Here is a 72,089-nt window from a genome sequence, read left to right on the forward strand (position 1 = left end):
ATGCTCTATTTTCCAGCTACCCGGATAAAGCACTAAATAAACTTCAGTTAGTGCTAAATACGGCTGCTAGAATCCTGACTAGAACCAAAAAAATTTGATCATATTACTCCAGTGCTAGCCTCTCTACACTGGCTTCCTGTCAAAGCAAGGGCTGATTTCAAGGTTTTACTGCTAACCTACAAAGCATTACATGGGCTTGCTCCTACCTACCTCTGATTTGGTCCTGCCGTACATACCTACACGTACGCAACGGTCAAAAGACTCAGGCCTCCTAATTGTCCCTAGAATTTCTAAGCAAACAGCTGGAGGCAGGGCTTTCTCCTATAGAGCTCCATTTTTATGGAACGGTCTGCCTACCCATGTCAGAGACGCAAACTCGGTCTCAACCTTTAAGTCTTTACTGAAGACTCATCTCTTCAGTGGGTCATATGATTGAGTGTAGTCTGGCCCAGGAGTGGGAAGGTGAATGGAAAGGCTCTGGAGCAACGAACCGCCCTTGCTGTCTCTGCCTGGCCGGTTCCCCTCTTTCCACTGGGATTCTCTGCCTCTAACCTTGTTACGGGGGCTGATTCACTGGCTTGCTGGGGCTCTCTCATGCCGTCCCTGGGGGGGTGCGTCACCTGGGTGGGTTGATTCACTGTTGTGGTCAGCCTGTCTGGGTTGGCGCCCCCCCCTTGCGTTGTACCGTGGCGGAGATCTTTGTGGGCTATACTCGGCCTTGTCTCAGGATGGTAAGTTGGTGGTTGAAGATATCCCTCTAGTGGTGTGGGGGCTGTGCTTTGGCAAAGTGGGTGGGGTTATATCCTTCCTGTTTGGCCCTGTCCGGGGTTGTCCTCGGATGGGGCCACAGTGTCTCCTGACCCCTCCTGTCTCAGCCTCCAGTATTTATGCTGCAGTAGTTTGTGTCGGGGGGCTAGGGTCAGTTTGTTATATCTGGAGTACTTCTCCTGTCCTATTCGGTGTCCTGTGTGAATCTAAGTGTGCGTTCTCTAATTCTCTCCTTCTCTCTTTCTTTCTCTCTCTCGGAGGACCTGAGCCCTTGGACCATGCCCCAGCACTACCTGACATGATGACTCCTTGCTGTCCCCAGTCCACCTGGCCATGCTGCTGCTCCAGTTTCAACTGGCCTGGGCCCTAGGACCATGTCCCAGGACTACCTGACATGATGACTCCTTGCTGTCCCCAGTCCACCTGGCCATGCTGCTGCTCCAGTTTCAACTGTTCTGCCTTACTATTATTCAACCATGCTGGTCATTTATGAACATTTGAACATCTTGGCCACGTTCTGTTATAATCTCCACCCGGCACAGCCAGAAGAGGACTGGCCACCCCACATATGCTCTCTCTAATTCTCTCTTTCTTTCTCTCTCTCGGAGGACCTGAGCCCTAGGACCGTGCCCCAGGACTACCTGACATGATGGCTCCTTGCTGTCCCCAGTCCACCTGACTGTGCTGCTGCTCCAGTTTCAACTGTTCTGCCTTATTATTATTCGACCATGCTGGTCATTTATGAACATTTGAACATCTTGGGGATGTTTAGTGATGATGTTCATTAATTAAATATCTATTTGTCCAGTGTTCTGACTTTTCCGAGGAGAATTTCTTCAGACTGGAACAATGTTTTGGATTGTGACATTAAACTTTTCTTATAAAACCAAATATTATTGGTCACGTACACATGGTTAACACGAGTGTAGAGAAATGCTTGTTGTGCTTCTAGTTCCGACCATGCAGTAATATCTAACAAGTAATCTAACAATTTCACAACAACAAAGGAATGAGTACGTGTAAATATATGGATGAGCGATGGCCGAACGGCATAGGCAAGATGCAGTAGATGGTATAGAGTACAGTATATACATATGAGATGAGTAGTGTAGGGTATGCAAACATTATATAAAGTGGCACTGTTTAAAGTGACTAGTGATACATTTATGACATCCAATTTTTAATTATTAAAGTGGCTAGAGGTTTGAGTCAGTATGTTGGCAGCAGCCACTCAATGTTAGTGGTGGCTGTTTAACAGTCTGATGGCCTTGAGATAGAAGCTGTTTTTCAGTCTCTCAGTCTCCGCTTTGATGCATCTGTACTGACCTTGCCTTCTGGATGATAGCGGGGTGAACAGGTAGTGGCTCGGGTGGTTGTTGTACTTGATGATCTTTTTGGCCTTCCTGTGACATCGGGTGGTGAAGGTGTCCTGGAGGGCATATATATGTGCCCTTCCTGTGCCCTGGTGATATATATATATACATATACTTTACCATACAGGTGGTATCATCATGGTATCGGCTAACCATATGAAAGGATGCAATCAATCAATCATTTTCATTTGACCTTGACAAAATGTTTCCACAACATATTGCTTTGAACATTCCCTCAAACCTTTACCTCTACCTTAGAACCAAACAGTGATTATGAGAACCAACTAAAATGTTACAGGATCCTATCTGGTTAGCTACAGACTGAGCCACGGAGACTCGGTTTGACCCTTTACTTGTCTCCCCTCTGGGCCTTACACGCTTAAACAGGTGTCTCAGGTTGTTTGAGACACGGCATGCTTCTTATCAGGGTTAAATAATATAAATAATTAAAATTCACGCTTGGTTTCTCATCTGCCGGCTTGTCTCACGTGAGCACTAATGTGTTGCGTTCCTATCTCCTCCTGCCGTGGGGGTGTAAAATGAGTTTAGGAGATACATTAGCAGAAAAAGCCTCCGGGAGAGAGCTGAATGAGAGGGTTGGGTAAAGCGAAGCGCGTAGGTGGGATGTGTGACATCTATAGTGACGAAGAAGAACACGTCTGCTCAATGGGGTCTTTCTGTTACAAGGATTGCACACCCGTGAGCGGTAGGATTTCGAAAGCTACGTGGCAAGAGAGAAAAAAGGGGTAAGTAGAAGTGTGCGTGGTGTATTTTAATTTACTGTGATTACTATGCATGAGTGAAATAGAAAACATCCATATGTAGACTATTAACATGAATGAGAATGCAATTGTTTGTGCATTTAGAAACAAATACTATGTGTGGCGAGCATGTGTATATTTGTTTGAGTATGTGTGCGCATGTGTTAAACAGAACCCACTACTATAAATCAAGCTGACACTGGGTTTGTCACCCTACTTTGTCACTATCCCACTTCCTAGTCTTCTCTATGGCGTTCATCTCAGCACAGATCTAACTATACATATTATAGAGATGTGGGGCACTCCGAATGCTTTTTCATGTCAATCAAGACTTGGGCAGGTCCATGGTAACGGAATTTTTCTCTTTAATCTCTCAGATTTTTCTCTTTAAAATGCATACCAAACAAACCATAGAACTCTATGCACAAGGACTACGTATAACAATGTTTACATAAACACATTTACAGGAAGAAGTGCAGATACAAAGTTTGGTAACAGAATAAAACTCAGGGAAATTTTTCCGTAATTCTGTAACCAAACTTTGCATCTGCACAGCTTTTCCAGTAAATTGTAATTGTTTAAATAGTCATTGTGCATAGAGTTGTATGGTTCGTTAAACGTTGAAATCAATGTTTCTTTTTTGGCATACATTTTAAAATGAAAGATTGAAGTCTCAGCATATTTACATTACTGTGGAATTGCCCAACAAAAGGATGCATATACCCCTCTCTACACAGTGACCACTCATATCAATGCAAAATGGTCATGAAAAAAAAGCTTCTAGGGTCTCCATTTCAGAAGAACAATGTAAAAATACAGTGCCTTCAGAAAGTATTCATACCCATATTCCACATTTTGTTGTGTTACATCCTGGATTTTTTTTTAAATAGATTGTTTTTCTCTGCCCATCTACACACAATAACCCCATAATGACAATGTGAAAATGTGCTTTTAGAACATTTTACAAATGTATTAAAAATGAAATACAGAAAGATCTAATTTACGTAAGTATTCACATCCCTGAGGCAATACTTGGTAGAAGCACCTTTGGAAATGAAGCACCTTTGGAGTCTTTCTGGGTAAGTATCTAACAGCTTTCCACACCTGGATTGTGCAACATTTTCCCATTATTCTTTTCAAAATTCATCAAGCTCTGTCAAATTGGTTATTTCATTATTTTCAGGTCTTGTCATAGAACCAGCCAAAAGTTTGGACACCCTTACTCATTCAAGGGTTTTTAATTATTTTGACTATTTTCTACATTATATTTTCTACATTACAGACTTCCGGTTTGGAGCGAGTGGTCGCATCCCACTTCGCTCCCGCAGGTAGTATAACTTTTTCATTACATTTCATTATATTACATTATAGCACAACGGTTTGATTTGTCTAATCTTACAATTTCTTCTCAGCTAGCTACATAGCCGTCTTTGTATCAAAGATAATTGCGTAATTATCGTATTTCGCCGTCCTAACGTAGTCTTCACTAGCCAGCTAGCTAACGTCCACTGATTAGCTGCACTGGAAAAACTATTACACTCAACTGAACGACTTGATTAGTGTAGTGTTAGCTAGCTACATAGCTGTCTTTGCTGTCTTCGTATCTTCGTATCCAAGATAATTGTGTTGTTTAGGCTTAGAGTGTGTAGTCTTAGAGTGATTATCTTAATTTACCGAGGTTAGCTAGCCAGCTATTTGTCGTCCTTAACGTAGGAGACTCTGCTAGCTAGCCAACAGCTAGCCAAAGCTAGCCAACGCTAGCCAACGTCTACTGAATAGAACTCAACAACCCGGTCGCATTCACAGGTAGTATCACATTTTCATTTCATTACAGTACAACGGTTTGATTTGTTTGATCGTAGCTAGCTACATAGCTAGCTACATAGCCGTCTTTGTATCAAAGATAATTGTGTAGTCTAGAGTGATTTTCTAGGTTAGCTAGCCAGCTATTGTCGTTCTTTTAACGCAACGTAACGTAAACAACACTACTAGCTAGCCAGCTAGCCCCCGAATAGCAGCACTGCAGAAACTATTACACTCAACGGAACGACTTGATTAGTGTAGTGTCAACAACGCACCCACTGCCAGCTAGCCTACTTCAGCAGTACTGTATCATTTTTAATCATTTTAGTCAATAAGATTCTTGCTACGTAGCTTAACTTTCTGAACATTCGAGACGTGTAGTCCACTTGTCATTCAATCTCCTTTGCATTAGCGTAGCCTCTTCTGTAGCCTGTCAACTATGTGTCTGTTTATCCCTGTTCTCTCCTCTCTGCACAGACCATACAAACGCTCCACACCGCGTGGCCGCGGCCACCTAATCTGGTGGTCCCAGCGAGCACGACCCACGTGGAGTTCCAGGTCTCCGGTAGCCTCTGGAACTGCCGATCTGCGGTCAACAAGGCAGAGTTCATCTCAGCCTATGCCTCCCTCCAGTCCCTCGACTTCTTGGCACTAACGGAAACATGGATCACCACAGACAACACTGCTACTCCTACTGCTCTCTCTTCGTCCGCCCACGTGTTCTCGCACACCCCGAGAGCTTCTGGTCAGCGGGGTGGTGGCACCGGGATCCTCATCTCTCCCAAGTGGTCATTCTCTCTTTCTCCCCTTACCCATCTGTCTATCGCCTCCTTTGAATTCCATGCTGTCACAGTTACCAGCCCTTTCAAGCTTAACATCCTTATCATTTATCGCCCTCAAGGTTCCCTCGGAGAGTGCATCAATGAGCTTGATGCCTTGATAAGCTCCTTTCCTGAGGACGGCTCACCTCTCACAGTTCTGGGCGACTTTAACCTCCCCACGTCTACCTTTGACTCATTCCTCTCTGCCTCCTTCTTTCCACTCCTCTCCTCTTTTGACCTCACCCTCTCACCTTCCCCCTACTCACAAGGCAGGCAATACGCTCGACCTCATCTTTACTAGATGCTGTTCTTCCACTAACCTCATTGCAACTCCCTCCAAGTCTCCGACCACTACCTTGTATCCTTTTCCCTCTCGCTCTCATCCAACACCTCCCACACTGCCCCTACTCGGATGGTATCGCGCCGTCCCAACCTTCGCTCTCTCTCCCCCCGCTACTCTCTCCTCTTCCATCCTATCATCTCTTCCCTCCGCTCAAACCTTCTCCAACCTATCTCCTGATTCTGCCTCCTCAACCCTCCTCTCCACCCTCTCTGCATCCTTTGACTCTCTATGTCCCCTATCCTCCAGGCCGGCTCGGTCCTCCCCTCCCGCTCCGTGGCTCGATGACTCATTGCGAGCTCACAGAACAGGGCTCTGGGCAGCCGAGCGGAAATGGAGGAAAACTCGCCTCCCTGCGGACCTGGCATCCTTTCACTCCCTCCTCTCTACATTTTCCTCCTCTGTCTCTGCTGCTAAAGCCACTTTCTACCACGCTAAATTCCAAGCATCTGCCTCTAACCCTAGGAAGCTCTTTGCCACCTTCTCCTCCCTCCTGAATCCTCCTCCCCCCTCCTCCCTCTCTGCAGACGACTTCGTCAACCATTTTGAAAAGAAGGTCGACGACATCCGATCCTCGTTTGCTAAGTCAAACGACACCGCTGGCTCTGCTCACACTGCCCTACCCTGTGCTCTGACCTCTTTCTCCCCTCTCTCTCCAGATGAAATCTCGCGTCTTGTGACGGCCGGCCGCCCAACAACCTGCCCGCTTGACCCTATCCCCTCCCTCTTCTCCAGACCATTTCCGGAGACCTTCTCCCTTACCTCACCTCGCTCATCAACTCATCCCTGACCGCTGGCTACGTCCCTTCCGTCTTCAAGAGAGCGAGAGTTGCACCCCTTCTGAAAAAACCTACACTCGATCCCTCCGATGTCAACAATTACAGACCAGTATCCCTTCTTTCTTTTCTCTCCAAAACTCTTGAACGTGCCGTCCTTGGCCAGCTCTCCCGCTATCTCTCTCTGAATGACCTTCTTGATCCAAATCAGTCAGGTTTCAAGACTAGTCATTCAACTGAGACTGCTCTCCTCTGTATCACGGAGGCGCTCCGCACTGCTAAAGCTAACTCTCTCTCCTCTGCTCTCATCCTTCTAGATCTATCGGCTGCCTTCGATACTGTGAACCATCAGATCCTCCTCTCCACCCTCTCCGAGTTGGGCATCTCCGGCGCGGCCCACGCTTGGATTGTGTCCTACCTGACAGGTCGCTCCTACCAGGTGGCGTTGCGAGAATCTGTCTCCTCACCACGCGCTCTCACCACTGTTGTCCCCCAGGGCTCTGTTCTAGGCCCTCTCCTATTCTCGCTATACACCAAGTCACTTGGCTCTGTCATAACCTCACATGGTCTCTCCTATTATTGCTATGCAGACGACACACAACTAATCTTCTCCTTTCCCCCTTCTGATGACCAGGTGGCGAATCGCATCTCTGCATGTCTGGCAGACATATCAGTGTGGATGACGGATCACCACCTCAAGCTGAACCTCGGCAAGACGGAGCTGCTCTTCCTCCCGGGAAGGACTGCCCGTTCCATGATCTCGCCATCACGGTTGACAACTCCATTGTGTCCTCCTCCCAGAGCGCTAAGAACCTTGGTGTGATCCTGGACAACACCCTGTCGTTCTCAACCAACATCAAGGCGGTGGCCCGTTCCTGTAGGTTCATGCTCTACAACATCCGCAGAGTACGACCCTGCCTCACACAGGAAGCGGCGCAGGTCCTAATCCAGGCACTTGTCATCTCCCGTCTGGATTACTGCAACTCGCTGTTGGCTGGGCTCCCTGCCTGTGCCATTAAACCCCTTCAACTCATCCAGAACGCCGCAGCCCGTCTGGTGTTCAACCTTCCCAAGTTCTCTCACGTCACCCCGCTCCTCCGTTCTCTCCACTGGCTTCCAGTTGAAGCTCGCATCCGCTACAAGACCATGGTGCTTGCCTACGGAGCTGTGAGGGGAACGGCACCTCAGTACCTCCAGGCTCTGATCAGGCCCTACACCCAAACAAGGGCACTGCGTTCATCCACCTCTGGCCTGCTCACCTCCCTACCACTGAGGAAGTACAGTTCCCGCTCAGCCCAGTCAAAACTGTTCGCTGCTCTGGCCCCCAATGGTGGAACAAACTCCCTCACAACGCCAGGACAGAGTCAATCACCACCTTCCGGAGACACCTGAAACCCCACCTCTTTAAGGAATACCTAGGATAGGATAAGTATTCCTTCTCACCCCCCTTTAAGATTTAGATGCACTATTGTAAAGTGACTGTTCCACTGGATGTCATAAGGTGAATGCATCAATTTGTAAGTCGCTCTGGATAAGAGCGTCTGCTAAATGACTTAAATGTAAAATGTAAATGTATAATGAAGACATCACAACTATGAAATTCATTTCTATATTTAACTAGGCAAGTCAGTTAAGAACAAATTCTTATTTACAATTACAGCCTAGGAACAGTGGGTTAACTGCCTTGTTCAGGGGCAGAACAACAGCTTTTTACCTTGTCAGCATAGGGGATTCGATCTAGCAACCTTTTGGTTACTGGCTCAACTAACCACTAGGCTACCTGCCACCACTATATAAAAATAACAAATAACAAGTAACCAAAAAAGTGTTAAACAAATGAAAATATATTTGAGATTTGAGATTCTACCCACCCTTCGCCTTGATGACAGCTTTGCGTACGCTTGGTATTCTCTCAACCAGCTTTATCTGGAATGATTTTTCAACAGTCTCAAAGGAGTTCCCACATATTCTGAGCATTAGTTGGCTGCTTTTCCTTCCCTCAACAGTCCAACTCATCCCAAACCATTATCAATGGGCTTTAGGTCGGGTGATTGTGGAGGCCAGGTCATCTGATGCAGCACTCCATCACTATTCGTATTGGTCAAATAGCCCTAACATAGCTTACTAGTGTGTTGGGTCATTGGCCTGTTGGAAAACAAATGGTAGTCCCACTAAGCGCAAACCAGATGGAATGGCGTATCACTGCAGAATACTGTGTTAGCAATGCTTGTTAAGTGCGCCTTCAATTCGAAATGAATCACTGACAATCTCACCAGCAAAGCACCCCCACACCATTACACCTCCACCATGCTTCACTGTGTGAACCACACATGCGGAGATCATCCGTTCACCTACTCTGCGTCTTATAAAGACACGGGGGTTGGAACCAAAAATGTTATTTGGACTCATCAGACCAAAGGACAGATTTCCACCGGTCTAAATGTCAATTTCTTGTGTTTCTTGGCGTCTGTTCTTCTTATTGGTGTCCTTTAGTAGTGGTTTATTTGCAGCAATTCGACCATGAAGGCCTGATTCATGCAGTCTCTTGGGAACAGTTGCTGTTCAGATGTGTCTGTTACTTGAACTCTGTGAAGCATTTATTTGGTCTGCAATTTCTGAGGCTGCTAATGCTCATGAACTTATCCTCTGCAGCAGAGGTAACTCTGGGTCTTCCTTTCCTGTGGCGGTACTCATCAGAGGCAGTTTCATCCTAGCGCGTAATGGATTTTGCAACTGCACTTGAAGGAACTTTCAAAGTCCTTGAAATGTTCCGCATTGACTAACCATGTCTTAAAGTAATGATGGGCTGTTGTTTCTCTTTGCTTACTTGAGCTGTTCTTGCCATAACATGGACTTGGTATTTTACCACCCCTACCTTGTCACAACACAACTGATTGGATCATAGGCATTAAGAAATTCCACAAATGAACTTTTAACAAGGCACACATGAAATTCCAGGTAACTACCTCATGAAGCTGGTTGAAAGAATGCCAAGAGTGTGCAAAGCTGTTATCAAGGCAAAATGTAGCTAAATGTATAATATTTAGATTGTTTAACACTTTTTTGTTTACTACATGATTCCATATGTGTTATTTCATAGTTTTGATGTCCACTATTATTCTACAATGTAGAAAATATTAAAAATAAATAAAAACCCTTGAATGAGTAGGTGTTCTAAAACTTTTGACTGGTACTGTAAGTAAAACCTGTAACTCGTCTTCTTGGTAAGCAACTTCTGTTTAGATCTGGCCTTGTGTTTTATTGTCCTGCTGAAAGGTGAATTCATCTCCCAGTGTCTGGTGGGAAGCAGACTGAACCAGGTTTTCCTCTAGGATTCTGCCTGTGTTTAGCTCCATTCCATTTTATTTTTATCCTGAAAAACTCCCCAGTTAACAATTGCAAGCATACCCATAACATGATGTAGCCACCCCTATGGTTGATAATATGGAGAGTGGTACTCAGTGATATGTTTTATTAGATTTGCCCCAAACATAACAATTTGTATTCAGGATAAAAAGTAAAAACACCATTCCACTTTGACATTATGGGTCACTGGGGGCCAGTGACACAACATCTCAATGACATCCATTTTAAAGTCAGGCTGTAACACAACAAAATGTGGAAAAAGTAAAGGGGTGAGAATACTTTCTGAAGGCACTGTATTCATCACAAAGTTCAACATTTTAAAAGGGTATGGGGTTATGGTACAATTGTAAAAAATCAATCAATCAAATTGATTTATAAAGACCTTTTAAAATCATCAGTTTTCACAAAGTGCTTATACAGAAACCGAGCCTAATACAGTGGTTTTGAGTTGTGTTCTACATTGGTCAAATGTGTAGTGAGGAGAGACATTTGAACAGCCTCTAAGGTGGTCAGATAGTTGGTACCAGGTAGCTCCCAATTGTGTTCAACTATGTTACAAGAAGTAAAAAGGTACCCGTTGACAAAACATTTTATAGTAAACAGCAGGTAAATACATTTTAGAGAGATTTAGGGCTGGTTTCCTGGACACAGATTCAGGCTAGTCCTAGACTAAATAACATGTTCAATGGGTATTCTCTGGGAAATCAGCCAAAAGTGTTTATCTGTAATGTTATATCCAACAGGAAGAGCAATTAGGAGGAATATACCCTGAAGGTGGGATTAGCTCCCAGATCTAACAGACAATTGATGGCAGAGGAGTACAGGTTGGAAGCAGGGCTCCGGGCAGCCGAGCGGAAATTGGAGGAAAACTCGCCTCCCTGCGGACCTGGCATCCTTTCACTCCCTCCTCTCTACATTTTCCTCCTCTGTCTCTGCTGCTAAAGCCATTTTCTACCACTCTAAATTCCAAGCATCTGCCTCTAACCCTAGGAAGCTCTTTGCCACCTTCTCCTCCCTCCTGAATCCTCCTCCCCCCTCCTCCCTCTCTGCAGATGACTTCGTCAACCATTTTGAAAAGAAGGTCGACGACATCCGATCCTCGTTTGCTAAGTCAAACGGCACCGCTGGTTCTGCTCACACTGCCCTACCCTGTGCTCTGACCTCTTTCTCCCCTCTCTCTCCAGATGAAATCTCGCGTCTTGTGACGGCCGGCCGCCCAACAACCTGCCCGCTTGACCCTATCCCCTCCTCTCTTCTCCAGACCATTTCCGGAGACCTTCTCCCTTACCTCACCTCGCTCATCAACTCATCCCTGACCGCTGGCTACGTCCCTTCCGTCTTCAAGAGAGCGAGACTTGCACCCCTTCTGAAAAAACCTACACTCGATCCCTCCGATGTCAACAACTACAGACCAGTATCCCTTCTTTCTTTTCTCTCCAAAACTCTTGAACGTGCCATCCTTGGCCAGCTCTCCCGCTATCTCTCTTTGAATGACCTTCTTGATCCAAATCAGTCAGGTTTCAAGACTAGTCATTCAACTGAGACTGCTCTTCTCTGTATCACGGAGGCGCTCCGCACTGCTAAAGCTAACTCTCTCTCCTCTGCTCTCATCCTTCTAGACCTATCGGCTGCCTTCGATACTGTGAACCATCAGATCCTCCTCTCCACCCTCTCCGAGTTGGGCATCTCCGGCGCGGCCCACGCTTGGATTGCGTCCTACCTGACAGGTCGCTCCTACCAGGTGGCGTTGCGAGAATCTGTCTCCTCACCACGCGCTCTCACCACTGGTGTCCCCCAGGGCTCTGTTCTAGGCCCTCTCCTATTCTCAATATACACCAAGTCACTTGGCTCTGTTATAACCTCACATGGTCTCTCCTATCATTGCTATGCAGACGACACACAATTAATCTTCTCCTTTCCCCCTTCTGATGACCAGGTGGTGAATCGCATCTCTGCATGTCTGGCAGACATATCAGTGTGGATGACGGATCACCACCTCAAGCTGAACCTCGGCAAGACGGAGCTGCTCTTCCTCCCGGGGAAGGACTGCCCGTTCCATGATCTCGCCATCACGGTTGACAACTCCATTGTGTCCTCCTCCCAGAGCGCTAAGAACCTTGGCGTGATCCTGGACAACACCCTGTCGTTCTCAACTAACATCAAGGCGGTGGCCCGTTCCTGTAGGTTCATGCTCTACAACATCCGCAGAGTACGACCCTGCCTCACACAGGAAGCGGCGCAGGTCCTAATCCAGGCACTTGTCATCTCCCGTCTGGATTACTGCAACTCGCTGTTGGCTGGGCTCCCTGCCTGTGCCATTAAACCCCTACAACTCATCCAGAACGCCGCAGCCCGTCTGGTGTTCAACCTTCCCAAGTTCTCTCACGTCACCCCGCTCTTCCGCTCTCTCCACTGGCTTCCAGTTGAAGCTCGCATCCGCTACAAGACCATGGTGCTTGCCTACGGAGCTGTGAGGGGAACGGCACCTCAGTACCTCCAGGCTCTGATCAGGCCCTACACCCAAACAAGGGCACTGCGTTCATCCACCTCTGGCCTGCTCACCTCCCTACCACTGAGGAAGTACAGTTCCCGCTCAGCCCAGTCAAAACTGTTCGCTGCTCTGGCCCCCCAATGGTGGAACAAACTCCCTCACAACGCCAGGACAGAGGAGTCAATCACCACCTTCCGGAGACACCTGAAACCCCACCTCTTTAAGGAATACCTAGGATAGGATAAGTAATCCTTCTCACCCCCCCCCCTTTAAGATTTAGATGCACTATTGTAAAGTGACTGTTCTACTGGATGTCATAAGGTGAATGCATCAATTTGTAAGTCGCTCTGGATAAGAGCGTCTGCTAAATGACTTAAATGTAAATGTAAATGGAAGTGGCGATGTGCAGGGTGGTGACTAAGTCAAAGTCACTGCAGGTGGCGTCTACCTCTGAAACAGATTAAAATATCAAATAAGATTAGATTACCCTTCATTGTATGCTTTGCATATCAGTGCTTCATAATCACAAGAATACAAAAAGGAAAAGGAAAGTAAGCAATGTGTGCTACATGAAGCTTATTTATTTTAACAGGCAACAGTAATTGTCTATCATTTGTCTGCCTGTAGCAATGTTTACTCAGCATCTTTGCTTACACAACCAGAAAGCATGCTTCAGTTTGTTTTCTTCCTGTATTAAACACAGATCATCCCTTCAATTGTATCGATTATTTACGTTATAAAATACCTAAAGTTGTATTACAAAAGTAATTTGAAATGTTTTGGCAAAGTTTACAGGTAACTTCTGAGATATTTTGTGGTCACGTTGCTCAATTTGGAACGGGTGTTTTTCTGATCGAACGCGCCAAATAAATTGACATTTTGGATATGTATCGACAGAATTAATCTAACAAAAGGACCATTTGTGATGTTTATGGGAGATATTGGAGTGCCAACAAAAGAAGCTCATCAAAGGGAAGGCATGAATTATATTTGTATTTCTGCGTTTTGTGTCGCGCCTGCAGGGTTAAAATATGCTTTCTCTCTTGTTTATGGAGGTGCTATCCTCAGATAATACCATTGCTTGCTTTTGCCGAAATCCTTTTTGAAATCTGACATGTTTGCTGGATTCACAACACGTGTAGCTTTAATTTAATATTGGCAGTGTACGAAACATATACACAACATCAAATACCACTCAAAAGGATGGCAGATCATTCAAAGCTTATGTCATATGGAAAATGTCATACAGCAAAAATCCCAAAGATGGTTGAGCGCGCTCCACCTTTAATTTTTATATTGCAAATGGACATCAACTTAAGACCCAAGCGTCAAAAATGTATCACCCTCTAAAAAAGTGCTTTCTGGACTGTTTATCGAAATTCTTTCAATTTTTTTGTCAATTATACATGTATAAGAACTGTATGAACATACCTTTGTCATTTCTTTTGACTTGACCATAAGGCACATGTTTTGTCCATTTGCAATATGATATCATAGGAAGTCAAAAGTCAGTGAACCATTGCCAAATGCCATAAATGTCCGAATGCAATATGAAAGTGCCAAATCAGGATGCTATGTCCAATTGCTATATATGATCATAGGAAGTTGGCTTCTGCACCCAAAATTCAGTGAACCATGTCCAAATGGAGTGTATACTGTCCGAGTGATATATCTCACTATGTTAAGCCCTGAATCAACCTAGAAGGTCTATTTGTCATGTATGAGGTGGGACTCTGTAGTTTTTTTTTAAACATCCAAAATGGCCAGGGGTGCCCCCTAAAGGCATTAAAAAACATTTTAAAAATGTGCTCCTGGTAACCCGTTTCAATCACCAGGCGCACGGCTGTCCATTTGCAATATGGTTCAATGAGCATTTGACATGCTCAAAAATACTGCAGAAATGCTAAATTGACTGGCCTGATGAACTCGGGATGGTCGGGCAGTGATAGTGGTTCCTTTTCATGACTCGTTGTGTTGATTTCGTCATGTCCATTTGGTGATGTTTTTTCATTGTTGAATCTTATTGCAAATGGACAAAAGTCAGCCAGCAAGTCAGCGTCCATCAGATATCATTCTGACACCAAACTGATACAAACTGACATCAAACCCACTTTTTCCAACTCGTTTAAAAGCCAACTATCTCATATTTGAGAGCGGGCCCAAAATTCACAGCGCCTTCTGTTTAACCTCTTACGTCCACCTGACACGCAGGCGTCCCATCTAGACATCTGGAAATGCAAAATGCGCTACGCTAAATGCTAATAGCACTCGTTAAAACTCAAACGTTCATTAAAACACATGCAGGGTACTGAATTAAAGCTAACCTCGTTGTGAATCCAGCCAACAAGTCAGATTTTTTAAATGCTTTTCGGCGAAAGCATGAGAAGCTATTATCTGATAGCATGCAACACCCCAAAAGACCCGCAGGGGATGTAAACAGGATAATTAGCATAGTCGGCACTACACAAAACTCAGAAATAAAATATACATTACCTTTGACGATCTTCTTTGTTGGCACTCATAGATGTCCCATAAACATCACTATTGGATCTTTTTTTCGATTAAATCGGTCCATATATAGCCTAGATATCGATCTATGAAGACTGTGTGAGCAAGTAAAAAACAGCGTTTTATAACGCAACGTCATTTTTTAAATTAAAAAAGTAGACGATAACCTTTCACAAAACAATTCGAAATACTTTTGTAATGCAACTTTAGGTATTAGTAAACGTTAATAATCTATCAAATTGATCACGGGGCGATGTATATTCCATAGCTCCATATCTTGAAACCATGTTTCAAGATATGACCGGAAGAAATGACCGGAAGAAATGGGCTGCCTCTTGTTCGTTTGACCAAGAAACAAAGCCCAGGCAAATCACAAGACTGGTGACATCGTGTGGAAGCTGTGGAAGCTGTGGAAGCTGTAGGAATTGCAATCTCGGCTCCAGGTAATGTGGTTTCCATTCAATAATACATGCAAGTGGCGCATTGATATATTTTCCAATTTTCAGTGATCAGATTTTCCTGCGCTTTTCGATGAAACGCACGTTCTGTTATAGTCACAGCCGTGATTTAACCAGTTTTAGAAACGTCTGAGTGTTTTCTATCCACACATACTAATCATATGCATATACTATATTCCTGGCATGAGTAGCAGGGCGCTGAAATGTTGCACGATTTTTAACAGAATGTTCGAAAAAGTAGGGGGTAGGATCAACAGGTTAAACCATAATAAAAACGTAAAACACGTAGTTACATTCTAGCTGTGGATCCAGTTCTGACATTATGAGTAGGCCTACCTGAGGCGTCCCCAAATCCCGAGTTTCGGCTCCATAGGTCCTCCGGTGCCCGAGCAAGACTTTAATTGGTGCTGAAAATCCACATTTTATGGCCGTTGCTACGAGGTCCTTAAATTAGTTATCGGACAGAAATGTTAGGGTCCATCTCTATGGGCCGATGCGGTTTCAATGCACCTAGTCTTGCGACTCTAGGACTTTTCTCAATGTCATAATTTTCTCGATGGTCAAAATGAATAAGTTATTGCAAATGTACGAGGCTGTTTCTCGGTCTGAGAACCTTCTAGAGCCAGATAACTCACTATGCACTATCGACTTGAGCTCTAGAACCGGTTTCTAAAGTTTCAGAGCTTTTGGTCTGACCGTTCTTTGATAGTTTGAACAAAGGTAACTATTGCAGGCTATGTGTGTCTCTAAGCCCCACGCTGTGTCATTCCATCCTTGATGTGTGTGTGTGTAAGAGTTTTTCTTGGAAATCTGATGGGAGAAATGACTGATTTATAGTTCATGAGTGTTGCCTAATCACACATATGTTTTGGAAAGATGTGAGTTGTTTAACCTTTCAAAACAGCCCCTTTGTCCCCAATTTAAGGGACTTCCGGTTGGCACAGGAAGCTGAACGTAAACACATATCCTCATTGGGGTAGGCTTTTACAAAATCCTGAGTTTAAAGTCTTTACGTTAAGAATTTACTGATTTACACAGGGTTGAATATATCAAAACACCTTTAGGGTGAATTTAACCACTTCCGGTTGCTCCAGGAATCTTAGAATCAACACAGATAGACCTCATAGTGGCCTGATGGATTGTCATCGAAGACAGGTTCATAAGACGTTCATAACCCAGATAGGCTTCAGGTTGAATTTAGGGGAGCAGGCAATGTGTTCCTATGAGGAGAGAAGTCATTACACCCTGTTTTAACTGTTAAGGGTTAATTCCACACGGTCAAGGTTAGGATTGCAGAGATTGGGAGGACATTAGGAACGTTCCAATGGTTGAATTGTCCTTCTAATCCTAATGGTTCTGCCGCTGTCCCCCAAAAGCACCTGACATTTCGGCCCAGGCTTCATGTCGGGCCAACATTTTTGAACGGTTGATGCGCTCAGACAGAGTGAGCTACGGTCAAATGGGGCATCTCGTTGAACTCGGCACGGCCTAGAGACTAGGTTGATGCCATTTGTTTCCCGTTCTGTGATATTTTCAGCCTGTCTGTGTAAGTTTTTAATACAAATTGTGCTTCCAGAACAGCAGGAATACAGACTACAGCAGGTCTTTGTTTATTTCACTGTTGAATATTATCTACTTCACATATGTTTCCCATGCCAATAAAGCCTAACAGTTTTGTCCATCCTTGAAAGGCAGTAAACACAGTGAAGGTTCAACATTTACAAATTAAGTGACGCAGACCAAATCCAAACCTTAAATAAAGCACAACACAAAGAATTACTCAAATAATTATTTAACCTCTCTAGGCTACATGGGACGCTACCATTGAAAATAAGAATGTGTTCTTAACTGACTTGCCTGGTTAAATAAAGGTAAAATAAAAAAATAAAAAATAAAAAACCATCCCACCTGACCAACATCAGGTGAAATGGCAGAGCGCCAAATTCAAATTAAATTACTATAAATATTAAACTGTCATGAAATCACACAGGCAATACACCAAATTAAAGCTACACTTGTTGTTAATGAATCCAATGTGTCAGATTTCAAAAAGGCTTTACAGCGAAATCAAACCATGCTATTATCTGAGGATAGCACCCCATCAAACAAACACAGACAATCATATTTCAACCCACGAGGCGCGACACGAAATAAAGATATAATTAATTCCTTACCTTTTGAGCTTCTTTTTTTGGCACTCCAATATGTCCCATAAACATAACAAATGGTCATTTTGTTCGATTAATTCCGTCGTTATATATCCAAAATGTCCATTTATTTGGCTCGTTTGATCCAGAAAAACACTGGTTCCAACTCGCGCAACACGACTACAAAATATCTCATAAATTACCTGTAATCTTTGTCCAAACATTTCAAACAACTTTCCTAATACAACTTTAGGTATTTTCTAACGTAAATAATTGATAAAAATTTAAGCCGGGATAAACTGTGTTTAATACCGGAGGAAAACAAAGTGGAGCGTGCTTTCAGGTCATGCGTCTCTAACAAACTACACACTTCACTCGACCCTCGTTCTGAACAGGGCTACTTCTTCATTTGTCAAAGGAAAAACATCAACCAATTTCTAAAGACTGTTGAAGCATGGAAGCGATAGGAACTGCAAGCAAGTGCCTTAGATTTCCAGATTCCCATTGAAAATTCATTGAAAAGAGTGACCTCAAAAAAAATGTGTGGATGGTTTGTCCTCGGGGTTTCACTTGCCAAATAAGCTCTGTTTTACTCACAGACATCATTCAAACAGTTTTAGAAACTTCAGAGTGTTTTCTATCCAAATATACTTATTATATGCATATCCTAGCATACCTTTGCTTCTGGGCCTGAGTAGCAGGCAGTTTACTTTGGGCACGCTTTTCATCCGGACGTGAAAATACTGCCCCCTACCCCAAAAAAGTTAATAAATCAGCACAAGCCTTGACATTATAAAGAATCACACCGAAATAGAAAATAGAACAGACAGTTAGAGTTAAATTACAAATTATACACATTTACACTTTAGAAATCTGAACAAGCACACACACCAAAATCAGTCTTTGGGAAGAGGAAATCTCGTTGTTGGTCGGTTCCCCTTCCTTCTAGCTGCAACAGGGCTCCCCTATTTCCTTGTGAGACTTCTCCCACAGCTTCATCCTCCTTGAGGCAATGGCCTTTTTGAGTCTGACTGTTTGAATTCAGCTGATGCATGCCTTGCAATGTCACAAAGGGGGAGTTGAGGGCCGACTTGCTCTTCACTTTGAGGGGTAAGACTTGCAGGGGGTTGACGGCCAGCACCATGCGGCGCCTGAGGATCATCTGCTTCCTCTTTGGGGTAAGTTCCAGCTGAGGTCACCTTAGAGGGTGTCTTCTGACAAAGCAAACACAAGAAATTAGATTCATCTCAAAATTCACACTTGACTGTTACATAGTTTACAAGTACATTTTGATAATCGAATGTGTCCTGTCAGAATAGCTGATCTTACTGGAGGTTGTCTGGCTCTCTGTTCCTCATCTTCATCCTCCTCCTCTTCCTTCCTTACAGTCTCCACAATATCCAAATCGGTCACCAGTGGGATGGCAGGGATCGATGCCCTCAACGCCGCCAGCATCTCCATCGTCAGCCGTCTCCTCTGTGCTCTGTGTGGGAGTCTATATGCCGGTCTAGTCTGCTGAGATGTGTGGGGCATCCTGTCACTGGACACTGCTCCTGCCTGACATTGACACGGCCCGACTGCCAATTACAAAGGAGCATCCTCTCTTCACTGTTCCTCAGATTGTGTACATACCTAAGGTGCTGACTGAAGCCAATCACAACCTTATAGCAAAGTGTACATGAGCGCACTGGAGCCATTTATACTATTCTATACTATTGAAAAGTGAAATAACACTAAATAAAACCCCTAACACATTCCCTTTAGGAATACAGAAAGTACAATGCTTCAGGCTGCTTAATTGATACTTATAAACACACGAGACCACTCCTCACCACTCTAGAATCTCCTCTTTACCACTCCCTGCACTCCTCCTCTGCTTGTCAGCACAAAGTGAAATGCAGTCTATTAGAAAAGATGACTCTTCTCATTAAAACACTCCCCCAACTCATCCCATGCTGTCAGCACATGGTCAAACTCTGTTTTTTAGTTTACAGTTTTTTTCGATTGCTAAACGACAGTGGACACAACTGGAGTCACATGTGCAAAACTCTAACTACAGTCTGCACAGCAGCAGCTCATGTGGACCAAACTCTAGTTCGTTTTTCATTGCTTGAACACAGTTTTCAAAACTCTACACACTTATCCCATGACTTTAACCTCAACCTGCACAACACTGTGGATTTACAGCACTTTGTTCAATTGCTAACACACTGCTGTCAAAACTGTGAACCACACATTCAAAACGGAATAGATTTCAGCCTTGTGCCTTTCAAACACTGCTGATTGCAATTCCAGCTGAAAGGCTAAGCAGGTGTCTTGTTTTAGACTTGTTAGTGAACACACACACATATTACAGTATATATAGGTAGAGCTCAGAAAGACTCATTTTGGAAATGGAACAAGGAAGATGGGTTCGTGGAGGGAGAAGGGTGGCAGGGAGAGGGCGGATGCGTGGAGGAAGACAAAAAGACAAAGAGCTGTTATTTCAGATGAAATAAGGGCTACACTTATAGACCATGTCGTGAACCATGGTCTCTCATTGAGAGAGGCAGGGTTGAGGGTACAACCCAATCTGCAAAGATCCACAGTGGCATCTGTAATGCGAATTTTCTATCATGCAAACAGGTGAGAGTTACATCCTTACAGTAAATTAAAACATTACAGGAATCTATTTTGTATTGCAATTATAGAATATTTACACAGATATATATTACAGTAAGTTTGACTGTAAAGTATATTTTTACAACAGGACCCAAAGGCTGCCCCCAACAGGGGGAAGAGGAAAAATATTTTCAGATGCGCAGGAAAATGCTATTGTTGACATGGTTGTTGTCAACCATGCAATAAAACTGCGGGAGATTCAAGATAGAGTGCTGGTGTCATGCCTTGGTCATTGTATCTTGTGTTTTTGTTATATGTTTGGGTAGGCCAGGGTGTGACATGGGTTTATATGTTGTATTTCATATTGGGGTTTGTATTAATTGGGAGTGTGTATTAGTAGGGGTGTGTCTAGTTAGGCTTGGCTGCCTGAGGCGATTCCTAATTGGAGTCAGCTGATTCTAGTTGTCTCGGATTGGGAACTGTATTTAGGTAGCTTGAGTGCGCGTTGTATTTCGTGGGCGATTGTACCTGTCTTTGTGTTAGTCACCAGATAGGCTGTAAGTAGTTTCACTCGTTTGTTGTTTTGTATTCTCAGTTATTTCATGTACAGCATTTTCTTCATTAAAAGTCATGAGTAACCTACACGCTGCATTTCGGTCTGACTCACTTCAAACAACAGACGGAAATCATTACAGAATCGCCCACCACGATTCACAGACCGAGCAGCGTGTGAACTGGCAGGAGCTAAAGGAGGACGATATGGACGGCAGAAGCAGGGATTATACGACGTGGGAAGAAAGACAGGTGGGCGTCCGACCCAGAGCGAGTGCAAGAGCCCGCCTGGGATTCCCTACAGCAATGCGAAGAGGGCTATACACGGATGGAATCGAAAAGGAAAGCACGGCTATACAGAGCGAAAACCGTAGGTAACGGGGAAAGCGCAGAGAGAGAGTGGCAGAGTCAGGAGTCAGACCTGAGCCTACTCTCCCTGTTAATTGTGAGGAGCAGCAATATGAGGACTTCTGGTCTTGGGAGATGATATTAGACGGAAAAGGACCCTGGGCGCAGCCGGGAGAATATCGCCGTCCCAAGGAGGAAATAGAAGTAGCTAAAGCGGAGAGGCGTGAGTATGAGGAGGCAGCACTGCGACGCGGTTGGAAACCGGAAAGTCACCCCAAAAATGTATTGGGGGGGCTAAAAGGGAGAATAGTTATGCCAGGTAGGAAACCTGTGCATACTCCCTGTGCTCACCGTTGGGCTAGAGAGACCGGGCAGGCACCGTGTTATGCTATGGAGCGCACGGTGTTTCCAGTGCGGGTGCAGAGCCAGCTGCGACTTATACCAGCCCTTCCTATTGGCCGGGCTAGAGTGGGCATCGAGCCAGGTAAGCTTGGGCAGGCTCGGTGCTCAAGAGCTCCAGTGCGCCTGCACGGTACGGTCTATCCAGAGCCACCTATACACACCAGTCCTCCGGTAGCAGCTCCCCGCACCAGGCTTCCTGTGCGTGTCCTCGCGCCAGTACCACCAGTTCCAGCACCACGCACCAGGCCTCCAGTGCGCCTCGCCTGTTCAGCGCAGCCAGTGCTTTTCTCCCCCTGCGCTGCCGGAGTCTCCCGCTTGTTTAGCGCAACCAGAGCTGTTCTCTTCTCCTGCGCTATCGGAGTCTCCCGCCTGTTTAGCGCAGCCAGAGCCTTTCTCCTCTCCTGCGCTGCCGGAGTCTCCTGTCTGTCCAGCGCCACCAGTGCTCCCAGTCGGCCCAGCGCGTCCAGTGCGCCTCGCCTGTTCAGCGCAGCCAGAGCCTTTCTCCTCTCCTGCGCTGCCGGAGTCTCCTGTCTGCCCAGCGCCGCCAGTCGGCCCAGTGTCACCAGTCTGCCAGGATCCGCCAGAAGTGCCAGTCTGCCAGGATCCGCCAGAAGTGCCAGTCTACCAAGATCTTCTAGATCGGCCAGACAACCTTAATCATCCAGGTCCACCAGCCAGCCAGGATTTACCGGAGCCTACTACCTGCCTGAGCTTCCTCTCAGTACCGGGCTCCCTCTCTGTACCGGGCTCCCTCTCTGTACCGGGCTCCCTCTCTGTACCGGGCTCCCTCTCAGTACCGGGCTCCCTCTCAGTACCGGGCTTCCCCTCAGTACCGGGCTTCCCCTCAGTACCGGGCTTTCCCTCAGTACCGGGCTTTCCCTCAGTACCGGGCTGCTTCCCCTCAGTACCCGGCTGCTTCCCCTCAGTACCGGGCTGCTTCCCCTCAGTACCGGGCTGCTTCAGTCCCGGGCTGCTTCAGTCCCGGGCTGCCCCTCTGTCCCGAGTTGCCCCTCTGTCCCGAGTTGCCCCTCTATCCCGAGTTGCCCCTCTATCCCGAGTTGCCCCTCTATCCCGAGTTGCCCCTCTATCCCGAGTTGCCCCTCTATCCCGAGTTGCCCCTCTGTCCCGAGCTGCCCCTCTGTCCCCGAGCTGCCCCTCGGTCCCGAGCTGCCCCTCGGTCCCGAGCTGCCCCTCGGTCCCGAGCTGCCCCTCAGTTATGTGGGGATCAGGGTGAGGACTATTAGGCCATGGTCGGCGGAGAAGGTGGATTATCCTAGGACGCGTAGGGGAGGAACTAGGACATTTATGAAGTGGGGTCCACGTCCCGAGCCAGAACCGCCACCATGGACAGACGCCCACCCGGACCCTCCCTATGCTCTTGAGGTGCGTCCCGGAGTCCGCACCTTAGGGGGGGGGGGTTCTGTCACGCCTTGGTCATTGTATCTTGTGTTTTTGTTATATGTTTGGGTAGGCCAGGGTGTGACATGGGTTTATATGTTGTATTTCATATTGGGGTTTGTATTAATTGGGAGTGTGTATTAGTAGGGGTGTGTCTAGTTAGGCTTGGCTGCCTGAGGCGATTCCTAATTGGAGTCAGCTGATTCTAGTTGTCTCGGATTGGGAACCGTATTTAGGTAGCTTGAGTGCGCGTTGTATTTCGTGGGCGATTGTACCTGTCTTTGTGTTAGTCACCAGATAGGCTGTAAGTAGTTTCACTCGTTTGTTGTTTTGTATTCTCAGTTATTTCATGTACAGCATTTTCTTCATTAAAAGTCATGAGTAACCTACACGCTGCATTTCGGTCTGACTCACTTCAAACAACAGACGGAAATCATTACAGCTGGCTGATAATGATATATTTGAAAATGTTAATTCTGTCAGCACAACAACTATTGCTCGAGTCCTAAAGAAACACCAAGTTACAATGAAACAGTTATACACTGTACCGTTCGAGAGAAACAGTAAACGGGTAAAAGAGCAAAGATACCAATATGTCCAGGTAAGACGTCTGAGGTTACGTACACAGCTATACAAAATATTTACAGTAAAAAAAAACACTAGCATTTCTACAGTACAACTGTGCACTTACTGTTTTTCAGAGAGTAATGGAGGTGGAAGCACTGGAAAGACCACATTCATTTGTATTTATCGATGAATATGGAATTAACCTTGCCAAAACACGGCGCAGAGGAAGGAATGTTATAGGTCAAAGGGCCACTGTGGAGGTTCCAGGCCAAAGGGGGGGAAATATCACCATGTGTGCTGCAATGGCCAATGATGGTTTGCTTCTCAACACACCACTCATTTGCCCATACAAGACAGAAAGGCGTATAGCTTTCCTAGAACAGCTCTATGCTCAGCTAGTGCCAGCAGAACAGGGGGAGCCAGTAAGAAACCCCCAAGTTTTTGTCATAGTTTGCGATAACGTTGCTTTTCACCACTCTGCAGCTGTCACAGATTGGTTTGCAGCACATCACAGGTTTATGGTTTTGTACCTGCCTGCATATTCACCCTTCCTCAACCCAATAGAGGAGTTTTTCTCTGGAGGTGGAAAGTGTTTGGTCACCACCCACATGACCAAATGTCTCTTTTGGAAGCCATGCGTGCCGGATGTGAGGACACGAGTCCAGAGGACTGCCAGGGATGGATAAGGCACTCCAGAAGGTTCTTCCCCAGGTGCATGGCAAGAGAAAACATTAGATGTGATGTTGAAGAAAACCTGTGGCCTGATGCTAGAGAGAGGCAGGATTAGCCCCTCAATTATTTGTTTGAATTACAGGATGTACTTTTAGTTTCTACCTTTTTTTTCTCATTACTGTAATTCCGTAAATTACTACAGATTATTGAAGCAAACTGCTAATTTTCATTTACCTTAAAGAATTATGTTCTAAAAATTTTCATAAATCATGTGAAAGAATGTCACTTTTTTCTTTGAAGAAAATATTACTTTGTATGCAGTCACTGAAATTGTTCAAACTGTAAACATGAAAAGTTTGTTTTTCTGTATTGGTGTTTGATGCTAGTGTTTTTGCTCTCAGTGTGTTCTGAGTGACAGTGTGTGTTATCTCAGTGAGGGTTGTGCCTGCACTGAGCGTGAGCCATGTGTTAAGAGTTGTGTTGCTTGGAATGAGTTTTGCAGGTGATGTGAACTGTTTAGCTCAGGTGACTGTTGGTAGTGCAGACTGCAGTTAGAGTTTTGCACATGTGACTCCAGTTGTTCCCACTGTCATTTAGCAATCGAAAAAAACTAAGAATGCTCACATAGATGAGGCCCCTACTCTGCTTGTCAGCCTGTAGTCAAATACATTCTATTTATAGAAAACACTCCCCCAACTACTCCCATACTGTCAGCTCATAGTCAGATTCTCTCATTTCCCATTAAAAACAATCACATTGATGAGACAACTTTTTTACATGGTCCCTGCGGTCAGACCGAGTGAGCTACATGAGATTACATTTTTGCACAGACCAAGCCTGCTACATGAGACTACTTTTTTTCATGGTCACTGCGGTCAGACTGAGTGAGCTATCAAGCGGGTTGTCTTGTTGAACATGGCAAGGCCTAGAGATTATGGTGATGCCATTTCAGGCTCTGTGTGTGTGTGTGCGTGTGTGCGTGTGTGCGTGTGTGCGAGAGAGAGAGAGAGAGAGAGAGAGAGAGAGAGAGAGAGAGAGAGAGAGAGAGAGAGAGAGAGAGAGAGAGAGAGAGAGAGAGTTTTTCCTTTGACATCTGTTGTGAGAAATGACTGATTTAGAGTTCATGAGGGTTGCCTAATCACACATATGAAGTTTTGGAAGGATCTGGCCTTTTTAAACCTTCGAAACAGCCCCTGTGACCACAATTTAAGGCACAGGAAGCTGAACGTAAACACATATCCTCATTGGGGTAGGCTCTTACAGAATTTTGAGTTTTAAGTCTTTACATTAAGAACTTACTTATTTACAGAGGGTTGAATGAGTGTGTGTTATTTCAGAAAATAACAGAAATCATGTAGAGCTAAGAAACCCACCTTAACATGCCGCAACTTAACATGCCGCAACACCTTAACATCTGTAACTTTTTGGGAAAAAACAAACATTTCTTTGACCATCACCAATTGTACATTGTTCGATTTCTCGTAAATTACGATAAATAAAAGGCTGGTTCTTTTTTCCTGACACCGTAGGGTCATGTACTTTGATGTGAAGCAGTCAAATTAGTGCTCTATTTTCGTTTTTGACCTTGAATCCCAGAGAAATGGCCTTAACTTAAGCGATGAGGCCTCAATGCCATCTTGTCTCTGGGCTAACAGCCCATTAGGCCTAACCTATGCTCACCAAGTTTCGTCTGCTAAGTCTTTTCGGTTTAGGAGAAATGGCCATGTCATGATTGGTGATGTTTGGTGTATTTGCAATAAGAATACATTCGCCATCTGGTGGAATTACCAGGACAGCGGAAATATGACCAAAATGGAACATTTTATAAAACCGAAACTGAAGGTCCGAGAGACTTCGTTCGATGATTCCCGGAAGATCTGGCTGGCCCTGATGCATGGCCCGCTGCCGTCGGCAAATTTTTTAAAACAGGTCTAGTAAGGGACCGTACATTTGCAATATGGAGATACTCATCGATCATACAGCAAATACCGAAAAGGGTCCTTCATGTATGGAGGGACAGGGGAGAGGGCAGAGGGGGTTGATTGCATATGTACATGAAATCGTATCATATGGAAACATGCCAATGACCTTGAATGTTTGGGGCTGAATGTCTTCCTCTCCCCTCATATGTCTCTCACTATTTTTGGATTATATCGACCACCAATATCTGATGTCTTGTTTAATGACCATCTAAATGCCATGCTTAAAGAATGTGATCATAAGAAGGAGATCAACTTCATGGGCATTTTCAATATAAACTGGGGAAACAAAACTTGCAGGAAAAAAATCAGAGATCACAGACTATTTCAACCTGACCGATCTTTCTTTGAAAAAAGCATTGAAGTCTGGTCAGAATGATGACAGACATTTTATACAGCACTGAAAAACAAGGTGGTAAGGAAATAAAAAAGCAAACGCAGAGTTCTTTCTTAGAGTGATCAATGAAGCAAATGAAATGACAAAGTGATTTGGGAAAATCTCAAACTAACAGGGAGAGGAGCTGAAAAGTCCAAAAAACACCCTGAATTAAAGGTTATTGGGATTCTAATTCAAGACTCAAATTTCCTATCCACCATCTTTAACCATTTTTTTGTTGACTCTGTCAGGGAACTGGCTAAAAGATTTTCAACCATACATAGTGTTTTCCTTGATGGACAAAAATATTAATTTTAGTCTCTTCTGACCAGAGTACCTTCTTCCATATGTATGGGGAGTCTTACACATGCCTTTTATTTAAGCAATGGCTTTTTTCTGGACACTCTTCTGTAAAGCCCAGCTCTGTGGAGTGTACGGCTTAAAGTGGTCCTATGGACAGATACTCCAATCTCCTGCGGTGGAGCTTTGCAGCTCCTTCAGGGTTATCTTTGGTCTCTTTGTTGCCTCTCTGATTAATACCCTTCCTTGCCTGGGTCCGTGAGTTTTGGTGGGCGGCCCTCTCTTGGCAGGTTTGTTGATGTGCCATATTTTTTATATTTTTAAATACTGGATTTAATGGTGCTCCGAGGGATGTTCAAAGTTTTGGATATTTTTTTAAACCCAAACCTGATCTGTACTTCTCCACAACTTTGTCCCTGACTTGTTTGGAGAGCTCCTTGGTCTTCATTGTGTCGCTTGCTTAGTGGTGTTGCAGACTCTGGGGCCTTTCAGAACAGGTGTATATATACTGAGATCATGTGACAGATCATGTGATACTTAGATTGCACACAGGTGGACTTTATTTAACTAATTATGTGACTTCTGAAGGTAATTGGTTGCGCCAGATCTCATTTAGGTGCTTCATATAAAAGGGGGTAAATACATATGCACACACCACTTTTCAGTTGAGCATTTTTTGTAACTTGTAATTTTTTCATTTCACTTCACCAATTTGGACTATTTTGTTTATGTCCACTACATTAAATCCAAATAAAAATATATTTAAATGACAGGTTGTCATGCAACAAAATAGGAAAAACGCTGTATGTGAAATCCTTTGCCTTGTATTTCAACTGTTGTTCCATATTCTCTGTGATGTCCTCACCACACCGTGTCACTGTTTCGACAGGGAAACATTTTCAAAAAGCTCTTTCTTGTCAGGGCAATTCACCCTCAATGAATGGCTTGCTATGTTTAGCAATTTTGTGGGACAGTGCATAGCCAGCTCTCACAACTTGGTCGTTTGCTGAGTGCAGTTTTGTGAAAGGTCCTTGCTGCTTTTGCAACTGAGAAAGCAACTCTCATATTCATAAAATTCTATTCATTCTTCGTCTGGAAGTGTCAGGACAAGTTGTAGTCTTTCAAGACAGCGATGCTCTCTTTGCACACAGCTTTCCCTGATACCTTAATACAAAAATATTTTGATGTCAAATGGTGGGAGTTAAACCATTACACAAAGGTGAGTATTCATTGGGATTTAATTGAATAACAAATACTTTTTTCAAAACTTTACTATCGCAAATTCTTTATGTGATCTGAGAATGATTCCACGGGCCGGCCTTTGCCCAGGCCTGGCAGAAGGGGATGACAACCGGATAAGAGGTAATCCGTCATTTTGATTAAGACATTAATGAGCAAGCTAGGACGGACGTAGTCAATATAACAATTTGTTCAGCACTTTTGAAATGTACAGTGACAGAATTCAGAACATGAGTCATTCTTACAGTGTTCTCCCAGTGTACACCATGTCAGAACCGTAGGATAAATAAAGGGGGCATATAAGCAGACAATGAAAGCTCTTACAATATTTGATGATTACATTTCTCAAAAACAGATTATAGGCAACATGTACACCACCAAGTCAGAACAGTAGGTGAAATTAAGAGGTGAAAATAGACCAAATTATTTGGGTGAGTTAAATGGGCTACTAACAGTTTACTACACAATATACACTTAGTATTACATCCTTAGCTACAATATACATACAGTATCTCCATGGCATATTCCATCATTTATGCAGCAGCATATAAGACATTTGTGGGCTCATCTTTTTGTACTGTGCTCACTTGGACAGGAAGGTGGCGTGGCGGGACTTCGTGGGCAAATTTTCTCATCAAAGTCGGGCATTCTCTGGATTTATGGTGCTTTCAAGACAACTCATGATGACGTCAGTGATCTTCAGGGCGTAGCTCTAGAAAAAGGCCTGAGTTCCTGATTTACATTTCAGAGTTGGATGAAAGTTCAAAACATATTTTCCCAGTTTCCCATCTTCATATGACAAGGATTAAAAAGGATTTGCAAGTAGATTGTTGACTTGGTTCATGATGATGACTGCTAGCTAAGATATTGAAAGTATGATATTGACAGTCCAATCAAAGCTACCATAGATATGTGATTTCATGTCATTTTATCTGTGGCCGTTGACTTTGAGCCTTCTTGGATGTGCACTTCTAATGTAACGCTTTGGCAGCACCCAAGGGGCTAGAATTTTCGAGCTCTACCCTTAGACTTGGCGTAGTGTCCCCATGAGTGACAGAACACTGAGCCAATCATGGCGCAACGTTACAACAGCTGACAGAATCCTAGCTTAGCTTATTTAGGTGGTAGTGACAAATGTAGTTAGTGGGGCAAAAAACTATTTCGTCAGCCACAAATTGTGCAAGTTCTCACACTTAAAAAGATGAGAGAGGCCTGTAATTTTCATCATAGGTACACTTCAACTATGACAGACAAAATGAAGGGAAAAAATCCAGAAAATCACATTGTAGGATTTTTAATGAATTTATCTGCAAATTATACCTTGTTCCACTTGTGTAATAACCTATACCGCTAAACCCTTGTGTACATATAGTATTTACATAGTAATTACACTTCTACTACTATGTTATTAATACATAAATACTACTTAGTTACATGTTAAGGTTAATGTACACTTAAGATAGTGTTACCGCAATCTCTACTTGAGGTTTAATCGTAGTTGAAAACACCATAGCAGACCGTTTTGTCACTGTAGTTATAATGGTTTACGTGATTCTGAGGTTACTTATTATCCAAATAAATTCGCAAAAATCATCCATGAATAAGCAAGTGCATATACTGGGATCAATGGGTGGAGAATCACAAAAAAGAATGTAACATAATAAATGTAATTTTATTTAAAATATGAACGGATAAGATCTACAACAGTACAATGACCACACTAACATTTACAGTAACAGCCAACAATGTAAACAGGGGAACAAAATACAATGAAAGAGCACTATCAACCTGTGGAACAATGGGATGTTCTCGCTGTCTGCCAGCCAACATGACCTCAGCACTCCTGGCAAACTGTTAACTTGAGTGTCAGTATCACTGTGATAATACATGGCAGTGGAAAGATTCAACTTGATGAGTCTAGTATGAAGCAATCATTTATGGTTATTTTCCTTGTGATGAGTAGCCTGATTTTACAAACACACCCAATTATTGATTGCATGTATACTGTGGAATGCATAATGATGTGCATGATCAAAGTCTGAGTTGGAGTTCAATTGAAAACCCCAGAATTTATTCACTTGTAATAGTTGATATAACAATAAGAATGTAGGAGTTGATTTTGAGCATTCAGTCCATGTTACTTGGTAGTGTATATACGATATCCTTTGGCAGTCCATTGAGTTTGACTGGGACACTAAACAGAGAGATATTGTTGTGTGTTCTATAAAAAGCCACCTGAAAGCAGCCGTGATTACCTTAATGAGCTTAAGGTCTTAGAAGTGTGTGAGTTTCTCTTTGCTTTAAGGTGCCATATGTGCATACTGTGGAGTTCACTAAAAGCCTATCTAATCCTTTCAGCTGCTCGTCCTCTACAAGGTACACAGACAGGGCTGCTGTTCCATAGGACACGCTGTGTTGACGTTATGCAAAGGGAATCAACAGAAAAACATGAAAACAGGTATGCGGATATGTCATTGTAGCCTATGTATGATAGGCGAGAAAATGGGACACTCAAAATGGATTTGTCCATTGGATTTGTGGATTTGTCGCTGTTTTGTGTTGGTTGAAGTATTTTTTGTAAGGATAAAGAACCTGACAGACTCAATGACTCTCTTGGGGATTGGAGCCATTTGAAAATGACAGCTGCAGCTTGTAGCTAAGGGTCTTGGCTATTATTTTCTTTCATTTGTGGAGGTTTCTTTCCTTCCGCATTTGTGGGAATTTCGCCAAGATCTTGTTCCCTCAGGATATAAACATCAATTGAGCAGCTGCAATGGGATGCTCCCCATCTAAAGGTAACAATTTTGTGGCTCATGGCACCTTTGGGAGGGGCAGGACACTACAACCAGGGGGCAAAGAGAGCATAGTGGAGTCCCAGTCTGATTGTGGAGGGAATGGAGGCTCCTCTGGAACAGGAGACACTTGGGAGAGGAGAGATGGGGAAAGGAGACTGGCTGGGCAGACCCAATCTGTTCAGAAGGAAGCACCTTCAACCCCACAGAAAAGGAGACCCTCCCTGACTGAGTTGGTTCCAGAGGGGGTCATCCTGGATAAAAAAGTGGGGACTCAAGAGACAGATAAGACAGGGCAACATGGAAAAGAGAAACAAGGAGACAAGCAAGATATGGCTGACAAAAAGGGTGGTCGAAAGCCAAAGAAAAATTGTAAAGGAGTCAAGTCAGCTAAAAAGAAAGAGAAGGAGAATAAAGCTCCCCTTGTGGAGCAGAAAGTTGACTTTCCGGAACCTTTAGTGAAAGCCCACCAGGCTGCTTATGCCTTTTTAAACCCAAGTATCAGCAAATATGAGATTCTACTGGGGCTACTGGACCAAGCAACCCAGACCCAGATGTCTGTGCAGCCAATGGTGACCTTCATGGCTATGCGCTACGAGGAAATCAACCGAGGGCTGGAGGAAATGGCAGACGAGGGTGAAAGGATTCTGAAGGACAATGGGGAGCATCTCGCCTGGCCAAGCCCAATGAAAAACCTATCCAGTTCTCCCCCTCTCAAATCTGGTTCCATCAATGCTGAGCCTCCACCAGATCTCTTGCAGCAGCTACTTCAGTATACCACTCAAAGGATGCAAAATGTGGGCCAGTCTGTGGGTGGCATTGGGGACTCTGCCTTGGAGGAGGCAGCTGAGTACTTTACCTCTGTCTCTGAGCTGCTGGAGGATAAATTAAAAGCCAAGCATGCAGCGGAGTCAAGACTGATGCAGTTGCTGACTCGTATTGAGGCTGCCTCACTTCGTAAGCCCGGACCAGAGGACTCTGGATTGTTCAGTGAGGACAGCGGAATTGGGGCTGAAAGCGAGTCACTAGCTGGGTCTGAAAGACGACTCCGTTGTGAAAGCTGTGAGTCCACTGGGTCCAACCGAACCACTCCTTACAGTCCTTTTGGCATTACTGCTAGCCCAGTCCAGCAAGGGGCACCAAGGCAAAAGTTTATTAAGAAAGTGAGCCACAGCAACTCCCTAAACTCCATAGACTCAGTGTGCACCATAATGGATAAAGGATCTGCCTCCTTAGACGATGGTGAGGAGCAGGGTGATGATGATGAGGGGGAAGAAGAGGGACAAGGTGGCAGGACGCGATCTAACGCCTCACTATCTGGTCCTAACCAGCAACCTTGTCGCCTGGTACCCAAGTGTATAGAAAACCCTCAAAATGTGGAAATGACCCTGAAAATGAAAGATGCCATAAGTGGTCGGATTCGATTTGTTCCCTCACAACGTGACAGTGCCAAAACTAAACCAACAGACAGCCCCAAGACCAGGTGCCAGTGGACAGAGGGGGGATCACCAAAAAGGCCCCAACGAGCAGCCTCTGTACGGAGGGAAATTAAAAAGACCACTGTTCCTAAAGAGCACCGTTCACAGTCTGCAGAATCCGTTCGCAGCAAAGGTCAAGATCCAACACTGATTGAACTAGAGAGGACACAGAAGGATCTTAGTCAGATGCTAGAGAGGATGAGCAAAGGCAGGACGGAGGGGAATACCAAGGCAGGTCTCACTAAACAGAACCCAGGAGATTCTGCGACGTCCCCAGCATCCAATCGTCTGTGCCCCACCCTGCAGAGGAACAACAACATTCTTCCAATCCAGGACATTTCAGGGCTTATGAAGCATGACTCTGGGGAACACAGGGCAGGCAAGGACATTGAGGAGAAAAATAAAGACAAGAAAAGCACCAAGGGACCGTTGAAAGCCACCCCACCACCTAGCCCTACATTGGGGCCATTGAAAGCCACCCCACCTCCTAGCCCTCCATTGTCACATCGTCCATGCTCAGGACTGTTTCGGGGAAGGAATTCTGTCAAAAGACTGATTGACTCCTTCAGCCAGGGGGTGGAAGAGCCCAAACAAGAGGCATCCAAAGTGTTGGGGCCTCTTAAAGGGGTTCGAAAGTGTGGTGTTCACGTTATGCCTGGAGTAGGTGACACTGAAGCCATAATGAACAGTGGGGTCAGCAGTTGTAGGACATATGATTTGGACCTTGAAAGTCTGCCACCCCCTCCTCTTGAGGTCTTGATGGACAATTCCTTTGAATGTGCACAGAGCCTCACAGTTAGCGATGTAGATGATGGGATTGCAAGTAGAGGTCGATCCCCTGTTCCCAAGAGGGCTACAGCATCTCAGAAGATGCGTGCCTCCATGCGTTCTGTGTCAGTCCTACCCAGCAGAGGCAACCTGCCCCAGGGGTCTAGCAGCATGTTTCCTGCCCGGACTGTAAGGCGGGATATCTCTGCTAGTTCCAGAGTTAGCCACGATGAGCCTCAGCTGGAGGTAGACCTTGAGACAGAGGAGGCGGCCACTCTCTACAAGCAAGCTAGAAAAATCATCCATTTGCGGCACTCCTCAGAGTCTCCTATTGAGAAAGGTCATGCTGTGCCCAAAAGGTCCTCTCCCAATCGAGCAGCATCAGGAGGGAGACAGGGAGATAACAGTCCTTCTGAGACAGTGCCTCCCACTTCAACCATCAGTAGCCAACCACCTGCCACCCCGCCTGTATCTAGAATCCGAATGCTGCCTTCCACGCCTTCAACCCCAAGTGGCTTGCATCGAAGATTACCCAGTCCCACCACCTTCAGAAAGCAGCCTACGCCCCCATCCACCAACAGCCCTCCGGCCATTCGCAAACTTCCCACCCCACCACCGCTTCAGAGAAGACTTCCAAGCCCACCTGCCTCAAGAAAAGTACTGACCCCAAACTCCAGCTCTTCTGACTCCACACATTCTTTCAAGGCACCCTCACCACCAACGTCCCCAAGGGTACAAAGATGGAAACGGGAGAACAGCAGCAAGGACTCCAGCCCAGGTGCTTCAGCTATCCCTCAGTTGATCAGTAACGCTCGCTCTGTTTTCTGCCCGGCCTCGTCCTCACTGTTTGAGGCCCAGCCTTGCCCAGTACCCTGCCCCCCCCAGGCTTGGGCCTCAATCAGTGGTAGTGTTGTCCCGCTTTCCTTGGGAAATCGTGGTAGGCTGCCTACGTCTGTGCGAGGGCCCAAGCCTTTCATCCGACGCAGCCACTCGGACAGGAGGCCCAGTCTAAGCCTGCCGTCCAGGGCACCCATCGTCTCATTTGCAGAGACTTGTGGGAGTGAGCCGGCCATCAGCATACACGGGTGAGTGTCAATGTTTCCCTCTGTCTAAATCTCTCTTTCAAAACGCAAAATACTGCTAATTAATTACCTTGCAAATTAAATACATGCCCATGATTAAGGGTGTTGCAATGTGTATTTGTTTTACAGGGGAAAGCCTCGTCACTGTCTTTGTAGTCAACACTCCCTCCCCACTGTAGCACAGTATAGGATCACTAAGAAGGAAACAATATGAACCAAGATAATTCACTGTTTTCATAATGTGATTATCATCCTCTAAATAATAATTTGTTTATATTTGTCCTGTTACAAACAAGTGTGTAATAGAATTATGTTTCTAGCATAACTGAAATATCACATTTACATAAGTATTCAGACTCTTTACTCAGTACTTTGTTGAAGCACCTTTGACAGCGATTACTCCACTCCTGCATTGTTTTGGCTGTGTTCTTAGAGTCATTGTCCTGTTGGAAGGTGCACCTTCACCCCAGTCTGAGGTCCTGAGCACTCTGTTTTCATCAAGGATCTCTCTGTATTTTGATCTTTTCCTCGATCCTGACTAGTCTCTCAGTCCCTGCCACTGAAAAACATCCCCACAGCATGATGCTGCCACCACCATGCTTCACCGTAGGGATGGTGCCAGGGTTCCTCCAGACGTGACGGTGTCATTCAGGCCAAAAGCTTCCATCTTGGTTTCATCAGATCAGAGAATCTTGTTTCCCATGGTCTGAGATTCCTTTAGTTGCCTTTAGGCAAGCTCCAAGAGGCCTGTCATGTGCCTTTTACTGAGGTGTGGCTTCCGTCTGATCACTCTACCATAAAGGCCTGATTGGTGAAGTGATCTATGCCTCGTACTCCAGTCTCCTTTTCAGCTCATTTAACACCTGATTTAATTCACAAAAGGCAATGTAGGGCTAGGAGGTGGGGTGGCTTTCAATGGCTCCTTGTCTTTGTTATTTAACTGTGTAAAAACGTACCATGTACAGTATGTAAAATCTGTGTAAAATGTAACAAAAATCCTGTAATAACAGAAATGTAAAAAATAAGTTCATTTTGTCCCTGAATGGGCAAAAAAAAGGCAGATGACATCACAAATTCTCATCAGACCAAGTCCCTGAATGCCCTACTTTTTGAAGTTTGCAGTAGTCTAAAAAAAAAATGTTTTGCTCAAAACGTTTTTTTTTACCCTTTAGTGTGTGTACTTTACTGTATACTTGGGATATCGCTTTTCAACAGGAAAAAAAATCACCGAAGGACGTCTTTAAGTCAGTTAATTTTGTGCATGTTAAAGAAGTTAAAAGATTTCCACCTTTATTGTATCTCATACCTGAAGTTAAACATATGATTAGAGAAAGTATTTAATCATTGCAATGGTATTTCAAAGTGCAGCCTTGACTCTTTTTGTGAATTCAGTCAAAAAATAATAATAGAGGGCTAATTTAATGGATTAAGACACTATGAGCACATCATTATTTATTTTTCCTGACTCCTACTGGTTTCGTTGAGCTATGAGAAGAAATTATGGTTGAAGATTATACATAAAATGTCTGCTTGAAAGATAAAGAGAGGGTGAGAGGGCAGGGTGAAATAAGGTCAAGGAGAGGAGGGGAGCTTTGTATTAAAAATGGAAGAGCCGTAAGGAGATTACAGCAGATACAAAACTGATGCTAAATATAAAATAGCATTACAAAATAATTCAAGTACCCTGACCGTGCCTTTTTTAATTACAATGTATTTGACGGTATTTCTGTGTTGTTTTATTCTGATCTTGCCACTGGGAAATCATAACACTGGGTTTTTGTATGCCGTCTATTTGTCTCCATGTAGACTATAGTAGGCAAAACTAGCTAATCACTAATGCATTACTTCTCTATGACTCACGGTAGCTTCTTTTAGCCGGTGCTAACTGGTTGATGACACACCTGTCCCATTTCTCTAATCCTCAAAACCACTTCTTCGCTTTACTCCCATAGGCTGGAGGACGAGCCAAGCAGAGAAGACGAGTCGTGGGACAGCAAATCAGATTTCAGAGAGAATGCCCACTCTGCTTCGCACCCGGACCTGTGCATTGTGGGTCAGGGCCTTACATTATGAATAAGGGGCCTGGTTGGTATAAGACCAAGTCAGATTACAGATAAACAGAGGATTTAAGATTTTGTTTACACTGGGAAGAGAGCAAGTGCTAATTCAAGAAAGCTTCTTTACCGGGTGGTACCACTACCTACTCCTCCCTTTAATTTTCTTCAGAGACGCTTTTTCTATTACGTTCTTTTCGATGCGGTTTGTTTGTGTGTGTGTTTGTATGTGAACGTGCAAAATAAGAATACAATTTATACAAGCACTTTTATGATTGATCAATTTGCTCCACAAACAGTACACATAATACATAATGTACAGTTCCTTTCAGACATACAGTACATGGTCACTGAAAGATAAATGTTTTGCCTTTGATACAGTTTTTTTTAAACACGGAATAAGACTATTTAATTTGCACTTAAGGACGGTGTGCATAATTTACATACATTTGGTTATTATTAACTATAAAGTGTGATTATCAAACAAAATTACAATAAAGGAAATAAGGAATATGAAATATGTGTAATCATAGCCACCTATTTGAGATGTATTTTCAGTTGGGGAAATGTTTTATAAACTCTTTGTGACATATTTACATTAACAAATGTTGATCTCCATGTTTCCTATTTTGGTTTGTCAATGTATTTCTGTTGTTTTTTAACCTTCATTGTTTCCCTATACAAATGTTCACACATGCACAACTTTGATGTTGGACTCAAATCAATACTATAGGCTGGAATTCAAACCCATACTGTAATGCATTTCATTTTCACAGAAAAAAATCAACTTGTTATTGCTTTTCTCAGAACATTTCAGTCACATTCACATATTCAGAAAACAATTGTGTGGCAGATATCTTACTTAGCTATCATGCAAATGAGAATTGGGACAATTATTTTTAATCCTAAAAGAAGCCCAATAAAATTAAGCAGAGGCTGTGGATCTGTATATGAAACCATCCTGTCCTGTCCCTGGATACCTTTTCCCCAGAGCTGAAGATCCAAATCACGTTTTGTACATGTGTTTCTATGCCACTACTTTACAAACACATTTTTGTGGTCATCCTCCCTTAACATTTCTTCACTATTAATCATGAATGATAATTCTTCAAGTTTTACCGTTGTCAAGTCCATTCAGCATCTGCATGCCAACCATTTGAATGGGGATATGCATTTATACTGAACAAAAATATAAATGCAACATGTAAGTGTTGGTCCCATGTTTCATGAGCTGAAATAAAAGATGCCAGAAATGTTCCATAACACACAAAAAGCTTATTTCTCTCAGATTTTGTGCAGACATTCCATCACATCCCTGTTAGTGAGCTTTTCGCCTTTGAATCCATCCACCTGACAGGTGTGGCATATCAAAAAGCTGATTCAACAGCATGATCATTACACAAGTGTACCTTTTCTTTTTCTTTTTTTTTTAACCAGGTAGACTAGTTGAGAACAAGTTCTCATTTGCAACTGCGACCTGGCCAAGATAAAGCATAGCAGTGTGAACAGACAACACAGAGTTACACATGGAGTAAACAATTAACAAGTCAATAACACAGTAGAAAAAGAGAGAGTCTATATACATTGTGTGCAAAAGGCATGAGGTAGGCGAATAATTACAATTTTGCAGATTAACACTAGAGTGATAAATGATCAGATGGTCATATGCAGGTAGAGATACTGGTGTGCAAAAGAGCAGAAAAGTAAATTAATATAAACGGTATTGGGATGAGGTAGGTAAAAATGGGTGGGCTATTTACCGATAGACTATGTACAGCTGCAGCGATCGGTTAGCTGCTCAGATAGCAGATGTTTGAAGTTGGCGAGGGAGATAAGTCTCCAACTTCAGCGATTTTTGCAATTCGTTCCAGTCAAAGGCAGCAGAGAACTGGAACGTAAGGCGGCCAAATGAGGTGTTGGCTTTAGGGATGATCAGTGAGATACACCTGCTGGTGCGCGTGCTTCGTGTGGGTGTTGCCATCGTGACCAGTGAACTGAGATAAGGCGGAGCTTTACCTAGCATGGACTTGTAGATGACCTGGAGCCAGTGGGTCTGGCGACGAATATGTAGCGAGGGCCAGCCGACTAGAGCATACAGGTCGCAGTGGTGGGTGGTATAAGGTGCTTTAGTAACAAAACGGATGGCATTGTGATAAACTGCATCCAGTTTGCTGAGTAGAGTATTGGAAGCTATTTTGTAGATGACGTCGCCGAAGTCGAGGATCGGTAGGATAGTCAGTTTTATTAGGGTAAGTTTGGCGGTGTGAGTGAAGGAGGCTTTGTTGCGGAATAGAAAGCCGACTCTAGATTTGATTTTAGATTGGAGATGTTTGATATGAGTCTGGAAGGAGAGTTTACAGTCTAGCCAGACACCTAGGTACTTATACGTGTCCACATGTGCTAGTCGGACGTGCGGGGGCAGGCAGCGAACGGTTGAAAAGCATGCATTTGGTTTTACTAGCGTTTAAGAGCAGTTGGAGGCCACGGAAGGAGTGTTGTATGGCATTGAAGCTCGTTTGGAGGTTAGATAGCAGTGTCCAAGGACGGGCCGGAGTATACAGAATGGTGTCGTCTGCGTAGAGGTGGATCAGGGAAGAGCAACATCATTGATATATACAGAGAAAAGAGTCTGCCCGAGAATTGAACCCTGTGGCACCCCCATAGAGACTGCCAGAGGACCGGACAGCATGCCCTCCGATTTGACACACTGAACTCTGTCTGTAGTAGTTGGTGAACCAGCCAAGGCAGTCAACAGAAAAACCGAGGCTACCGAGGCTACTGAGTCTGCGGATAAGAATATGGTGCTGGGGACAATAAATGGCCACTAAAATACACATTTTTATCACACAACACAAAGACATCTCAAGATTTGAGGGAGCGTGCAATTGGCATGCTGACTGCAGCGATGTCCACCAGAGCTGTTGCCAGATAATTTCATGTTAATTTCTCTACCATAAGCGTTGTTTTAGAAAATTTGGCAGTACATCCAAACGGCCTCACAACCGCAAACCATGTGTTACCACGCCAGCCTGGGACCTACACATCTGGCTTCTTCACCTGCGGGATCGTCTGAGACCAGCCACCTGGACAGCTGACAAAACTGTGGGTTTGCACAACCTCTCGAAAAACATCTCAGAGAAGCTCATCTGTGTGCTCATTGTCCTCACCAGGGTCTTGCCCTGACTGCAGTTTGGCGACGTCATCTTCAGTGAGCAAATGCTCACCTCATGGATTAATCCGGGTTTCAACTGTACCGGGCAGATGGCGTTGTGTGGGCGAGCAGTTTGCTGATGTCAATGTTATGAACAGAGTGCCACATGGTGGCGGTGGGGTTATGGTTATGGGCATTTATGGATGGCAATTTGAATGCACAGATGCCTGTGATGAGATCCGAAGGCCCATTGTCATGCCATTCATCTGCTGCCATCACCTCATCTTTCAGCATAATAATGCATAGCCCCGTGTTGTAAGGATCTGTACACAATTCCTGGAAGCTGAAAATGTCCCAGTTCTTCCATGGCCTGTGCACTCACCAGACACGTCACCCATTGAGCACATTTGGGATGCTCTGGATCGACTTGTACGTCAGCGTGTTCCATTTCCCACCAATATCCATAAATTTAACACAGCCGGAGGAGGACTGTCTGATCAACAACCTGGTCCACTCTATGTGAAGTAGATGTGTTGCGCTGCATGAGGAAAATGCTTCTATACTACTAGCTACTAACTGCTTTTCTGATCCACGCCCCTACCCTTTTTTGTATCTGTGGCCAACAGATGCATATCTGTATTCCCAGTCAAATCAAATGTTATTGGTCACATACACATGGTTAGCAGATTGCGAGTGGAGCTAAATGCTTGTGCTTCTAGTTCCAACAGTGTAGCAATATCTAACAAGTAATCTATCAATTCCACAACAACTACCTAATACAAACAAATCTAAGTAAAGGGATGGAATAAGAATATGTACATATGTATATGGATGAGCAATGACCGTCTGCCGTAGGCAAGATGCAATAGATGGTATAAAATAAAATACAGTATATATGTACATATTGATGAGAAATGCAAGTTAAGTAAATATTATTAAAGTGGCATTAATAACTTTACTTGTGATCGATTGTTAGAGTGGCCAATGATTTCAAGCCTGTATATAGGTTAGTGATGGCTGTTTAACAGTCTGATGGCCTTAAGATAGAAGCTATTTTTCAGTTTCTAGATCCCAGCTTTGATGCACTTGTACTGACCTTGCCTTCTGGATGGTAGCGCGGTGAACAGGCAGTGGCTCGGATGGTTGTTGTCCTTGATGATCTTTTTGGCCTTCCTGTGACATCTGGTGCTGTAGGTGTCCTGGGGGGGGTCCCTCGCCTGGATAGAGATGGCAGCTTCGCTTCTAGTCCTTAGGAAACTGCAGTATTTTGTTTTTTTATGTATTGTTTCTTACATGGTTAGCCCAGAAAACCTTAAGTGTTATTAGATACAGCCCGGAAGAACTATTGGATATCAGAGAGACATCAACTTACCAGCACGACGACCAGGAATACAACTTTCCCAAAGCGGATCCTTTGTCTGCACCTCCCAGGCCAACCCAAAACAATGCCGTCGGAGGAGAGGTGCTGGAGCGGTCTTCTAGTGAGGCTTCGGATGCGAGCACACCACCCACCGCTTCTGAGTATATTACTCGCTCATGTCAGGTCCCTAGTTAACATCATCAACGAAATTAGGGCAAGAGTTGCTTTCCAGAGAGATCCTGAATTTGAACATACTCTTTCATGTAGACATGGCTAGCTGGGGACATGCTGTCGGAGTCCATAGAGCCAATGGGATGTTCAGTGCATTGGGCGAGAAGAACAGACATCTCTCCGGTAAGAAGAACGGAGGGGGTGTATGTTTCATGATTAACAACTCATGGTGTAATTTTAACATACAACAACTCAATACCTTTTGTTCACCGGACCTAAAATTCCTCACAATCAAATGTTGACCGTATTATCTCCCCAAGAGGACTCTCCTCGGTTATCATCAAAGCCGTGGATAACCCCCCGCAAGCGGATACCAAGACTGCCATCAAGGAACCTAAGTGGACTTTATACAAACTGGAAACCATATATCCTGAGGCTGCATTTATTGTAGCTGGGGATTTTAACAAAGGTAATTTGAGAACAAGGCTACCTAAATTCGATCAGCATATTGATTGCAGTACACGAGCAAGTTACACGCTCTACCACTGCTACTCCTAACTTCAGTGATGCATACAGACCTTCCTCCGCCTATAGGCTGAAACTAAAACAGGAGCACCCATGCATAGGTCTATCCAACGCTGGTCTGACCAATCGGATTCCATGCTTCAAGATTGCTTCGATCACGTGGACTGGGATATGTTCTGGATAGCACATTGACATATACAGTGTCTTGCGAAAGTATTCGGCCCCCTTGAACTTTGCGACCTTTTGCCACATTTCAGGCTTCAAACATAAAGATATAAAACTGTATTTTTTTGTGGAGAATCTACAACAAGTGGGACACAATCATGAAGTAGAACGACATTTATTGGATATTTAAAACTTTTTTAGCAAATCAAAAACTGAAAAATTGGGCGTGCAAAATTATATTCAGCCCCTTTACTTTCAGTGCAGCAAACTCTCTCCAGAAGTTCAGTGAGGATCTCTGAATGATCCAATGTTGACCTAAATGGCGAATTATGATAAATACAATCCACAATGTGCAAAACTGATAGAGACATAGCCCAAGCGACTTACAGCTGTAATCGCAGCAAAAGGTGGCGCTACAAAGTATTAACTTAAGGGGGCTAAATAATTTTGCACGCCCAATTTTTCAGTTTTTGATTTGTTCAAAAAGTTTGAAATATCCAATAAATGTCGTTCCACTTGTTGATTCTTCACAAAAAATACAGTTTTATATCTTTATGTTTGATGCCTGAAATGTGGCAAAAGGTCGCAAACTTCAAGGGGTCCGAATACTTTCGCAAGGCACTGTATGCTGACTCAATGAGCAAATTCATAAGGAAGTGTATAGGATATGTTGTACCCACTGTGACTATTAAAACCTTCCCTAACCAGAAACCGTGGATTGATGGCAGCATTCGCGCAAAACTGAAAGCATGTACCACCGCATTTAATCATGACCAGGCGACTGGAAACCTGGCCGAATACAAACAGTGTGGTTATTCCCTCCACAAGGGTCTAACAAGCAAAACGTCAGTATAGTGACAAAGTGGAGTTGCAATTAAGAGGCTCAAACACAAGACGTATGTGGCAGGTTCTACAGACAATCACGGATTACACAAAGAAAACCAACCCAGTCACGGACATTGACGTCTTACTTCCAGACAAATGAAACTTCTTTGAACTTTGAGGACAATACAGTGCCACCGACACGAATACAGTGCCACCGACAAGGCCCGCTACCAAAGACTGTGGGCTCTCCTTCTCCATGGCCGAAGTGAGTAAAACATTTAAACGTGCCGTCTGGGCCGGCATCCCTAGCCGCATCCTCAGAGCATGCACAGACCAGCTCGCTGTGTTTAAAAACATATTCCTTCAATCCCTATCCCAGTCTGCTGTCCCCACATGCTTCAAGATGGCCACCATTGTTCCTGTTCCCAAGAAAGCTAAGGTAACTGAACTAAATGACTTGACTATTGAATCCAGCCACAAGGTCTGATTTCGAAAATGCTTTACACCGAAAGCTCCACAAACGATTATGTTAGGTCACCAGGTTTTTACCCATTCGTCCTTCTCCTGGGTCCATTTCTCCATTAAGCGCTGTTCCTCCCAATCACGCTGCTTGGACCTTTTATGGTGGGTTGTTCTGTCATGTTCGTCATAGTGAGGAGACCAAAGCGCAGCGTGATGTGAATACATCTTTCGAATGAAAAAAACACTAAGTACACTGACTAACTAACTAACTAACTAACTAACTAACTAACTAACTAGCTAACTAACTAGCTAACTAACTAACTAGACGACCATGAATGCTATCAAAACACTGTGCTAACATGCAAAGTAACATAGACAATAACCCACGAAATACCCCAAAAAGATGGCTGCCTAAATATGGTTCCCAATCAGAGACAACGATAAACAGCTTTCTCTAATTGAGAACCAATCTAGGCAACCATAGACATACATCAAATCAAATCAAATGTATTTATATAGCCCTTCGTACATCAGCTGATATCTCAAAGTGCTGTACAGAAACCCAGCCTAAAACCCCAAACTGCAAGCAATGCAGGTGTAGAAGCACTGTGGCTAGGAAAAACTCCCTAGAAAGGCCAAAACCTAGGAAGAAACCTAGAGAGGAACCAGGCTATGTGGGGTGGCCAGTCCTCTTCTGGCTGTGCCGGGTGGAGATTATAACAGAACATGGCCAAGATGTTCAAATGTTCATAAATGACCAGCATGGTCGAATAATAATAAGGCAGAACAGTTTAAACTGGAGCAGCAGCACAGTCAGGTGGACTGGGGACAGCAAGGAGTCATCATGTCAGGTCGTCCTGGGGCACGGTCCTTGGGCTCAGGTCCTCCGAGAGAGAGAAAGAAAGAGAGAATTAGAGAGAGCATATGTGGGGTGGCCAGTCCTCTTCTGGCTGTGCCGGGTGGAGATTATAACAGAACATGGCCAAGATGTTCAAATGTTCATAAATGACCAGCATGGTCAAATAATAGTAAGGCAGAACAGTTGAAACTGGAGCAGCAGCATGGCCAGGTGGACTGGGGACAGCAAGGAGTCATCATGTCAGGTAGTCCTGGGGCATGGTCCTAGGGCTCAGGTCAGTTGAAACTGGAGCAGCAGCATGGCCAGGTGGACTGGGGACAGCAAGGAGTCATCATGTCAGGTAGTCCTGGGGCATGGTCCTATGGCTCAGGTCCTCCGAGAGAGAGAAAGAGAGAAGGAGAGAATTAGAGAACGCACACTTAGATTCACACAGGACACCGAATAGGACAGGAGAAGTACTCCAGATATAACAAACTGACCCTAGCCCCCCGACACAAACTACTGCAGCATAAATAATGGAGGCTGAGACAGGAGGGGTCAGGAGACACTGTGGCCCCATCCGAGGACACCCCCGGACAGGGCCAAACAGGAAGGATATAACCCCACCCACTTTGCCAAAGCACAGCCCCCACACCACTAGAGGGATATCTACAACCACCAACTTACCATCCTGAGACAAGGCCGAGTATAGCCCACAAAGATCTCCGCCACGGCACAACCCAAGGGGGGGGCGCCAACCCAGACAGGATGACCACAACAGTTAATCAACCCACTCAGGTGACGCACCCCCTGCAGGGACGGCATGAGAGAGCCCCAGTAAGCCAGTGACTCAGCCCCTGTAATAGGGTTAGAGGCAGAGAATCCCAGTGGAAAGAGGGGAACCGGCCAGGCAGAGACAGCAAGGGCGGTTCGTTGCTCCAGAGCCTTTCCGTTCACCTTCCCACTCCTGGGCCAGACTACACTCAATCATATGACCCACTGAAGAGATGAGTCTTCAGTAAAGACTTAAAGGTTGAGACCGAGTTTGCGTCTCTGACATGGGTAGGCAGACCGTTCCATAAAAATGGAGCTCTAGATGAGAAAGCCCTGCCTTCAGCTGTTTGCTTAGAAATTCTAGGGACAATTAGGAGGCCTGCGTCTTGTGACCGTAGCGTACGTGTAGGTATGTACGGCAGGACCAAATCAGAGAGATAGGTAGGAGCAAGCCCATGTAATGCTTTGTAGGTTAGCAGTAAAACCTTGAAATCAGCCCTTGCTTTGACAGGAAGCCAGTGTAGAGAGGCTAGCACTGGAGTAATATGATCAAAATTGTTGGTTCTAGTCAGGATTCTAGCAGCCGTATTTAGCACTAACTGAAGTTTATTTAGTGCTTTATCCAGGTAGCCGGAAAGTAGAGCATTGCAGTAGTCTAACCGAGAAGTGACAAAAAGCATGGATTAATTTTTCTGCATCATTTTTGGACAGAAAGTTTCTGATTTTTGCAATATTACGTAGATGGAAAAAAGCTGTCCTCGAAATGGTCTTGATATGTTCTTCAAAAGAGAGATCAGGGTCCAGAGTATCGCCGAGGTCCTTCACAGTTTTATTTGAGACGACTGTACAACCATTAAGATTAATTGTCAGATTCAACAGAAGATCTCTTTGTTTCTTGGGACCTAGAACAAGCATCTCTGTTTTGTCTGAGTTTAATAGTAGAAAGTTTGCAGCCATCCACTTCCTTATGTCTGAAACACATGCTTCTAGCGAGGGCAATTTTGGGGCTTCACCATGTTTCATTGAAATGTACAGCTGTGTGTCATCCGCATAGCAGTGAAAGTTTACATTATGTTTTCGAATAACATCCCCAAGAGGTAAAATGTATAGTGAAAACAATAGTGGTCCTAAAACGGAAGCTTGAGGAACACCGAAATTTACAGTTGATTTGTCAGAGGACAAACCATTCACAGAGACAAACTGATATCTTTCCGACAGATAAGATCTAAACCAGGCCAGAACATGTCCGTGTAGACCAATTTGGGTTTCCAGTCTCTCCAAAAGAATGTGGTGATCGATGGTATCAAAAGCAGCACTATACATAAACACCTATATGGTAAACAACCCCATAAACCTACAAAACCCCTAGACAGTACAAAACCACATACATCTCCCATGTCACACCCTGACCTAACCAAAATATATAAAGAAAACAATGAATACTCAGGTCAGGGCGTGACAGGTATTCTGTTCAAGTTTGAATCTCCAATGATGGCAATCTTTTTGTGAGATTTTATTTTCCAATCAAACTTCTCTGTTTGTCAAGTCTTTTCTAGTTGGCTGGTAAAAGAATGGGGGGGGTGGCTGGGGATGTTGGGGTAGAGTGTCTGGGTGAAGGCAGAGGGGAGAGTCTCACAGTGGGCTCTGAAAGAACCCTATTTTTTGGAGACAGACTAAGTTGGGTGGGTAAGAGGCATCTGGTGTGTCGAGAGGTTAGGGAAGGTTCAGACATGAAACTGTTGGGATTGATTTTTCCTTTGTTTTCTCCCATAACCACAACTTTTTCCACCTTTACACCTTTCACTGTAATCACCACCTCAGAGGGGTTTTAGGTTGAGCCTCTATGGGAACAAAAGTCGAGATGTTATTGTCTGAGCTAGAAAGGTCAGACATGTTTCGATCAGAATGAATGGCTACATAACTAATAATTGGTGTTTGGGGTGGTTGTGTGGTCTCCAGGGCCAGTCAATGTGGGGGCATTCCGGTTGTAAAGTTGACTGCCGGGTCCACCTGCGCCTGGACCGTAATGGTCTTAGTCTGGGCTGTGGTGTGTTTTGCCTGCACCATGGTGGACTGGAGAGTTGGAAATTCCTCCAAAATATATCACAAATTCATTAGGGTCAGGTAGTAGGGAGGTAATAAACTGGGGGTAGGCAAGGGGACCTCTAATAGGAGTTGGGGAAGGTAAGGGTGGCATGTTATCTAAGGCCTTAGTCAGTGTTGAAGCTAAGGGTATGGTAACAGTGCCCGTTGAGAACCTAGAGGACCAAGGCGGGTTGAGTGAGCCTGGAGGCCAGAGTGGATGGTAGTGTCTGGGTTAAGGCATGTGGGGAGGACCATGAATTTTAAGTTGGTAGGCTGGTCTCTACTCTGGCTTGTGGAGGGGACCATGAGGCTGGAGTAGGTGGTCTGGCCTGTACTAAAGCTTGGTTATTTTCAGTCTCAGGGGTTGTGATAGGAGGAAGGGAATGGTGCTTGGTTGATAACGCTAAAGCAATAGTGGATAGTGAGTCCTCTTAACAGTGACTGCACTATGGGGACTGTACTGTCACATCAATTATGATTATTCCTGTGTTGGGTCCAACGTACTTCTGTCTGAAAGGCGCCATTGTTGAACGGGAAGGCTGTAGGGCAGGTATTCCCAAACTGGGGTTAGGGTTAACCCTAACTCTCAGGGGTACGCGCAATGCCGTCGGGGGTATAGCAAATAAAAATGTGATACACATTTGTTTTTTAAATAATTGTCAGGTATATAGTTGAGTGGTAACGCAAGTGCAAGCAGTTGCTCCCGACGCTACTTGGGTACACTGCAGCATCCACCCAAAGGCTCTTGCTGCCAAGGGAATGCCTGACAGCTTGAAAGACGTTTTGGACACTACAGTGAAAATGGTTAACTTTGTTAAAGCAAGGCCCCTGAACTCATGTAATTTCTGCACTATACAATGATATGAGCAGCGACCATGTAACTTTTACAACATGCAGGGGTGCGCTCGTTATCAAGGGGCAAAGTATTGACAAATGTTTTGAATTGAGAGACAAGGTTTTTTTACTGACCATAATTTTCACTTGTCTGACCGCTTGCATGATGACAAGTTTCTCACAAGAAGGGCCTATCTGGGTGATGTTTTTCTGACCTGAATGATCTGAATCTAGGATTACAGGGACTCTCCACAACTATATTCAACGTGCGGGGAAAAATTGAGGCTATGATTATGAAGTTGGAGCACTTCTCTTTTCGCATTAACAAGGACAACACAGGTCTTTCAATCATTGTATGATTTTGTGTGCAAAGTAACTCAAGCTTACGCAAAATGTCAAATGTGACAAACAATTAGATTCATTATCCCTTTCACGCCCTGCCTCCAGTCCACTTACCGATATCTGAACAAAAGAGCCTCATCGAAATTGCAACAAGCGGTTCTGTGAAAATTTTATTTAATCAGTACAGCCAGATTTCTGGATTGGGTTGCGCTCAGAGTATCCTGCCATGGCAAATCACGCTGTTAAGACACTGATGTCCTTTGCAACCATGTACCTATGTGAGAGTGGATTCTTGGCCCTCACTAGCATGAAAACTAAATACAGACACAGACTGTATGGAAAATTATTTAAGACAGAGACTCTCCAATACAACCCAACATTGCAGAGTTATGTGCATCCGTTCAAGCACACCCTTCTAATTAACCTGTGGTGAGTTATTCACCATTTTCTATGAACAAATAAGGTTTTGTATGTAAGATGGTTAAATACACAGCATAATTAATATATTATTATTTGTGCCCTGGTACTATAAGAGCACTTTGTCACTTCCAAAGAGCCAGGTTGTGACAAAAACCTCATTCTTATGTTTAATAAATGTATCGTATGTGGCTTAGAGTGATGGCAAAAAAAACATACATTTGAGAGTGCGCTGACCCTCGTGTTAGAGGGGGTATGCAGCTAGAGGTTGAATGTTTGAAGGGGTACGGGACTATAACAGAACAGATCACCAACCATTTCGAATCCCACCGCACCTTCTCCGCTATGCAATCTGGTTTCCGAGTTGGTCATGGGTGCACCTCAGCCACACTCAATGTCCTAAACGATATCATAGCCGCCATTGATAAGAGACAATACTGTGCAGCTGTATTCATCGACCTGGCCAAAGCTTTCAACTCTGTCAATCATCACATTCTTATCGGCAGACTCAACAGCCTTGGTTTCTCAAATGACTGCCTCGCCTGGTTCACCAACTACTCAGACAGAGTTCAGTGTGTCAAATCGGAGGGACCTCTGGCAGTCTCTATGGGGGTGGCACAGGGGTGCCCAGAGTAAACTGCCTGCTAGTCAGGCCCAGTTGCTAATATGTGCATATTATTAGTAGAAAACACGTTATTTGGATAGAAAACACTCTAAGTAACAGTCCAACCAGGAAGTGGAAAATCTGAGGTTTGTAGTTTTTCAACTCATTCCCTATCGAAAACACTGTGTCTATGGGGTCATATTGCACATCCAAAGGCTTCCACTAGATGTCTGCAGTCTTTAGAACCTTGTTTGATGCTTCTACTGTGAGGTGGGGGCTCATAAGGGCTGTTTAAGCCAGGTGTCTGGCAGAGTGCCATGAGCTAGTGATGCGCATTCATGTGAGAGTTAGCTTGCGTTCCATTGCATTTCTACAGACAAAGGAATTCTCTGGTCGGAACAATATTGAAGATTTATGATAAAAAAACATCCTAAAGATTGATTCTATACTTCATTTGACATGTTTCTACGAACTATAATATAACTTTTCATCTGAACTTTCGCATGGACTTGCCTGCGCTTCGTTATTTTCGATTGTGTACTAAACGCGCAAACAAAAGGGATGTATTTGGATATAAATTAGGGACTTTATCAAACAAATCAAACATTTATTGTGGAAATGGGATTCCTGGGAGTGTATTCTGGTCAAGATCATCAAAGGTAAGTGAATATTTATAATGCTATTTCTGACTTCTGTTGACTGCACAACATGGCGGATATCTGTTTGGTTGTTTTTTTGTCTGAGCGCTGTACTCAGATTATTGCATGGTGTGCTTTTTCGGTAAAGCTTTTTTGAAATCTGACACAGTGGTTGCATTAAGGAGAAGTTTATCTAATGTTCCATGTATAACACTTATATTTTCATCAACATGCCAGCAGCATACCACCCTGCATACCACTGTTGGCTTGCTTCAGAAGCTAAGCAGGGTTGGTCCTGGTCAGTTCCTGGATGGGAGAGCAGATGCTGCTGGAAGTGGTGTTTGAGGGCCAGTAGGAGGCACTCTTTCCTCTGGTCTAAAAAAATATCCCAATACCCCAGGGAAGTGATCGGGGACACTGCCCTGTGTAGGGTGCCGTCTTTCGGATGGGACGTTAAACGGGTGTCCTGACTCTCTGAGGTCATTAAAGATCCCATGGCACTTATAGTAAGAGTAGGGGTGTTAACCCCGGTGTCCTGGCTACATTATCAATTTGGCCCTCAAACCATCACGGTCACCTAATAATCCCCAGTTTACAATTGGCTCCCTCTCCCCTGGTCGTTGCTGCAAATGAGAACGTGTTCTCAGTCAATTTACCTGGTAAAATAATGGATAAATAAATAAAAACATTTATGATGAGTATTTCTGTAAATTGATGTGGCTCTGCAAAATCACCAGAAGTTTTGGAACTACTGAACGTAACGTGCCAATGTAAACTCAGATTTTTTTTATATAAATATGAACTTTATCAAATGAAACATACATGTATTGTGTTACATTAGTCCTATGAGTGTCATCTGATGAAGATCAAAGGTTGGTGATTAATATTCTCTATTTCTGCTTTTTGTGACCGCTCTCTTTGGCTGTAAAAATGCCTGTGTTTTTCTGTGACTAGGTGCTTACGCCATAAAGCCTTTTTGAAATCAGACACTGTGGCTGGATTCACAAGAAGTTTATCTTTAAAATTGTGTATTTGTATGCTTGAGGAATTTTAATTTTGAGATTTCCTTTTTCTTTTTTTTTGGCGCCCTGCACTTTCACTGGCTGTTGTTGAGGTGGGATGCTATCATCCCGAATATCCCAGAGAGGTTAACTAACCTCCAGATGAGCTTCAATGCCATACAACTCTCCTTCCGTGGCCTCCAACGGCTCTTAAATGCAAGTAAAACTAAATGCATGCACTTCAACCGAACGCTGACCACACCTGCCCGCCCGCCCAGCACCACTACTGTGGACGGTTCTGACTTAGACTATGTGGACAACTACAAATACCTAGGTGTCTGGTTAGACTGTAAACTTACCTTCCAGACTCACATTAAGCATCTCCAAACCAAAATGATCTCTAGAATCAGCTTCCTATTTCGCAACAAAGCATCCTTCACTCATGCTGCCAAACATACCATCGTAAAACTGACTTTCCTTCCGATCCTTGACTTCGGCGATGTCAATAACAAAATAGCCTCCAACACTCTACTCAGCAAATTGGATGCAGTCTATCACGGGGCCATCCGTTTTGTCACCAAAGCCTCATATACTACCCACCACTGTGACCTGTATGCTCTCGTTGACTGGCCCTCGCTTCATATTCGTCGCCAAACCCACTGACTCCAGGTCATGTATAAGTCTTTGCTAGGTAAAGCCCCGCCTTATCTCAGCTCACTGGTCACCATAGCATTACCCACCCGTAGCATGCACTCCAGCATGTATATTTCACTGGTCACCCCCAAAGCCAATTCCTCCTTTGAACGCCTTTCCTTCCAGTTCTCTGCTGCCAATGACTGGAACGAACTGCAAAAATCACTGAAGCTGGAGACTCATATCTCCCTCACTAGCTTTAAGCACCAGCTGTCAGAGCAGCTCATATATCACTGCACCTGTACATAGCCCACCTGTAATTAGCCCATCCAACTACCTCATCCCCATACTGTTATCTATTTTATTAATTTTTCTCCTTTGCACCCCAGTATCTCTACTTGCACATGTATCACTCCAGTGTTTAATTGCTAAATGTTGGACTAAATGTGTGGGCAATTTGATATTATTGATTGTGTATCGGTGTTGTTTGAGACGTGTTAGAATTGCAAACCCAGTTTCATCGACAGATGCTATTACATAGTGAACAGGTGATTGCAAAAACGATGTTGGTGCTGTTTGTGTTCATCAGTTGTTTGATTGGACTGGAGGTATGTGTGTGTTGGTTGTGTATGTTTGTCAGTTGTCTATAGTAATGATTTTCTATGGGTAATGAGGGAGAGCGCCTATTGGAACATTTTGAGCTCCTCCTTGTAAACTGAGATTGGTTGTAGTGGGAGGAATGCATGTTGTGTTTTCAAAACTGTGCTTTTTAGTCTAGAATGTATGTATTGGTTTGTATCAGAATAAGTGCTAATGATAGGTACCCTCTGGGGTTCAGGCCCTGTAGCAGAAATGGGAGTGGGGGTTCTAAGGGAATTCTGAGGGTAGCAGAAAGGGATGGGATTGGGATTCAGACCCTGGTTAGGGAAAGGGAGAGGAAGGGATATGGGTGGCTGGCCCAGAGGTCTGTGGTGGTGGTGTTGAGGGTGAAGGTAGGAGCCAACCCCAGTGTTCTGGTGGTCCTTATCCAGATTCTGGGGGTTAACGTAAGGTTTGGGATTAGGGTTGGGAATCGGGTTCTGTGGGTTAAGATTTAGCGTCAGGAACAAGGTTAGGAAGCGGGTTCTGTGGGTTAAGGTTAGGTTTAAGGTTAGGGTCAGGAACAAGGTTCTGTGGGTTAAGGTTAGGGTTAGATTCAGGAACAGGGTTCTGTGGGTTAAGGTTAGGGTTAGATTCAGGAACAGGGTTCTGTGGGTTAAGGTTAAGGTTGGGATTAGGGTTGGGGTTAAGGATAGGATCAGGAACAGGGGCGCGTGGGTTAAAGTTAGGAGGGAGAGGCAATTGATTTGCGATGATGCTTGCTAGCATGTCAGCTTTGATGTATCTCAGTGACTGCTTTGAGTAACTCCTCCTCCTCAATTCCTCAAACAATGTGTGTGTGGCTATATTAAAATTTGTCTGTTGAGTACACAATCTGTAGAATCAAATGAGTTGTGATTTGACAATACCCCTAAAGGTATGTTTGGGGTGGAAACTGGATCGGTGGAGCATGTGTGTCTGTTTCTTTGAAGTAAACTTTGGTGTATAGGGAAACTATGGTTGCTTCAGTGTCTGGAAAGAAAACTGTCTAAGAAGTTTATCCTATGTGGGTGTATGACATATTTAACTGTAATAGTAGGATGATGGTTGTTCAAGATGTCTACGAATGTGGGAATCAGTGGACATTTGTCCAAAGCTGTGGTCTCCCAGTCTGCCATGTATATGTTGGCGTAGGCTGAAGCAAACTTTTTGCCCATTGCTCTCCTATGGATCTGTAGATAGTATTGGTTGTTAACTGTAATGTAATTATTTCTGATCCCCAGTTCAAGTAGCTGTAAAATGTGTTTGCCTGTTCTCCATCTATCTGGATATCTTCGGAGTGCGGCTCCCACTGCTGCCATCCCTGAAGGGATGTACTGTATATCTTTGTATAAAGAGAGTCTGTATCTATGGTGAAAATATATGTGTGTGCTGGGACTGGAATGGTACAAAGTGTGTCTATGAAGTTGTATGTGTGCTTGATGTAGCTGGCTTGCTTTTGTGAGATGGGATTGAGAAAGTGATCGATAAATTCAGCTGCCGGAGATGACTCACTGCCAATATCTGAGGCAATGGGTCTTCCCATGGGGACCAGAAAAGGGACAGTCCACATCTCTGGTGTTTTGTGAATTTTTGGTATAAGTCTCGGTATATCATATATATATATAGGTCCATCTAAATATTCTTTGTCTATTTTAAATGTATTTATTTTTATAGAGGTCTGCTATAATCTGTCTGACTTGTGTCTGTGTGGGAGTGGGGATGGGAGTGTTGGGAGTGTTGCGTATTGTAAAGTTGACGATTGGCTTCCAAGAGATATTCATGGTTGTCCATGATCACTATCTTGGAGCCTTAGTCTGCTGGTTTAATTGTTAGATGTTTGTTTTGTCCTAGCTAGTCTTTCTTTTTGTGTAATGTTATGTGTGGTTGTAATAGTAGAGCTATGTAAATGTCTGATAATCTGTGTGTTGGTTTTAATACGTTTTCGGATTGGTTTGTAATAATGTCTTTAGTGGGGGATCCCATTGGGATCTTGCAGTGAATGGTTGAGTAATAAAATCATTAGTGCAGTCAAAATGGTCTAATAACTTAAGGTTTCTATGAAACCTGTGGATGTCCCTTTGCAGGTCCCCATAGTCAGACTGCATCCGTGTCGGGAAAAAACACCAGGCCCTTTTCCAGCAGCCGAGTCTCAGAAAGGGATAAAACAAATACTGTGGAGAGATCCACAATATTAGTGTGTTGGTGGAGGGGCTGCACTATGCACATACCCTCTTCTACCACTTCAGCTGAGTGGCCCAATGTTTCAGTATTTTAGCTGGTGTCCAATGTATGTTGTCAGGATTTTCAATGATGAATTCTGTGTGGTGTATTTCAAGAAGGGCATTGCAATGTGTGGTGATGCATGTGTTGATATTTTCAGCATGTCCTTCTGTTGACGTGTGGTTGGGTGAGAAGCTGATGATTGGCCAGTAGATGGTGGCATTGGGATACATGACTGTGGCATTGTTGTGAAGTATCTGTAGTTTGCTTATGGGTGTTGATTTCCTTTCCTGGTCTTTGTTATTTATCCCCAAGGACAGCACAACCAATTTGGTGTTGGGATTTGGGGTGGACTTGGCCAAAACCCCAGTAATGTGATGAAGTTGTGCTCCTGGATAAGTATCTATCTGAATGTGGTGGAATTCTTCTAAGGTTGGATGCTCCTATGATGACAATCGGTTTGTGTGAGGTTATGTGTCCGAGTGTCGACGGTTGTGAAAAAAGGCCATCGGAGAGAATGTCACCCTCCGAACCATCTTCTCCTGCTGATTAGCCAAATGACCACCCCAGAGGTAGGACCAAGTCATTGTTTTACAAGTCACAAGTAAGTCTCAAGTCTTAGCACTCAAGTGGCAAGTCCAAGTCAAGACCAACAAGTCTCAAGTCCTAAAACTTTGAGTTCCGAGTCCTAAACAAGGCAATGTGCTCTTCACCAAATGTAATATATTTCATATTTTTAACAAGAGTAATAATATTAGTATAATAATATCAATAGCCATGAGAAAGACTATCCCCCACATAGCGATCCTCGATCGCTATGGGGGCGCAATCGCGCGATGTAGGCTTGTACACAATCACACAACCTTAACACACACACACACACACCCACACCCTCTCTGTGTTTGGTAAGAGTAGGCATACTATGTCAATGGTTTTAGGAACAGCAGTAACTAATATCAGTCAGTTGTAGCTCAATCTTGGGTGCAATGATCACGTTTCCGCACTGACTGACTGTGTGGAGGCTCATTGATTTAATGTTCCGTTAGCCTACATGCTACACTAGCAAAGTTGTAAATTATATAGCTGTCGGCTATATTAGCCACGATTTACCTTCCTTTGTGCAGCTTCAAATGTCGAACAAAATTGGAAGTTGTTGCACCTCCATCTGTCAATTTCTTCACGCATGTTTTGCAATCTGTTTTTTTTTGTTGATACAGCGTAGTCTTTATACCTGAAAATAAGAATTTTGGGTATCATCTTTCCAAGGGCTCCATCTGAATTCACCCGCCGCCGTTCCTCTGCAATGCCACGTGCAACTTTTTCTCAGCTGGCACAATTTGATTGGCTGATTTCCGATTCAAACTGTAATCAGTTACATGACGAATTTATGCGCTGCACACTTTTTAAAATATAATTATTTTTTATATTTGGGCTTGGGGAGGATATCAAGTCAGTTCGAGTCAAAAGGCTCAAGTCAAAGTTATGTCACTCGTCATTGGTGTTAATGTCAATGTCGTGTTGCACGTCATCATATTTGTGACTCGGGTCCAAGTCATATGACTCGAGTCCACCCCGTGTTCGTCTGTCGTTAGGTCCTGGATGTTTTCGTTCGTCAATTTGTTTAAGAGTAATTCCCTTCCAGGACCCTTACCCTGAAGCGATTGCTGTGTATTCACATTTAGCTGGTGCTGTCGTGGCATGCTTGGTGTAGGATCAGGCAACGAGGTTGAGTTGTGTACCCTGTGCGGGTCCGGTGTCTCAGTTGCTTGCCATGTGTCCATACCAAAACAGTCTGTCATTGAGTTCTTGTGGTTTGAGCATACAAAAACCCAAAAGGTGAACCTTCTAAGGTTGCCAAGCATCTACTCTTTGAGCTCCGTCCATCACTCCGTCCATCGTCCTCATAGATACATACTTCCAGGAACCCAGGTTCTCAGTCGGTTGCCATTTGTCCATCCCAAGCATGTCAGTCAGTCAGTCAGCCTTGAGAGATTGAGCAAACAAAAACCCAGGAAGTATAACCTCCTCTAAGGTTGTCATGCATCCACCCCAGGTGTCAGTCCTTCATACTCAGTGGTTCAGATGTCAATAACTAGTAAGGCCCCTCCCTTCCAGGATCGTGGAACCCCATAGGGTGTCATTCTTAGCCAGTGAGTTATTGTAGCTATGTTGTTCAAGTGGTTGTATCAGTAGGAGCGAGGCGGGGCCGGGTGTCCGCAGAGTGTCCGAAGCTGGTTTGTTTATCTGACGGATCCTCTTCCCCGTCAAACTGCACCTGGTCTCCCTTCCAGGTTCCGAGGCCCCAACCAGTTTCCGGCGCCGAGCTATCCCAAGCCCGAGCTATCCCAAGCCCGGCGCGCCGAGCTATCCCAAGCCCATTTCACCAACACTCCATCGGAGATATCGAGGGCCACCGGTCGGTCAGTGGCTGAACTTTCTGACTCATTCTTTCAAGGTACTGAATCAGCAGGCCAGTGCCTTACAGGGTAGCTCTGCAGGGAGCGAAGGTGTGTCGTTGGCCGCTAGTCAAGCCCCGCATACTGTTCGGTGAGTATCTGGTGTTTTTTTTAAAGAGATATGGAGCGGATATGTGTAGGGCAGCATCACTTTGTCAGACTGTTTTTACCTGTGCATGAATCCAAGGTGCACTCCAACTCAGAGCAGCGGGGGTGAGGGTCACGTGAAGGGCTTAAAGGTGTGGTTGCAGGGTAGATTTGGAGAGGGGTTACGGTTAGAGGGTAAGGGTTAAGAGGGTTATGTTTATATTGGTATCAAACCTTGGGTTGCACAGGCCTATTGCAACTTTCTGCCCTGTTTTTGTGTTGTACATTTGACCGGTCTGGAGAAAGTGGGAGGACATGAGAGGGCAAGAGCTCCGAGGGGTCACCCACAACAATTTAAATAACAGGAGGAAGACAATCATCAATAAAAAACCTGGGAGTAAAGGGTTTAACTTTAAACCAAATTTAATATAAAATCACAATAAAACATAGATCAGTTAAGTACCTAAACAATTAAATAATTAAACAAATAATTAACTATATAATTAGAAATCCCGCTCCCCCCAAAAGGGGGGTGGGCGATGGGATCAAATGCCATGCTAAATTGCATCATATAATAACATTCAGTACGAAATATAAAAAGACAAAAATCAGGTTGAGCAATCAAATACATTTTTTATTTGAACTTCCTCCTCGTGTCGGTGGCCTCTCCAGCTCTCTTTATTATGCCCACACCCACTCCCAGTGTTTTATACTACTCCTTAACATTCATACCAAGTGGAGACAAAGTATTACGTTTTGAAATTCGGCTGTGTCACATTCGCTGTACCGATGAGACCAAGGCGCAGCGCGATATGAATACATACTTATTTTAATTAATAAGGAAAGAACACTAAACAAACAAGTGCTGACAGGCAACTACACATAGACAATAACCCACAAAACCAAAATGGAAAAATGGCAACCTAAATAGGATTCACAATCAGAGACAACGATAAACAGCTGTTTCTGATTGGGAACCAATTTAGGCCACCATAGACCTATAATAAAACTAGACTAACTAACACCGGCAGCGTAGCCTAGTGGTTAGAGCGTTGGACTAGTAACCGGAAGGTTGCAAGTTCAAACCCTGCGGTGAGGGTTCCGCTCTTCGCTGGGTGAATCTTCCATGTTTTGTGTCCCTGTGTAAAACTCAAAGTAAGGGAAGAGAAAAGTACACAGTAAATAGGTAGCCAAAAGGAGATACCTCTGACGTCCGTGTGGGTCGTGCCTTCCTTACAGCTACACAGCGGATCTAGCGGTATCTCAGCCACAATGCGTTTCTGCCTTACTTAGCTTCAAGTTTATTTAAATGAAAGGTCTTTATCCTGTTTGTGTTGGTAGAGGCCTTCTCCATTGATTCCTATGGGGAATTGCATGGGGTGGTAGCCCCTTGCATTTTGGGGGACCATTTCCATTTTGGGTGTCCGAGAGTGTAACGGCTTTCTTCTGTCGAAGAAGAGTTGGACCAAAATGCAGCGTGGTAATTTTCATACATGTTTAATGATGAAGAAAAACGAACAATACAAAAACAACAAACGGAACGTGAAAACCTATAAATCTGGTGACAACTAACACAGAGACAGGAACAATCATCCACAAAACACTCAAAGAATATGGCTGCCTAAATATGGTTCCCAATCAGAGACAACGATAAACACCTGCCTCTGATTGAGAACCACTCTAGACAGCCATAGACTTTGCTAGATACCCCCACTAAGCCACACACCCAATACCTAACAAAACCCCAAGACAAAACACACCACAATAAACCCATGTCACACCCCGGCCTGACCAAATAAATAAAGACAAACACAATATACTTCGACCAGGGCGTGACAGAACCCCCCCCCTAAGGTGCGGACTCCCGGACGCACATCAAAACCATAGGGAGGTTCCGGGTGGGCGTCTGTCCATGGTGGCGGCTCCGGCGCGGGACGTGGACTCCACTCAATGTCTTAGTCCCTCCTCCTCGCGTCCTAGGATAGTCCACCCTCGCCGCCGACCATGGCCTAGTAGTCCTCACCCAGAACCCCACTGGACTGAGGGGAAGCAGCTCGGGACTGAGGGGAAGCTCGGGACTGAAGGGAAGCTCGGGACTGAAGGGAAGCTTGTGACTGAGGGGAAGCTCGGGACTGAGAGGAAGCTCAGCACTGAGAGGAAGCTCAGGCAGGTAGTTGGATCTGGCAGATCCTGGCTGGCTGGCGGTTCTGGCAGATCCTGGCTAACTGGTGGATCTGGAAGAGTCTGGCTAACTGGCGGATCTGGAAGAGTCTGGCTAACTGGCGGATCTGGAAGAGTCTGGCTAACTGGCGGATCTGGAAGAGTCTGGCTGACTGGCGGATCTGGAAGAGTCTGGCTGACTGGCGGATCTGGAAGAGTTTGGCTGACTGGCGGATCTGGAAGAGTCTGGCTGACTGGCGGATCTGGAAGAGTCTGGCTGACCGGCAGATCTGGAAGAGTCTGGCTGACTGACGGATCTGGCTGCTCCATGCTGACTGGAGGCTCTGGCTGCTCCATGTAGGCTGACAGCTCTGGCAGCTTCTTACAGACTGGCAGCTCTGGCAGCTGCATGCAGACTGGTAGTTCCTTGCAGACTGGCAGCTCCTTGCAGCCTGGCAGCTCCTTGCAGACTGGCAGCTCTGGCTGCTCCATGCAGGCTCTGGCTGCGCTGAACAGGTGGGAGACTCCGGCAGCGCTGGAGAGGCAAGACACACTGTAGGCCTGATGTGTGGTGCTGGCACGGGTGGGACTGGGCCGAGAACACGCACAGGAAGCCTGGTGCGGGGAGCTGCCACCGGAGGGCTGGTGCGTGAAGGTGGTACTGGATAGACCGGACTGTGCAGGCGCACTGGAGCTCTTGAGCACCGAGCCTGCCCAACCTTACCTGGCTCGATGCCCAATCTAGCCCGGCCGATACGAGGAGCTGGAATGTACCGCACCGGGCTATGCACCCGCACTGGGAACACCGTGCGCTCCAAAGCATATCACGGTGCCTTCCCGGTCTCACTAGCCCCCCGGTAAGCACAGGGAGTTTGCGCAGGTCTCCTACCTGGCGTAGCCCTACTCCCTGTTAGCCCCCCCAATACATTTTTGGGGCTGACTCTCGGGCTTCCGTCCGCGCCGCCGTGCTTGCTTCGCCAACTCCATTATCCGATAACCTTCCACGCACTGCTCCATCGAATCCCAGGCGGGCTCCGGCACTCTCCCTGGGTCGACCGCCCACCTGTCTATCTCCTCCCAAGAAGTATAGTCCATACTCTTGTAGTCCAAACCATACTCCTCTTTGGGCTGCTCCTGTTGCACCTTGGGGCGGCTACATTCAAATGGTTTAGCCCAGGTTCCTCTCCCGTCGAGGATTTCCTCCCATGTCCAGAATTCCTTATTACTACATAGCTCCTGCCTGTTGTCACGCCGCTTGGTCCAGTAGTGGTGGGTGATTCTGTAACGGCTTTCTTCCGTCGAAGGAGAGTTGGACCAAAATGCAACGTGGTAATTTTCATACATGTTTAATGATGACGAAAAACGAACAATAGAAAAACAACAAACGGAACGTGAAAACCTATATAAGCTTGAGGTTAAGGGTAGGGTTTGAGGCTGGGGTTAGAATTAAGATTGGTATCAGGGTCACAATTCAGGGTTAGGGATTGAGGTGGGGTTAAGGTTAGGATTAGGATTAGGAATGAGGTTATGATAATGCTTAAGGTTAGGTTTAGGATTGTGGTTAGGATTATGGTTAAGGTTAGAGCTAGGGTTGGGATGGCTCAGGTTAAGGTTGAGGTTAGGGTTCAGGATTAAAGTTAGGGTTATAGTAAGGGTGAGCTGGGGTTAGGATGGTTCAGGTTAGTGTTAAGATCAGGGTTAGAAAGGTTAAGGTCTCTTATACTTTTCATTAAAGCCTGTGGGATTAGAAGTACCCACATTTTCTATCCAACATCGTTCCTTGGTCTGTCTGTGTTTTAACGACCACCCTTGGTTAGATTCAAACCCTGCTATTCTTAACTGAGCTACTGGGTGAGATCTAAAGTGGGTGTATAGTGTTGTTTTAACTGACTCTTTACTTACAGTGTATGATATAGATGTTTTTTGAGTCTGGCTTCCAAGGAGTTTCTAGTTTCTCCAATATACCGTTTTCCACATTGTAGACATTCAATTCCATATACAATGTTGGTGGTCTTCAAATGGAATACCTCCCATACTGGAGACCCTAGACCCGACCATTTATTCTGAATGTATTTTACTTGTCTAAAATGTGATCCACTCCGCACTGGCTTCTCCTTAAAATCCAGAGTGTACCAGCAAATGTTTATTTCGCCGATATTACTCTGAACTGTTGGAGAATCTCCACATCCTCCTTTGTCTGCTTAAAATGATCCTTCACTATGAAGTTAAACTTCATAGAAGACTGAATATGTGTTGACAAATGGGATAATACATCAATCATTACTAGTCCTCCCATATATAGGTTCAGTTACAAACATAGTGTTCACCTCTGCTCTTATAGTACAGAGGAAACGTTTCGAGTAACCTCTGGGTCTGAGAGCCTTAAAAATAATTCCTATAGCCTCCTTAACTTTTTATGGCTGGGGGGGCAGTATTGAGTAGATTGGATGAATAAGATGCCTAAAGTAAACGGCCTCCTCCTCGGTCTCAGTTTCTAATATATGCATTTTATTATTAGTATTAGATAGAAACACTCTAAAGTTTCTAAAACTGTTTGAATGATGTCTGTGAGTATAACATAACTCATATTGGCAGGCAAAATCCTGAGTTGAAATCAAAACAGGAAGTCAGAAATCTGAGCTTTGTATGTATTCACCAGAGTCCCCAATGAAATCCCCTTGAGATATGAATGATGTTGCAGTGCCTTGGGGTTCCACTAGATGTCAACCATCAATATAAATTATAATGAGACTTCTATGATGTTATGGGAGTGAATGATAACAGAATCATTCTGGCAGTCAGCCATTTTCTGATCATGTTTATTCCTCACGGTAGTCACTTGCATTCCATTGCTCACGAAGACAAGGAGTACTCCGGTTGGAACTTTATTGAAGCTATATGTTAACATTCTAATGATTGATTCTGTACTTAGTTTGAAATGTTTCTTCGACCGGTAATATCACTTTTTGAAGTTTTTGTCTGATATAACGCTGACCAGAAATATGTATCCCAAACGCGCTAACAAAAGAAGGTATTTGGACATAAATAATGGACATTTTCGAACAAAACAAACATTTATTGTGGACCTGGGATTCCTGGAGTGCTTTCTGATTTAGATCATCAAAGGTAAGGGAATATTTATCATGTAATTTCTTGTTTATGTTAAATACAAGATTGGAAGCTTTATGCATTTGGGGAAGGCTGATTGTTCCCATTCCGCCATATAAATATTCGCATATGACGGGGCAAACTTCTTCCCCCTAGCTTTACCATGGGTTTGAAGAAACCAATTAGAGTTGAATTCAAAGTCATTTATTGTTAGGCTAAGTTCCAGTAATTGTAATAAAGCCCCATCTGGTCTACCTAGGTCTGGATATTTATGGAAGATGTTTTTGATTGCTCTAGGACCCAAGTTGGTGTCAATGTTAGTATACAAGGAGTCAATATCAATTGAAAACAAAACGTTTCTTGAGGCACACTAAATTCTTTCAATTTTGTCACAAATTCATACGTGTCTTTAATGAAGCTTTTATGTTTCCGTGACAGAGGATTTATGAAATAATCTAAGCACTCCGCTATTCTATACGATTCCAAACTACAGCCCGATACAATCGGCCTACCACATGGAACCTCAGAAGGAATTGTCCAAGTCTCAGGAGGTTTGTGGATTTCAGGCAATAAATACAATTGTCTAGGGTGTATCTGGTCCATATAGGTAAAACATTTGTTTGTCTGTAATGTAATTATTCTCGTAAAGTTCACATATAATCTGCCTCTTTTGTCTCTGGGTCTCCTGCTGCAATGAATGAGTCAGTGGTCTATAATGTTTAGAATTACTCAATTGCCTTTTAGCCTCTGAGGTACTGTGTTTTATCCAATATAACAATCTTTGATCATTTATCCGCTGGATTTATAACTATGTTGGAATTCTTACTTAATTAAGGATTTAAGTTCTTGTTTTGTAAGATTATCTTTCCCTGCCATATAAAACCTAAATATACTAAAAGAAGTAGAATCCCATTGAATTAAAGTCTGGGTTAGGGGTTAGGTTTAGGTTTAGGTTTATGGAAAATTCTGTTTATTGGGGTTTTGCACCTTGAGTTGCACTGGCCTATTGTGATCTCCTCTGTTATTTAAAATCCTGGGTTTATGGAAAGATTTGTGTGTGTGAAAATGTAAAATGTATGAATAGTTGACCTCCCCTTATATTTTTCCATTCAGTCCAAGTGGAGCCAAAGCTCTAAGGGGGGCTATCCACTTGGATTCTGCGGCCTTTCTCTGGGCTATAGCCCAGTGATGTTCAGGTGTGTTTGAAAATGTGTAACTAGATGGGTGGACAATGTATTATTAGTGATTGTATATAGGTGTTGTTTAAGACGTGTTAAGATTGTAAACCTAGTTTCCCCGACATAGATTTTATGACATATGCACAGGTGATTGCATAGACGATATTGGTGCTCTTTATGTTAATCAGTTGTTTGATTGGGCTGAAGATGTGTAGGTTGTCTATGTTTGTCAGTTGTCTGTAGTAGTGATATTCCATGGGTAATGAAGGAGAGAGGGCCTGTTCAAAATTTAGCATGGACTAAGAGGTCCTTCACGTTAGAATTCCTCCTGTGTGCTGAAATGGGTCGGAATGGGAGGAAGGCATGTTGTGTATTTAAAAATGCGCTTTTTAATTTTGAATGTATGCTTTGGTTTGTGTGTGAATAGGTGCTGATGATACTAAAGCACCGTATGCCACCCACCACTGCGACCTGTATGCTCTAGTCGGCTGGCCCTCGCTACATATTCGTCGCCAGACCCACTGGCTCCAGGTCATCTACAAGTCCATGCTAGGTAAAGCTCCGGCTTATCTCAGTTCACTGGCCACCCGTAGCACGCACTCCAGCAGGTGTATCTCACTGATCATCCCTAAAGCAAACACCTCATTTGGCCGCCTTTCCTTCCAGTTCTCTGCTGCCTGTGACTGGAACAAATTGCAAAAATCACTGAAGTTGGTGACTTATCTCCCTCACCAACTTTAAACATCTGCTATTTGAGCAGCTAACCGATCGCAGCAGCTGTACATAGTCCATCGGTAAAAAGCCCAACCAATTTACCTACCTAATCCCCATACTGTTTTTATTTATTTACTTTTCTGCTCTTTTGCACACCAGTATCTCTACCTGCACATGACCATCTGATAAATTATCACTCCAGTGTTAATCTGCTAAATTGACATTATTCACTCCTATGGCCTATTTATTGCCTACCTCCACATGCTTTTTGCACACAATGTATATTGACTTTTTTCTACTGTGTTATTGACTTGTTTATTGTTTACTCCATGTGTAACTCTGTGTTGTCTGATCACACTGCTATGCTTTATCTTGGCCAGGTCGCAGTTGTATATGAGAACTTGTTCTCAACTAGCCTACCTGGTTAAAGGCCCAAGGTAAAAAGGCCCAAAGCACAATCATATTGTTATATTATGTTTATAATAATACAAATCTGTCAAGCCCTTTTTGCAACAGCAGTTGTGACAAAGTTTTTTACAGATACACAGTCTAAAAATCTAAGACCCATCTATGCATATGCTGAAGCAAGCATCTTGGAAACACTCCCTAAAAGTCATAAATCTAGGATTAAAACTATAGAGGAGCCATGCTCCAAGGGTTGTGCTGAGAGAACATTTAAGAGTACATGTGCCCCTTATTCTTATTCAAGACTTTCCAACGATCGTAGATGATCATCAGGGTCATATATAAACCAGGGTGGCTATAGAGGGGGCAAAAGTTCAACACTCAGGAGTCAATGTCACGTCACGTCTGTTGTATTTTTTTTCAGAGCGAGAGAGAGCGAGAGAGAGAGAGAAAAATAATAATAATCTACTCGTGTTTTGTAGATTTCAAGAAAGCATTTGATTCAATTTGGCACTTTTTTGATAAACTAAAAGAAAAGGGTATTGTAGGGGAAACATGATTTTATTATATCAATGTACACTAAAAACAAATGTGCGGTTAAAATTGGCAACAAGCAAACAGACTTCTCTCAGGGACGGGGAGTGAAACAGGGCTGCCCAAGAAGTCCAACACTATTTATCTACATTAATGAATTGGCAAAAACAGAAGAATCGGCAGCACCTGGTGTCACCCTAAACAACACTGAAATCAAGTGTCTGCTGTACGCAGATGCCCTGGTGGTCTCCTCCCACTAAAGAGGGGTTACAGCAGCACCTAGATCGTCTTCTCTGACCGTTAACCTAAAAAAACAAGTATAATGATATTCCAAAAAAGGTCCGGAAATAAGGACAACAAATATAAATTATATTTGGACAAACCAAAAACTACACATATCTAGGACTAAATATCAGCAACACAGGTAGCTTTCACATGGCTGTGAATGAGCAAGAAGAACATTCTATGCCATTAAAAGGAACATCAAAATCGAAATTCCAATTAGAATCTGGTTCAAATGTTTCAATCAGTTATAGAACCAATTGCTCTATATGGCAGTGAAGTATGGGGTCTAATTGTGTTGTTTAGGTTTAGAGTGTGTAGTCTTAGAGTGATTATCTTAATTTACCGAGGTTAGCTAGCCAGCTATTTGTCGTCCTTAACGTAGGTGACTATGCTAGCTAGCCAACAGCTAGCCAACGCTAGCCAACGTCTTCTGTATAGAACTCAACTACCCGGTCGCACTCACAGGTTGTATCACATTTTCACTTCATTTCATTACAGTACAACGGTTTGATTTGTTTGATCGTAGCTAGCTACTTAGCTAGCTACATAGCCGTCTTTGTATCAAAGATAATTGTGTAGTCTAGAGCGATTTTCTAGGTTCGCTAGCCATCTATTGTCGTTCTTTTAACGCAACGTAACGTAAACAACACTGCTAGCTAGCCTGCTAGCCCCCGAATAGCAACACTGCAGAAACTATTACACTCAACGGAACGACTTGATTAGTGTAGTGTCAACAACGCACCCACTGCCAGCTGGCCTACTTCAGCAGTACTGTATCATTTTAATCATTTTAGTCAATAAGATTCTTGCTACGTAGCTTAACTTTCTGAACATTCGAGATGTGTAGTCCACTTGTCATTCCAATCTCCTTTGCATTAGCGTAGCCTCTTCTGTAGCCTGTCAACTATGTGTCTGTTTATCCCTGTTCTCTCCTCTCTGCACAGACCATACAAACGCTCCTCACCGCGTGGCCGCGGCCACCCTACTCTGGTGGTCCCAGCGCGCACGACCCACGTGGAGTTCCAGGTCTCCGGTAGCCTCTGGAACTGCCAATCTGCGGTCAACAAGGCAGAGTTCATCTCAGCCTATGCCTCCCTCCAGTCCCTCGACTTCTTGGCACTGACGGAAACATGGATCACCACAGACAACACTGCTACTCCTACTGCTCTCTCTTCGTCCGCCCACATGTTCTCGCACACCCCGAGAGCGTCTGGTCAGCGGGGTGGTGGCACCGGGATCCTCATCTCTCCCAAGTGGTCATTCTCTCTTTCTCCCCTTACCCATCTGTCTATCGCCTCCTTTGAATTCCATGCTGTCACAGTTACTAGCCCTTTCAAGCTTAACATCCTTATCATTTATCGCCCTCCAGGTTCCCTCGGAGAGTTCATCAATGAGCTTGATGCCTTGATAAGCTCCTTTCCTGAGGACGGCTCACCTCTCACAGTTCTGGGCGACTTTAACCTCCCCACGTCTACCTTTGACTCTTTCCTCTCTGCCTCCTTCTTTCCACTCCTCTCCTCTTTTGACCTCACCCTCTCACCTTCCCCCTACTCACAAGGCAGGCAATACGCTCGACCTCATCTTTACTAGATGCTGTTCTTCCACTAACCTCATTGCAACTCCCCTCCAAGTCTCCGACCACTGCCTTGTATCCTTTTCCCTCTCGCTCTCATCCAACACCTCCCACACTGCCCCTACTCGGATGGTATCGCGCCGTCCCAACCTTCGCTCTCTCTCCCCCGCTACTCTCTCCTCTTCCATCCTATCATCTCTTCCCTTCGCTCAAACCTTCTCCCACCTATCTCCTGATTCTGCCTCCTCAACCCTCCTCTCCTCCCTCTCTGCATCCCTTGACTCTCTATGTCCCCTATCCTCCAGGCCGGCTCGGTCCTCCCTCCCGCTCCGTGGCTCGATGACTCATTGCGAGCTCACAGAACAGGGCTCCGGGCAGCCGAGCGGAAATGGAGGAAAACTCGCCTCCCTGCGGACCTGGCATCCTTTCACTCCCTCCTCTCTACATTTTCCTCCTCTGTCTCTGCTGCTAAAGCCACTTTCTACCACGCTAAATTCCAAGCATCTGCCTCTAACCCTAGGAAGCTCTTTGCCACCTTCTCCTCCCTCCTGAATCCTCCGCCCCTCCGCCCCTCCCCCCTCCTCCCTCTCTGCAGATGACTTCGTCAACCATTTTGAAAAGAAGGTCGACGACATCCGATCCTCGTTTGCTAAGTCAAACGACACCGCTGGTTCTGCTCACACTGCCCTACCCTGTGCTCTGACCTCTTTCTCCCCTCTCTCTCCAGATGAAATCTCGCGTCTTGTGACGGCCGGCCGCCCAACAACCTGCCCGCTTGACCCTATCCCCTCCTCTCTTCTCCAGACCATTTCCGGAGACCTTCTCCCTTACCTCACCTCGCTCATCAACTCATCCCTGACCGTTGGCTACGTCCCTTCCGTCTTCAAGAGAGCGAGAGTTGCACCCCTTCTGAAAAAACCTACACTCGATCCCTCCGATGTCAACAATTACAGACCAGTATCCCTTCTTTCTTTTCTCTCCAAAACTCTTGAACGTGCCGTCCTTGGCCAGCTCTCCCGCTATCTCTCTCTGAATGACCTTCTTGATCCAAATCAGTCAGGTTTCAAGACTAGTCATTCAACTGAGACTGCTCTCCTCTGTATCACGGAGGCGCTCCGCACTGCTAAAGCTAACTCTCTCTCCTCTGCTCTCATCCTTCTAGATCTATCGGCTGCCTTCGATACTGTGAACCATCAGATCCTCCTCTCCACCCTCTCCGAGTTGGGCATCTCCGGCGCGGCCCACGCTTGGATTGCGTCCTACCTGACAGGTCGCTCCTACCAGGTGGCGTGGCGAGAATCTGTCTCCTCACCACGCGCTCTCACCACTGGTGTCCCCCAGGGCTCTGTTCTTGGCCCTCTCCTATTCTCGCTATACACCAAGTCACTTGGCTCTGTCATAACCTCACATGGTCTCTCTTATCATTGCTATGCAGACGACACACAATTAATCTTCTCCTTTCCCCCTTCTGATGACCAGGTGGCGAATCGCATCTCTGCATGTCTGGCAGACATATCAGTGTGGATGACGGATCACCACCTCAAGCTGAACCTCGGCAAGACGGAGCTGCTCTTCCTCCCGGGGAAGGACTGCCCGTTCCATGATCTCGCCATCACGGTTGACAACTCCATTGTGTCCTCCTCCCAGAGCGCCAAGAACCTTGGCGTGATCCTGGACAACACCCTGTCGTTCTCAACTAACATCAAGGCGGTGGCCCGTTCCTGTAGGTTCATGCTCTACAACATCCGCAGAGTACGACCCTGCCTCACACAGGAAGCGGCGCAGGTCCTAATCCAGGCACTTGTCATCTCCCGTCTGGATTACTGCAACTCGCTGTTGGCTGGGCTCCCTGCCTGTGCCATTAAACCCCTTCAACTCATCCAGAACGCCGCAGCCCGTCTGGTGTTCAACCTTCCCAAGTTCTCTCACGTCACCCCGCTCCTCCGTTCTCTCCACTGGCTTCCAGTTGAAGCTCGCATCCGCTACAAGACCATGGTGCTTGCCTACGGAGCTGTGAGGGGAACGGCACCTCAGTACCTCCAGGCTCTGATCAGGCCCTACACCCAAACAAGGGCACTGCGTTCATCCACCTCTGGCCTGCTCGCCTCCCTACCACTGAGGAAGTACAGCTCCCGCTCAGCCCAGTCAAAACTGTTCGCTGCCCTGGCCCCCCAATGGTGGAACAAACTCCCTCACGACGCCAGGACAGCGGAGTCAATCACCAACCTTCCGGAGACACCTGAAACCCCACCTCTTTAAGGAATACCTAGGATAGGTTAAGTAATCCCTCTCACCCCACCCCCCTAAGTTTTAGATGCACTATTGTTAAGTGACTGTCCCACTGGATGTCATAAGGTGAATGCACCAATTTGTAAGTCGCTCTGGATAAGAGCGTCTGCTAAATGACTTAAATGTAATGTAAATGTAATCTCTAATAATGAATTTACCAAATGGGACAAACATCAAATAGAAATACTGCATGCAGAGTTTTGCAAGACTGTATTGCAAGTGCAAAGAAAAACTCCAAGTAATGCACGTAGAGCAAAATTGGGCCAATACCCCCTCCTCATACGAATAAAAAAAAGAGCCATCAAATTTTACAACCATTGTTACGGATACAAGTATTCTGTGTGTGTCCTGTGTGTGTATTTATTTTCTCTCCTTCTCCCCTCACAGGTGGCAATCATTCCCCAATCAGTCATCAATCAGTCGCTAATCTGAAGACACACCTCCCCCTGTTTCCATTACCCAATCACATCCCCTTTACCTTGGTTTAAAAACCCAGTCAGTTGTTTCCTCTGGAGCTCTCTGTCATGCAATCTCTCTGTAATGCAATCTCTCTGTCATGCAATCTCTCTGTCATGCAATCTCTCTGTCATGCAATCTCTCTGTCATGCAATCTCTCTGTCATGCAATCTCTCTGTCATGCAATCTCTCTGTCGATATCTTGTTTGGTTTATCAACTACATGTCACTTTGTCCTTTTTTTACATGTCACTGAGGTTTTTGATAAATGTGGTAGAGTTGATTTAATGACCTTGGCTGACCATTATTCAGTAGCTATTCCGCAGAGTGTAGTTAAAGTGGCTGTTAAACAGCTGGTGTTAAATGTTTTGTTAGAAGAGCAGATGCTTGTATTACTGCTGCCAGAGCCTACTACCCCTGTAGGGGATGTTGGTGTCTGAGAACGAGGGCGAGGCTCCAGCCACATTGCCCCGTTTTGATCCACTGTCAACCGGTGATGCCAGGAGGGATGTCCGTTCTATACAGTTTCAACTGGAGGCGGAAGAGAGCCCAAATTAGGCGAGAGACTCCAGTTGAAGATGTGTCAAATTGAGGCAGAAAAAGAACCGCGTCGGAGTGCAAAATGCAGAGACAGCGAGGCTAGCCTTTGTTACTGCTGGGCCTGTTAGTGAGGTGTCCTCACCAGCTGTAGCTTCCAACACTTTTGACAGTAGTAGGCAGATTGCCTTGGTACCTTTGTTCAGAGAGTCAGAGGTTAACTCCTATTTTTGTGTATTTGAACGTATAGCCATAGCATTGAAATGGCCTGAAGAGGTATGGTGCCTATTACTTCAGTGTAAATTAACTGGTAAAGCCCAAGAGGTTGTGTCAGCGCTACCTCTTGAAGACAGTTTGAATTATGAAGTGGTCAAAGCTACTGTTCTTCGTGCCTATGCACTTATGCCTGAGGCATACCGACAGAGATTTAGGTCTCATAAGAAGTCTTCTAGTAAGACTTATGTGGAATTTGCTAGAGACAACGGAAATATGTTTGATAAATGGCATGCTGCTAGTAAGGTAACTGATTTCAACTCTCTCCGGGAGTTAATCTTGTTGGAAAAGTTTAAAAATTGCTTACCCGAACGCATTGTAGTTTACCTAAATGAACAGAAAGTATCCTCCCTGTCAGAAGCGTCTGTGTTTGCAGACGAGTTTGTGTTGACACACAAGTGTGTTTTCGGCTCATACTGAGAATAGAGCCACTGAATTGATTACTTTTATGATTGATTGCGTCCTGCTAAAACACAAACAAGGGATGCCTCTTCATGCCAAGCCGCCAACATGTGTTGGGCTAATTCATATGGTTGGGAGGTCTGAAACGAAACTGGTGCCTCAGGGTAACTGCAGTTTGAAAGTCCCAGTCCCCGACCGCAGTTATGAACCGTTCATTTGAGGGGTTTGTGTCCCTAACGAATGACGCGTCTCAGTGTCCGGTTAAAATCCTTAGAGATACTGGTGCGGCTCAGTCATTTATATTGTCTGATGTGTTGCCCTTATCCGACGATACATACTGTGGTTCCAGTGTGTCAGTTCAGGGTATTGGAATGGGTTTTGTCCCAGAGCCATTGCACTTTGTTAAAGTACACTCTGAGTTAATCAGTGGAATATTCAGAGTGAGGGTACGTCCTATGTTGCCAGTAAAAGGTGTGACCTTTATAATGGGTAACGATATTGTCAGAGGAAAGGTCGTACCCGTATTGGAAGTAATGGATAAATGTGACCACACTCTCCAATGAGCTGGCACAGAGTTATCCACGTGTTCCCCGCTTGTGCTGTCACTCGTGCTCAGGCACGACAAGTGGGTGACGTGATAGATTCGTCGAACACTGTTCTGTTCAAAGTGGTTGATCAAGAGGATGGGTTGTGTGCTACCTCTGGGAAGTGGATCACCTCTGACAAACAGCCCAGTGAAGAATCAAAGCATGTTAAACTTATTGCTGATGCTATACAGTTACCAGTCACTCGTGAGCAGCTGATTGCTAACCAAAAGGTTGACAATAGGCTTGCTAAATGTTTTTCTAGTGTTGTCTCAGTGAAAGAGGTAAAGAAAAAAAACGTGGCTTATTTCATTTATGGTAATCTCCTCATGCGTAAATGGACATCCCATGTAGAAGTGGACGGAGATTGGAATGCTCTTTACCAACTAGTGATTCCTACAGCTTTTCGACAAAATGGGTTATCCCTTACTCACCAGTGGTCCAGTCATTTAGGAATCACAATGACTGATGATCGGATCCTTCAACATTTCTTTTGGCCAGGTTTAAAACAAGATGTGGCTCAGTTCTGTCTGACATGTCAGATAACAGGAAAACCAAATCAGGTTATTTCTCCCGCTCCTCTTTGTCCAATACCTGTCATAGGTGAACCATTCAAACATGTGGTGGTTGATTGTGTTGGACTGTTACCAAAGACAAAAATGGGGTAACCAGTTTTTGTTAACGATTATGTGTATGGCAATAAGATACTGAGGTCATTCCTCTGTGAAGGATTACACCCCCAGTAGTGAGTAAAGCCTTAATTAAATTCTTCATGACATTCGGGTTACCTAAGGTGGTACAAAGTGATCAAGGTTCCAATTTCCTATCAAAGCTCTTCAAGCAGATGTTAAAAAATCCTTGTCATTTACGCACTGTGTGGCAAGTGCATATCACCCAGATTCTCAGGGTGCGCTTGAAAGATGGCATCAGACTCTGAAGTCTATGCTACGTAAATATTGTTTGGAATCTGAGAAAGATTTGGATGAGGGAATTCCTTTAGTTGTTTGCTGCTCGTGAAACTGTACAGAAGTCCCTAGGGTTCAGCCAACCTGAACTGGTGTTGTCACACAGTGAGAGGACCAATGAAAGTCCTTAAAGAACAGTTTTTGTCCCAAGAGTTGTGTACAGGAGAGGAAAATGTGTTGGACTACGTTAGTTGCTTT

General features: G+C 44.5%; 1 protein-coding gene across 1 annotated transcript; it reads left to right on the forward strand.

Moving 5' to 3' along the window:
* Nucleotides 1–30,428: 30,428 nt before the first annotated feature.
* pcare1 (photoreceptor cilium actin regulator 1) lies at nt 30,429–37,478 on the forward strand. The gene is made up of 2 exons (XM_046349937.1): nt 30,429–34,169; nt 36,119–37,478. Exons 1-2 carry the CDS (start codon nt 30,820–30,822, stop codon nt 36,237–36,239), a joined length of 3,471 nt encoding a protein of 1,156 aa, XP_046205893.1. The 5' UTR covers nt 30,429–30,819; the 3' UTR covers nt 36,240–37,478.
* Nucleotides 37,479–72,089: the final 34,611 nt, after the last annotated feature.

This window comes from Oncorhynchus gorbuscha, linkage group LG05 (genome assembly GCF_021184085.1).
Source record: "Oncorhynchus gorbuscha isolate QuinsamMale2020 ecotype Even-year linkage group LG05, OgorEven_v1.0, whole genome shotgun sequence".
In the NCBI taxonomy this organism is placed as follows: Eukaryota; Metazoa; Chordata; class Actinopteri; order Salmoniformes; family Salmonidae; genus Oncorhynchus; species Oncorhynchus gorbuscha.

What these genes read in the sequence shown, in the direction of transcription:
- pcare1 (XM_046349937.1), top strand. Translation starts at nt 30,820, where the DNA reads ATGGGATGCTCCCCATCTAAAGGTAACAATTTTGTGGCTCATGGCACC. An exon ending in CCGGCCATCAGCATACACGG is followed by an intron (nt 34,170 to 36,118) that starts GTGAGTGTCAAT and finishes TTACTCCCATAG; the next exon opens with GCTGGAGGACGAGCCAAGCA.